General features: G+C 45.0%; 1 protein-coding gene across 1 annotated transcript; it reads left to right on the forward strand.

Annotated features, from left to right (window-relative positions):
• Positions 1–12,920: 12,920 nt before the first annotated feature.
• Positions 12,921–37,016, forward strand: LOC141476706 (uncharacterized). Its single transcript, XM_074165512.1, has 3 exons — positions 12,921–13,170; positions 28,740–28,906; positions 31,075–37,016. Exon 3 carries the CDS (start codon positions 31,775–31,777, stop codon positions 32,843–32,845), a length of 1,071 nt encoding a protein of 356 aa, XP_074021613.1. The 5' UTR covers positions 12,921–13,170; positions 28,740–28,906; positions 31,075–31,774; the 3' UTR covers positions 32,846–37,016.
• The last annotated feature ends 35,073 nt before the right edge of the window (positions 37,017–72,089 follow it).

A 72,089-nucleotide genomic window follows, 5' to 3' on the forward strand; every position in this document is an offset into this window, starting at 1 on the left:
ATCAAGGCCCAGGCAGAGGGAAACACTTCTCTGTCTCCTAAAAAATCAATAGCAGTCTTGGAAATGGAGGCTGCACAACACCTGAGTCTCAGTCCAAAGTCTAAAGGAAAATAAAATAATAACAAACTCTAGTTTTCCTCCCTGCCATTTTTCTATGACACAAAGAAATTGCTCCCATTTAGTGCCAATCTGATGTTGACCTTGGAGTTGAACCTGGTTCCTACACAAAACCCCCTGAATCCTCCCCTTGTATGTACACATTCAGCATGCACTTCTACTTCATGCTTTGACACTGATTTTTCTTTACTGATGTTTTGACTTGTCTTTTCCTATGTGTTTAGATTTGAATCATAACTTACTTCTCAAACCATGCTTATGCTGCCATTAAATTTGACCTATTGCTCAGATTTTGACACATTTATGCAAGGAAGGGTTGTAGATACACAGTGGAAGTGTGTTTTAAATTTCAGTAGCAATCCTACCAGCACCCCCAAGTGCTGGATGCAAAGGGAGTGACTACCCCTGTGTTTTATCTCATTTTTTGCACTTTGAGAAAACAAAATTCCTATTAAATTAGTAGCTGGGATGACTGTTCTATGCATTTTCTCTCCCCTTCCTTTCTTCCCTCCCTCCTTCATGTTTTCCCGTTTTCTTTTTCTTTTTTTTTTTTTCTGCAACCTGCTGTTTTCTTTTACTTCTAAAGATAACTATGGTAAATAAATAAAGATTTAATCTTCAAATCCCCCATCAAAACAAAATGAACGGTCCAGGTGAATGGAGGAAAGATAGACAAGAAAGGGAGTGGGAAAAATAAAGAAAAGAAAAATCACTCTGCCGATCAAATCTTTCATTTCCAAACAGAAATAATTACAGTGATGGTCAGTGGGGAGATTTTGGCAGTTTACACTGGTATAGCAGCAAGTTCCTATCAACAGGATTTGATACTCGGGGCAAGCCATAGAACTACAGGTCCTGAAGTGTTGCCTATAATCTTTATTTCATTTTTAGATGTTATGCTTTAATAAAATGTAAAAAGAGAATACATAAAAAGTTATAGAGATGGGAAAAAGCATGGTTTGAAGTTGTATGGCATTTCTTGACAGGGCATGTTCCTAAGGTTATGCAGAGAATACAAATGCTATTTGAAATAAGTACAATAGAAATCTGAAACTAGATTGAAAACCCAAGTCAATTTTCCTGAGTGTCATTTGATTAGCTTTCTTATATAGAACTGAAGCTGAAACAATGCTGGGGATTCAGAGTGGAGAGGTGCTTGGGAACACTGAGAAATGGGTTACTCCTACCAGTTTCATTTCTGTAGCTTTACATTATCATTGCACATTGTTTCAGTGTTTTTGCAATAATCCATAAATGAAGCAATGTCAGAGGGAATTTGATTGATAGCTGGAAAAACACAAAAACTGTGAAAGTTATTTCTTTGCTCTCTCTCTGTTTGTCACTGCCTTCTGGGCAAGAGACATTACCAGGAGCTGTATAAAATAGCTAGAGCCTATTGCCCAGCTGTGTATAAGGGAAAACACTGATGAGTTTGTGGATATTGCTTTGGACAACTAAAAGGTGACAAATATGCATGTAACATATTTTACCTGTGGATTGGTTTGAGCGGTTTATGTCGGTGGTGCTTTTTTTAACCAGATATTGCTTGCTATTTATCTCTGAATTTAGCAAAAGGAGAAACACCTGTCTTGCAACAAAATTAACCTTAAACTTGGTTTTCACCTTTGGGGAACTCTAGGTTGAGAATGAGTGCACAGATAGTGTTTTGATCTTAATCTAAAATAAAGAGGACCTTCAGAGCTCAGATTTGAGCTTTGCATGTTTATACATAAATGTATAGCTCTCCCCAAAAGATTGAGATGATACACAGCAAATTCATACTGATACTAAAATACGCTCTTTGCTGTTTCATCCGGGGACTCAATGGAAATAGTAATGGAGATGGTTCTAAGTGGGCCAGGGTGATTCCAGGATTCCTTTGGGGATACTACAATTTGGATCTGTCCTGGGTCTGGCAGAGATAGGGTTAATTCTCCCCAGGATCTAGCAGGGACACAGGTATTCCATCCCATGTGAGCCATGCCCAAGGGGGTAGGCAGGGGTAGCTGGGGAAGGGGAGGGAGAGGAAGTCACCACAGTGGTGGTGTTGTTTTCTCGTTCCCTTTGCTGTTCTGTTAAATTGCCTTTATCTCAACCCACGAGTTTTGCCTTTTTCTTCCTATTCTCCGCTCACGGCCATGGTGGCGGTGGGGGGTCCAGTTTGAGAGAGCGGCTGCCACATGGTTCTTTGTTGCCATCTGAGGCCAAACCATGACAGTCCTTTTTGGCGCCCAACGTGGGGCACTCAGAGGGTTGAGATAACGACAGATCTGACCAGAGCATGTTAAAAGGAATTTGTTATCTGTATTTATTGTATTAGTTGCTGGGCACAATGTTGCTTCATTTGTTTTCATGGCTGTGTTATGTAAATTTTTACATGCTCTATGTACTCCCCATGATGATGTTTATCACTTCTGGGAGAGGGATCAGGATTATAATTTTGCTGTCCTGTGTGATATCAACTTATGATATGATAGCGTTACTGTTCAGATGGTTATGTTGGGGCGTTTATTCGGCACTGCTTTCCTGCACATACCTTGGGGAATTTATTAATAATCGCACTCAGTCTATGGGGGAAGCAGGGGGGGGATACTTTCCCCAGCTCTTTCACCTCCCTTTTCTCTTTCATGCCGGGTATGCCAGTTTTTGAGAATTTTGAATACTCTTGGGACACGCAGACCAGCTTGGTCCTATTGCTAGGTCTCCTGAATGTGTTTCAGTTTTTGTTTAGGGTTAAGCAACTATTTAAGACTACCACCCCGAGATCTGCCCCAAGGCTGGAGAGTCATGGATGGCATGGCATGTGGGAGAACATGGGCAGGTATCTAGAGAGTTTTTCACCTCCAATGATCTGGGATTTCACCACCGAACAATTACAGAACCCTGATAAAGTGATAGAATATTTGAAAGGAAAATGCTGTGGCTATTCCAGAGAGGCACAACTCACTGCATTGTGCTGGGCCCTGGCCAGAATCTACCAAGCATTGCTCAGTATTGTGCAGCATCCTCAGGAGAAAGAGATGGAAACCAGGCCGACAGACAGTGTGGCTGCTGCCACCCCTGTGACAGACACTGTGGCTACTTCAACCCCACTGGTAGGCACTGCAGTTACTCCAACACCTGCAGCAGGCACTGCGGCTACTCCAACCCCAGTGGCAGGCACTGTGGCTACTCCAACTCCGGTGACAGGCATTGCAACTGAACCAGAAAACCAACCCGTGCCCGTATCAGTTGCCCCTATCCAGAAGAAGAAATAAATACACCAAGAAATCAGTTCACTTAGTGAGGGATGACGATGATCCAGGGTCATCACAAGAACAGGAGGAAGAGGCAGAACCAGAGATAATCACCCGATCCCTATCCCTGAGCGAGCTGCGGGACATGCGAAAAGATTTCAGCCGACTTCCAGGTGAGCACATTGTCACCTGACTGCTCCGGTGCTGGGATAATGGAGCCAGTAGCTTGGAATTGGAGGGTAGGGAAGCCAGGCAGCTGGGATCTCTGTCTAGAGAAGGGGGCATTGACAAGGCAATTGGGAAAAAGACACAAGCCCTCAGCCTCTGGAGGCAATTCCTGTCAGGTGTGAGGGAAAGGTACCCCTTCAGTGAAGATGTTGTATGTCATCCGAGCAAGTGGACCACCATGGAAAGAGGTATCCAGTACCTGAGAGAATTAGCCATGCAGGAGATGATTTATCATGACCTGGACAATGCCCAGTTTCCCACAGATCCTGATGAGATCCAATGCACAAGGTCCATGTGGCAGAAGTTTGTACGGAGCACCCCATCGTCATATGCCAACTCATTGGCAGTGATGGAATGGAAAGGCGAAGAAGGACCAACCGTGGATGAGGTGGCTGCCTGACTTCAGCAATATGAAGACAGTCTCTCTTCTCCCCTTGTCTCAGCTGTGAAGAAACTGTCCCGGAAGGTCCAGCAACTTGAAGAGAATATGTCCTCCCCACCTGTACGAGCCAGTATCTCAGCTGTCAGAAACAGACGTTTCTCCACTCAAGATAGATAATACAAGGGGTACACACCACAAGGCACCCTGTGGTTCTGCCTGCGTGACCACGGAGAGGACATGAGGAAGTGGGATGGACAGCCTACTTCAATCATACGGACATGGGTACAGGAGTTGCAAGGAAGAACAACCACAAAAGGGGATCCCTCCAGGAAAAGTGCTGCCCCAGTTTCCAGCTGACAGTTCCCCAGACAGAGTAGAAGGCCTGATCTTACTTCTGATCCCCTTGAAGGAACTTCCAAATCATTTCTGCAAGAAGTGAGTAACGGATACTATGACCAGTATTAGGGGGGCCCTGCCTCCAGCCAGGTGGGGGAAAGGGACAACCGGGTTTATTGGACAGTGTGGATTCGATGGCCTGGCACATCAGAGCCACAGGAGTATAGAGCTTTAGTGGACACAGGTGCACAGTGTACCCTAATACCATCAAGCTATAGAGGGACAGAACCCATTTGTATTTCTGGAGTGACAGGGGGATCCCTAGAGTTGACCGTACTGGAAGCTGAAGTGACCCTAACAGGGAATGAGTGGCAAAAGCATCCCATCGTGACTGGCCCAGACGCTCCGTGCATCCTTGGTATAGATTATCTCAGGAGAGGGTATTTTAAGGACCCCAAAGGGTACCGGTGGGATTTTGGCATAGCTGCCTTGGAGGCGGAAGAAGTTAAACAGTTGTCTACCTTGCCTGGTCTCTCAGAGGACCCTTCTGTTGTGGGGTTGTTGAGGGTCGAAGAACAACAGGTGCCAATCACTACCACAACAGTTCATCGGTGGCAATATCGAACTAACCGAGATTCTCTGATCCCCATCCATAAGCTGATTCGTCAACTAGAGATTCAAGGAGTGATCAGCAAGACTCGCTCGCCCTTTAACAGTCCCATATGGCCGGTGCGGAAATCTAATGGAGAGTGGAGGCTATCTGTGGACTATCGTGGCCTGAATGAAGTCACACCACTGCTGAGTGCTGCCGTGCCAGACATGTTAGAACTTCAATACGAACTGGAGTCCAAGGCAGCCAAGTGGTATGCCACAATTGATATCGCTAATGCATTCTTCTCAATCCCTCTGGCAGCAGAGTGCAGGTCACAGTTTGCTTTCACTTGGAGAGGTGTCCAGTACACCTGGAACCGACTGCCCCAGGGGTGGAAACACAGCCCCACCATTTGCCATGGACTGATCCAGACTGCACTGGAACAGGGTGAAGCTCCGGAACATCTGCAGTACATTGACGACATCATCGTATGGGGCAACACAGCAGAAGAAGTTTTTGAGAAGGGGAATAAACTAATTCCAATCCTTCTGAAAGCCGGTTTTGCCATAAGACGAAGTAAGGTCAAGGGACCTGCACAGGAGATCCAGTTTTTAGGAGTAAAATGGCAAGATGGACGCCATCAGATCCCAATGGACGTGATCAATAAAATCGCAGCTATGTCTCCACCAACTAGTAAAAAGGAAGCACAAGCTTTCCTGGGCATTGTGGGTTTTTGGAGGATGCATATCCCAGATTACAGTCTGATTGTGAGCCCTCTGTATCAAGTAACCCGGAAGAAGAACGATTTTAAATGGGGTCCTGAGCAGCGACAAGCTTTTGAACAAATTAAACAGGAAATAGTCCATGCAGTAGCTCTGGGGCCAGTCCGGGCAGGACAAGATGTTAAAAACATGCTCTACACCGCAGCTGGGGAGAACAACCCTACCTGGAGCCTCTGGCAGAAAGCACCAGGGGAGACACGTGGTCGACCCCTAGGGTTTTGGATACAGGCATACAGAGGATCCGAAGCCCGCTATACTCCGACAGAAAAGGAGATACTGGCAGCATATGAAGAGGTTCGAGCTGCTTCGGAAGTGGTTGGTACAGAAGCACAGCTCCTCTTACCACCTCGACTGCCGGTGCTGGGTTGGATGTTCAATGAAAGGGTCCCTACCACACATCATGCAACGGATGCTACATGGAGTAAGTGGATTGCACTGATCATGCAGCGAACTTGAATGGGAAACCCCAGTCACCCAGGAATTCTAGAGGTGATTATGGACTGGCCTGAAGGCAAAGATTTTGGAATGTCACCAGAGGAGGAGGTGATGCATGCAGAAGAGGCCCCGCCGTATAATAAACTACGAGAAAATGAGAAGAGATATGCCCTGTTCGCTGATGGGTCCTGCCAGACTGTGGGAAAGCATCAAAAGTGGAAGGCTGCTGTGTGGAGTCCTACAAGACAAGTTGCAGAAGCCACTGAAGGACAAGGTGAATCAAGCCAGTTTGCAGAGGTGAAAGCAATTCAGCTGGCTTTAGACATTGCCGAGTGGGAAAAATGGCCAGTACTTTATCTCTACACCAATTCATGGATGGTGGCAAATGCCTTGTGGGGGTGGTTACGGCAGTGGAAGCAGAGCAATTGGCAGCGCAGAGGCAAACCTATCTGGGCTGCTGAACTGTGGCAAGATATTGCTGCCCGGGTAGAGAATCTGGTTGTTAAAGTACATCACGTAGATGCCCATGTACCCAAGAGCCGGGCCACTGAGGAACATCAGAACAAGCAGCAGGTGGATCGGGTTGCTAAGATTGGAGTGGCCGAGGTGGATCTGGACCGGCAACATGAGGGTGAAAGATTCATAGCTTGATGGGCCCATGACTCCTCAGGCCATCAAGGAAGAGATGCCACATATAGATGGGCTCGTGACCGAGGGGTGGATTTGACCATGGACACTGTTGCACAGGTTATCCATGCATGTGAGACATGCGCTGCAGTCAAGCAAGCCAAGCAATTAAAGCCTCTTTGGTATGGAGGACGATGGCTGAAATACAAATATGGGGAGGCCTGGCAGATCGATTACATCACACTCCCACAAACCCATCAAGGCAAGTGCCATGTGCTCACAATGGTGGAAGCAACCACTGGATGGCTGGAAACATATCCTGTGCCCCATGCCACCGCCCGGAACACCATCCTGGGCCTTGAAAAACAAGTCCTGTGGCGACATGGCACCCCAGAGAGAATTGAGTCGGACAACGGGACTCATTTCCGAAACAGCCTCATTGACACCCGGGCCAAAGAGCATGGTACTGAATGGGTCTATCACATTCCCTATCACGCACCAGCCTCTGGGAAGATAGAACGGTACAATGGACTGTTAAAAACTGCACTGAGAGCAATGGGTGGTGGCACTTTAAAACATTGGGATACACATTTAGCAAAGGCTACCTGGCTAGTTAACACCAGGGGGTCTACCAACCGAGCTGGCCCTGCCCAATCAAAACCTCCACGTACTGTGGAGGGAGATAAAGTCCCCGTAGTGCACATGAAGAATATGTTAGGGAAGACCGTCTGGGTTAGTCCTGCCTCAGGCAAAGGCAAACCCGTCCGTGGGATTGCCTTTGCTCAAGGACCTGGGTGCACTTGGTGGGTGATGCGGAAGGATGGGGAAGTTCGATGTGTACCACATGGGGACCTGATTTTGGGCAAGAATAGCCAGTGAACGAAACTGTATGATGTTAATTGCTAAATGACCCTGCCACTGTACATCCTCCTTTCTATAACTGCTATTGGTTGTACTATAATAAGAATCACCCAAACTAATGACAAATGGACTCTGATGAAAAAACGAGTAAAGTGCAGCAGTGAAGGGATCAGAACTGACCTCAGCAGCTGGCGCCCAGCAACTTCATTGAAATCTTCAACCCATGGACCATGGACATGAGCTGCACCGGATACGTCAGCTGCAAGCCCCAGAAATACAGCATGCGACAGTCCAGCCCCACACACACCATCTTGCATGCCCTGAGGGACTGTTCTAACAGATGGAGCCCAAAGTCATGGATTAAATGAACTCAACGGCCATTTTAGAGTGATGGCCCACAGACTAAGGACATTACACTTGTATGGATATATATGTACATATATATATCTGTCAGGGGAAACTGATAGCATTTAATTGGAAACTGTAGGATCTGGGCATGGCATGGAATGATATGGAATAAGGGGTGGATGATGTCCTGGGTCTGGCGGGGATAGGGTTAATTCTCCCCAGGACCTAGCAGGGACACAGGTATTCCATCCCATGTGAGCCATGCCCAGGGGGTAGCCGGGAGCTAGCCGGGGAAGGGGAGGGACAGGAAGTCACCACGGGGGAGCAGAGCAGGCTGGGGTGTCCCGGGTCCGGTCGGCAAGTAGTGGTATTGTAATAGTGGTTGTATATTCCTCTCTCAGTGGTGGTGTTGTTTTCTTGTTCCCTTTGCTGTTCTGTTAAATTGCCTTTGTCTCAACCCACGAGTTTTGCCTTTTCTTCCGATTCTCCCCTCATGGCCATGGTGGCGGTGGGGGGTCCAGTTTGAGAGAGCGGCTGCCACATGGTTCTCTGTTGCTGTCTGAGGCAAAACCACGACAGATCCTGCACAGGTGGTCTTTGAAACTATAACATTTCTCATTGCTTTAGGAAAAAAATGCTATTTTAAGAGGTGTTCTATATTATTTACATCATTTCCCTCCATTTTTCTCTTCCTCAGTATTCTGTCAATCTGTCTATCTCTCTATTTAACATTGTAGTAATGGAGTGCAAAACAGCCTCTGTTTGAAAGGTAGTTAAATTCTCAGTGAAGTTCCTAAAATACGTACAAGTACTGCAATGTACTTAACTCATGATAATGAGAAGAGATACAGCATGCAAAAATTATAATTGTTCCTCTTTGAGTTGATTCACTTCTGTTCTACCATTTGTGTACACCATGGCGTCCTCTAATGAATGTTAATAAAAATTTCAGTTCATACTGTGCATTATGGCACATATCGTGTTTGAGTACCGCATGATGACAGACTTGGCGGGCTTCCATAGCAAATATTGCCCATGGGGAAAAGTCGCTTCTGAGGCCGTGGTAAGCTGTTTCAAAATACTATTTACTTTCCTTTTCTTTAGAATTTATTGTATTTTATCATGTGTTATATATTTTATTCACAGAAGTCTTTCTAGGGATAAGGACTTTAGTACATAACAACAGCTCCCTTGAGTGGGGGATTTCAGGGTGACCTGCCAGCTCTTCTTGCTGCAGATGTCACGCCATCTGGCTGACATTTCTGGGGCAGGACACATCAAGAGAGTTGGCTGGCGCATCTCCCCAGCAGGAGTTACTTGGTAGGGGTGGAGAGGGGAGGGGAGTGTGTGAGGAAAAGATATAACTAGCTACCATCATAGGAAGTTTGCAAGTGCAACTGTTTTTATGTATATATGTATGCAAATAGATAGAAAGACAGGTACTGAGAGATGTTGCTTCCAGCAAAGATAATTCAGGGTTAAAACTGAGCTTGGGTAACTTGGATATGAAAGACATTTCATTCATGGTATTCAACATTTCTAACATTTCTATTCCATCCTTTTTGTTTCTTTGTTTTAATTGCTTCTTAAGATGATGCAGATAATGTGTATAAGCATGATGTATGAATTCTGGTATGTTTTATGAAAGTGTTGTATCACTGAATGTGTTTGAGTGGACAGCCATCTGTTATAAAGAGAGGTACAAATCTTTCTCTCACATGGAACACTGGATAATAATTAGCTTAGACAATCTTCCATCCAGATAGGTGTACCTTGAAACAAGAGGATGGTGCAACCTCAGGAATCAGATCTTTCTTTTTTTTTTTTCTACAAGGATGAGGGTTTGACACAGTGGATATTCCTAAACAGACCTGAAAACCAAAGATAGTGATAAAGACATAATTTTATAAATGGAGAGATGGCCACCAAAAACTGAATCTTTCATGCTTGGAAGCTGACTAGTGTGCTGCCGGAATTAACAAAGAAAAAAAAACCCAGAAATGAAAAACCAAACCCTGGTTTGGTAGGGAGAGGAAAGTGACGTAAGTGGATGATTTCTGAGAAGACCCTAGCAAACCTGAAGCAATGGTCACATGTTGTGAGGCTTTTGAAGAATGGCATATGAATCCCTTACTGGAGCAGATAGATGTAGGAGAGGACAGATGTGTACAGCACAGGTCTCAAGAATGAAAAAGGGGTCAAACCAGTAACTCCATATTAAGATTTAAGACTTCTACTCATAGAAGACTTATGTCTGAGTCTTGGTACTGAGTACTGACATTGCTCCCAAAGTAATTCTTCTGTAAGCAAGTAGATGGCAGGAGGATGGAAAATCTAGCTTCGTCATCGTCTGTCAAGCTGTTTATTCAGAAATGAGCTGTTGCCCTATCTTAAGTTGATTTTTCAATGGGAATGATTGTATGGAAAGTGCTGACTTTGCCTGACATGGAAATGCTGATGGTAGCACAAAGACATAACCTCAGCATGTTCTTCAGGCACAGGTATTGCCTAATGAACTTCTGGGAATGCAGTTGGCATGCTTTGGGAATGTCCCTTTGGTGATTAGGATAGGCTCATGACTTTTTCCCCTCTGCCACTGTTTGCCTTCCTTGTCAGCAGTGGGAAGGAACAGATATCCCATCTCCTTGTGTCATTGCACTCAGGTAGACAACACAGCTAAGATCAGAATTTGCCATAAGTTTTTCCCCTGGAAATCTTTCCTGCATGGAATAGCCAGAGAAAACAGGAACTCAGCCCTGAAAGGGATCCCTGCAGTCAGTACCTTCTGACTGAGGCCAATCTTTTGTTCTTACAGGCATCTATGTAATCAGGCAATTTTACTTCTCATATATATCTCTTATGTAAACTTCTTAATGGGACTAATCAACCAAAGGATCTGATGAGATTTCAGACATCATTTGTTAGTCAAAAGGAGGGAAAATAATGTGTTAAGATGCTGCATGAGTAATGAACTTGGCCTCTAAATATAAAGAGTGGACAATGGGAAATAAACAAACCTTACACTTTCCATTAAAGACAATAGAAATTACAAGTTTTCACTGGTCAACAGGATACTTGAGTGGTTTTTTTTTAATTTAAATGTTGCCCTTATGCAATCTCTCAAGCAGAGTTTGGGGTCTCTGTTTTCCCACATTTCGTTTTTTAATACCATTGAAAAGTTCTCTTCTCTTCTCTTCTCTTCTCTTTTCTCTTCTCTTCTCTTCTCTTCTCTTCTCTTTTCCCTCTCCATTCCTCTTTTTTCTTCTACTTTATCTCTCTTTAGAAATTTCTGCCCTTGTTTAAAATACAGCAAACCACAAATGATAGCTAGAATTAGTAAAGTGTGCCATGGGGCACTATCAGTAAATGCAATCTGTCCTCTATAGACCTAATATCCATGGAGAGGAAACAAAATGTTGTTTACTGAATCAACACTAACCACAGCATGGCCTCCATGGGGGAACCAGGCACACATTATTGCAGAGGCTAAAGAGCATAAAATGAGAATGTGGCCCTTTGATGAACACGTGTGAGTTCTGCTCAGCTGATCTCGGTTGTGCTTTGTGAAACAGGACTGTTTTGACTGTCTCTGTATGAGCTATTTTTGATGGTAATAAATAGAGCTTAACTGAATAATATTTCAAATGGGTTGAAAGCTGCAGTTTTATTTGAGGTTGTGGTTGCTTTTAGTGCTGGGCAAAGGGATAAGCTCTGTGCAATCTTCACATCTATTTGTTGAGTTTGTATAGCACTTTCTGGATTTGTGTGGTACATAAGAGGGTTATCATTTTCCTTTATTGTAATGAAGCACTTGTGGCATACAAGGGTAGGATTCTTCTCTCAACATTTACAAACAGTGTAATTCATTTAGTTTAACTGAAGACAGGTTGGATTTATGATGCTGAGTGTGAGGGGTGAAACCTGCAGTGTCCCTACTGGCTCAGCATTTATGATGTTTATAACATTGTTCCTGTGGATTTACTAAAATAATTTTAAATTTTAAAAGAATATTCTCACACTGTCTAGACAAGGCTACACTGGTGCAAATGCAAGTAATAAGTGGATATCATAATCTCAGCCCATGAGAGATATGAGGCAGTTAAAATAATATATAATATTAATCTTATATTCCAGAGCTGGGTGGAAAATAAATAAACTAAATAAAAACTAACTAACTAAATAAAATCCTCTTTTAAGAATTCATTCCCACTCATCTGCCCCAATTCTATCATCAGATGAAACTGTCCTTCAAAAATACGGTGAATAATCATAAGAAATAAAAACTCCTTCTATTCCTCCTGTATCAGCTAGCACCATGTTTCTTTTTCTTCATAGCATGGATTTATTCCATCTATGTAGATTTCAGCATTAGGATCCTGCTGTGTCAGTGATAATGGTTATGTTTCTGAAGGCTGGCTGAGTAACTGTTCAGCTCAACCTACAGAGGTGCATGGTTTTAGAGCGAGGGATCACTGACTCCATGTTTCTATGTTAATGTAAGATGATTCCCACTGATTCGGAGAATGAATGGTTAAAGGTCGTTAGTGTAGATTTAGTACAGCTTGGCAAAGAACAGAGCTCGGAGCCCAGGAGCCCAGCATTCCAAGATAAGGAGCTGGCCTTGTGTATAAGATAGCAGGAACAGCCTGCATGCTAAGGAGGAACCCAATTGTCTGGGTAAAGTGTCCATCTGGTCGGGACCAGTTTCGCGGTTTGGGGTCCAGCCAGCCCAGCATTCTAAGCCAAAGGTAAAAGTACACGGTGAAGAAGACTATGAGCCTTCCTCCAGAAGACCCCGGCCCACGACCACCAGGCGACAGTATGCATGCGGCAAGGGGAGGAGACTTATGATAATGAGTTCCTAGAAATAATTAGAATAGTAATGCCTTTTCTTAGAATTAATTATAATAACCCAGCCCACATTAATGAATATGTATGCTTTTTATCATAAATAGATGCTTGTTTTACGACCCGGTGTGCAAGTTAGGAGGAGAAATCCCCCTTGCACCCGGCGCCGCAATAAACATGCCTGCTTTATAACTCTATTCGAGTTGTAGGGTTTGTTTCCGCACGTCAATTTGGCACCCCAGATGGGACCCCCTCTGTCCGGCTGCGGGACCTGCTGAGGATGGGACTCCTCTGGGCCCCCCCGAGATTTCTCGGGAGGACTCCCCCACTCACCCAGATCACCGCGGGGACAGACAAGGACCATCTACTGCGGACCAGGTATGTTTAGGTTTTTCTTAAGGGGGGGACCTGTAAGTCGTGAGGAGACGTCCTACGCGTGGTAAAGAGTCGGTGTACTTGCCCCAGGGTATGCTCAAGCTTGGGCTAACGGTTGGGTTATGTTTGTGTGGGATCCCTCGGTTTTGGTTTTTGTGTTAGTGTGTGGAATTGTAATACTGTTGGTTACTTGTTGTATTTGTCATAAGGTACCACTACCGTGTTATTGTCTAATATAAGGTGGAAATTATTGTATGAGTGAAATGAGTGATTGAGACGCGGCACTGCTGCGGAGCGAGTGTGGAGTTCTGATCCGCGGTTCCGTGTTCTCCGCGAGGAGAGCGGCCGGAGACGAACGAAGCGTATGACAGACTGTAAAGAAACATTGTGTGAACCAAATATTGAGAATATTGAGTGGCAGTGTCTTGGACATTCGGATAACGTTTGTGATCCTATTTTTATCTTAAAGTGCTTTGCTTGTAATACGGAGGTTTGGGTAGATCAGGAGGACGATTTTTGGTGTCCACAGTGTGGTAGCTGGACTGAGTGGGAAAAGATCGAGCGGGTGGGAGAGTTGAAACAAGCAATCTGTGGAGACATAGCCTACCCCTGGAGATAAAGGTAGCAACAGGGATATAGCTGTACCATTTCCCAGGAGGGAAACAGGAATAACACCCAGGTGACACACGGAGATCAGGGTCACCTCTTAACCAAGGGGGTAAGGAGGACATAAAATGGGCAATAATCAAGGAGGCGAGATACTGAAAAAGAGTCCCCTAGGGTGTATTTTAGCACACTGGAAGGAGATCAGAGGTTCACCAGGTGGCAGCGTGGACAAGAAAACCTTAATTAAATATTGTAATCAATGGTGGCCCCTTTACAAGTTAGATGATCAGGAGAAATGGCCCTTTAACGGGACCCTTAATTACAATACTATATTACAATTAATGCTATTCCTTAGAAGGGAAGGAAAGTGGGATGAAGTCACCTATGCGGACATGTTTTTCACCCTTTGGAACCACCCCAAATATCAGCAGGACTGTGGACTAGTGTCGGAGTGGGAGACGGACCCGGAATAACGATGAGTCTCAATATGAGTATGATCGTTCTCACTTTATTCAAGTTCACACAGAGTATATAAAGACAGACAAGCAGAGCACGCGCTAGCAACAGCTATACGATTGGCTTACAGTCTCTGTTCACGCACCTAGAGCACTCACACAATTAGTGCAGACCTCTTGTCCACGCGCAGCAGATGTTTCTCTATCTCCCGGAGGCAGTACCGCTTATCACTTACTTATCATGTAGCTACTTCTTCATACTTCTGTTTCTCAAGGAGAGTTCACAGCCTCCTCCGGGCTTTCATCCCTATCAAAGACTGGGTTGCTCATTGTAATCAAGTCGTGCCCTTTTTCACTCAGCCATTCCTCCACAGACTAGTGGCTCCACAAGACCCAATGGTGTAATAAGAAAGAAGGAAAAGGAAAGTTGAAGAGATGTTGCAGCAAGTGATATCCGGAGAGAGTTGAGGCTGGCAGAAAGCAGAGAAGCATGGAGACTGTTAAGACGGAAGGAAAGATAAGTGACAGTTAGTAGCGGCGCTACAAGAGAGTAAAGGATTTGGAGATATGAGACCTAAAAGGCCTCTGAGAAGGGAAGGATACAGGTCCAGGCAAAGGGGGACTGACGGGGACCTGGGGAATCTACCCTAGCGGATCCACTGGTTACTCTAAGGCTAGGGAAAAAGCAACAAGAAATAGAATTTTTAGTAGATGCAGGAGCAACGTTCTCGGTCTTGAATCAAGCCCTGACCCCTATTGATACTGATTTTGTAACAGTAAAGGGAGCCACTGGCCAGAGTGAAAAGGCATATTTTCTCAAACCTCTTAGGTTCAAATTGGGAAAGCAATTGGGGATACACAAATTCTTATATATGCCAAGCTCCCCGAAACCCCTGCTAGGGCGAGATTTATTAGAACAATTGGGAGCAGAAATTAAATTCAAAAAAGGAAAAATTGAACTTCGGATAAGAGAAGATCAACTAATTGAAGTACTAAGTTTGGCCCTGATAGGAACTCCCATTACTCCAGGAGTGCCTGAGGAGATTAGAGACCAAATTTATCTGGGGGTATGGGCCTCGGGAGTGCCGGGGAGAGCAAAAAGTGCTTCCCCTATAGTGATAAAACCCAAACAAGGAGCACGACCGGTGAGAGTCAAACAGTATCCCCTCAGGATAGAGGATAGGAAGGGGATCCGACAAACTATAGACCAGTTTATCGAGTATGGGCTGCTGAAAGAATGTGAATCAGAGTATAACACTCCAATATTACCTGTCAAAAAGCCGGATGGTAGCTATCGCATAGTACAGGATCTCAGGGCTATCAACAAAATTGTTGAGGATTTACATCCGGTAGTAGCAAATCCATACACTCTCCTAACTAAATTGGTACCTGAATTGGCATGGTTTACCGCTTCAATCCATTGGACTCGAGTCAAGAGAGCTCCAGAACCCCAATGGACATCAACGCAGGCCGGACCCCTGAAACTTCGCCTCCAACGAAAAGATGAACATTAATGACATTAATAGTCGTCAACATGCCAGGACTTTGTATCTCAGGGGGAGGGACATGGGATATGAATACATATTCATGAAATCTGGAAACATTAGTAAGGGCTACTAATCTGCCAGATTGTTGGGTATGTACTACCCTACCCAAAGGAGAAATGAAATTGCCTCTATATGAGGTGGCAGCAAGCAATTGGAACTGGGCCAATGGAACCTGACCCAAATTTTGTGCAAGAGGGGGAAATGAGTTGAAAGGGTATTGTGAGTACGATGATAATATTTACCCCTTAGGACCCAGATTTGATTTACAAGTGTTGAAAGAAGTGCTTGTTGTGTTAATTAGCAGTAACAATTGTACCTGGGAACACGGGGAATATAGACGCAGGGGGCCGGTGAATAGGACAATAGCCTGGGGATGGAGCAAGTTCATAGCTAAAACTCAGATTTTGCATCAGACTGCGCAAGATGACACCACATTCAAGTTTTCAGACCTTTGGGAAAAGTTAACCTCGTGGTTACCTAACCTGGCTTGGCTTAAACAACTGTTTATCCTTCTAGTAGCAATACTTGTGTTAGGAATCTTAGTGTGTGTGCATAGATTCATAGATTCATAGATTGGTCCAGGCCGGAAGGGACCTCCAAAGGTCATCTAGTCCGACCTCCCCGCAGTCAGCAGGGACACCCCCAACTAGACCAGGTTGCCCAGGGCCTCGTCGAGCTTCACCTTGAATATCTCAAGGGAAGGGGCCTCAACCACCTCCCTGGGCAACCCGTTCCAGTGTTCCACCACCCTCATGGTAAAGAATTTTTTCCTAATATCCAATCTAAATCTCCCCTTCTCCAGCTTAAAACCATTGCCCCTCGTCCTGTCGCTGCAGGCCTTTGTAAACAGACCCTCCCCAGCCTTCCTGTAGGCCCCCCTCAGGTACTGGAAGGCCGCTATGAGGTCTCCCCGGAGCCTCCTTTTCTCCAAGCTAAACAACCCCAGCTCCCTCAGTCTGTCCTCATAGGAGAGGTGCTCCAGCCCCCTGATCATTTTGGTGGCCCTCCTCTGGACCCGCTCCATCAGGTCCATGTCCTTTCTATATTGAGGGCTCCAGACCTGCACACAGTACTCCAGGTGAGGTCTCACCAGAGCAAAGTGGCAGAATCACCTCTCTGGATCTGCTGGCAACACTTCTTTTGATGCAGCCCAGGACATCTAGCATTAGCTAGATGTCTTATGTGTTGTACCAGGGGGACCAAAGATGAATACATTCAATGGAAGAAACATCAGCTCCGTGAACGAGTGGAGTCAGGGAAGTATTTTAGAAATCAGATGGAGAAGGAAAGTGTGTTATAGGCAATTGTAAAAGAATTTACAAAGGTGAAAGAAAAGGGGGGACTTGATTTGGAGAATGAATGGTTAAAGGTCGTTAGTGTAGACTTAGTACAGCTTGGCAAAGAACAGAGCTCGGGAGCCCAGGAGCCCAGCATTCCAAGATAAGGAACTGGCCTTGTGTATAAGATAGCAGGAACAGCCTGCATGCTAAGGAGGAACCCAATTGTCTGGGTAAAGTGTCCATCTGGTCGGGACCAGTTTCGCGGTTTGGGGTCCAGCCAGCCCAGCATTCTAAGCCAAAGGTAAAAGTACACGGTGAAGAAGACTATGAGCCTTCCTCCAGAAGACCCCGGCCCACAACCACCAGGCGACAGTATGCATGCGGCAAGGGGAGGAGACTTATGATAATGAGTTCCTAGAAATAATTAGAATAGTAACGCCTTTTCTTAGAATTAATTATAATAACCCAGCCCACATTAATGAATATGTATGCTTTTTATCATAAATAGATGCTTGTTTTACGAGCCAGTGTGCAAGTTAGGAGGAGAAATCCCCCTTGCACCTGGCGCCGCAATAAACGCACCTGCTTTATAACTCTATTCGAGTTGTAGGGTTTGTTTCCACACGTCAGTATCCTGTATTTTGCTGGGTAGGATACTTGCAATGGAAACCGGAGATGAAGTTTTGAATCCTTTGAAACAAAAAGGGATATGAAGCCAGACTTCCTGGTTTTTTGGCAAGTACATGTTGCTTTGTACTCTTACTGAAAGCTGCCCTGGATGATTCCCATATCCATTGTATTGTATTTTGTATTTGTATCAATTGACTGTATTTTGCTGTCACTGAATTTCACTGAATTTTTTAGAGTTGGAAGGGACCATAAAGATCATCTAGTCCAACTCCCCTGCTGAAGCAGGATTGCCCAGAGCATGTCAGAGCATGTTACTCAGGACTGCATCCAGGCGGGTCTTGAAAATCTCCAGAGACGGGGACTCCACAACCTCCCTGGGCAGCCTGTTCCAGTGCTCACCGTAAAGAAGTTTCTTCTCAGACAGAGAAGACACCTGTGGTTAACATGCAGAAATCAACAGAGGCGAGTATGCCAACACACCTCTCAGAGTTACTACAAGGTCAGGCAGGTGCTAATGGCACCAGGGTGAAATCCGGGGAATTTTCAGGATCCTAACATGGCCTCCTGGTAGATTGCTGGTACTTAAGAGAAATACTGTTATTCTGAACCAGCATTTCTGAGATTAGTCTTAGACAAGTTAATTGTACCCATCCCTGCTTTTCCCCTCACAATAGCCCATTCTTTTAAAACCTGAATGACCCTAACTGTAAAGCAAGAATGTATGTTCCCATCAGACTTACAGGACTGTTGGGCTGCTTAATAATTAACTGGAATAAGCACATTAAAATTCTCACGTCTTTTCATGCAAAATGTCTCCATTTCAGCTTCCACTGCCAGGATGCTTTAGATACTTCCATGGCCTTTTGATGCAAATGTGATAAAGCAGCAACCAGAAAATACTCTTCACAGGGTGAAAGAGAAAATGAACATTAAAAGACTGAGTTTTGCTTTTGATGTTTAAATGATTTGTGGTGGCAACCTCAACTGTGCTTTAATGACTACTTTACCCAATTAATAGATATTTTTGCTATGCTTTAAAAACACATGCTTAAATTTTTATTGGTTTTTAATTTTCTTTTCTGAAGTCCCTGTTGTATTTTCTACACTGCAAACTGTAGAAACGTTGCTGCCCTAAATTTCTTTGTTTTGCCTTGTACAAATCATAAAAGGGTATATTATTTTTGTCTTCCTTCTTCCCACTTAAATATGTACAAGATTTTTTTTGGATGATGAATAGGGAGAGTAAATATATATGTTTTGTGTTACTGATGATAAATTGTCATGCCCTTACACTGGACAGGGTGAGAATAGACTAAACTGATAAAACAACAGACTTAGCTTTCTATGATGCCATAACTGGTTGGCTGGATGAGGGGAGGGCAGCAGATATCATCTACCTTGACTTCAGCAAGGCTTTTGACACTGTCTCCCATAACATCCTCATTGGAAAACTAAGGAAGTGTGGGCTGGATGAGGGGACAGTGAGGTGGATTGAGAACTGGCTATGTGACAGGACCCAAAGGGTAATGGTTAATGGAGCAGGTTCAAGCTGGAGGCCTGTAACCAGTGGTGTCCCCCAGGGGTCAATACTTGGTCCAGTCCTGTTCAACATATTCATCAGTGACCTGGACGAGGGGACAGAGTGTATCCTCAGCAAGTTTGCTGATGATACCAAGTTGGGTGGGGTGGCTGACACCCCGGAGGGCCGTGCTGCCATCCAGAGAGACCTGGACAGGCTGGAGAGCTGGGCAAGGAAGAACCTCATGAGGTTCAACAGGGAAAAGTGTAAGGTGCTACACCTGGGCAAGAAGAATGTCAGGCACCAATACAGGTTAGGCGTGGACCTGCAGGAGCCAAGCTCCGAAGAGAAAGATCCGGGAGTCCTGGTAGACAGCAAAATGACAATGAGCAAGCAATGTGCTCTTGTGGCCAGGAAGGCCAACGGAATCCTGGGCTGCATAGGGAAGAGTGTGGCTAGTAGGTCGAGGGAAGTCATTCTCCCCCTCTACTCTGCACTGGTGAGGCCACAACTGGAGTGTTGCATCCAGTTCTGGGCTCCCCAATTCAAGAGGGATAGGGAACTACTGGAAAGAGTCCAGCGAAGGGCAACAAAGATGATTAAGGGATTGGAGCATCTCCCTTATGAAGAAAGGCTGAGAGAGCTGGGACTCTTTAGTCTGGAGAAGAGAAGGCTGAGGGGAGACCTTATTAATGCCTATAAGTATCTCAAGGGTGGGTTGAAGGAGGAGGGAACCAGACTCTTTTCAGTGGTTCCCAGTGACAGGACAAGGGGCAACGGGCACAAGTTGGAACATAGGAGGTTCCACTCGAATATGAGGAAGAATTTCTTCACGGTGAGGGTGACAGAGCCCTGGAACAGGCTGCCCAGGGAGGTTGTGGAGTCCCCTTCTTTGGAGATTTTCAAGACCCGCCTGGATGCAGTCCTGAGTAGCATTCTCTAAGCAATCCTGCTTCAGCAGGGGAGTTGGACTAGATGATCCATATGGTCCCTTCCAACTCTAAAAAAAAAAAAAAAATTCAGTGAAAAAAAAAAAACCAGACAACGTAGGCAATATTTAAACCACAAGATCTTGATTCTCAGTTCCTTCTTTCTTGCAGTATACACAGTATTGGACTGTGAAGGGATCAAGGACCTTAGTATCTCAAAAAACCTTTGATGTAACTTCCTGAATTGCTCATTGGAGAAAAAAATATCCTTTTTTGGAAGAAGGGTGTGCACACTCCTTCCATGGATTATATGGTCTTCATAAAAAGGGGGAATAAATACCTCTGTGCTCCAACATGGTCTTCAGATCATCTCTGAGACACCTTCAAACTGTCTTATTCTACCTGGCATTTTTAATCATAGAATGGTTAGAGTTGTAAGGGACCTTAAAGATTATCTAGTTCCAACCCCCCTGCCATGGGCAGGGACACCTCCACTAGACCAGATTGATCAAAGCCCCATCCAGCCTGGCCTTAAACACTTCCAGGGATGGGGCATCCACAACTTCCTTGGGCAACCTGTTCCAGTGCTTCACCACCCTCACAGTAAAGAATGTCCTCCTAATATCTAGTCTAAATCTCCCCTCTTCGACTTCAAAACCATTACCCCTTGTCCTGTCACTACACTTCCTGACAAAAAGTCCCTCTCTGGCTCTCCTGTAGGCTCCCTTCAGATATTGGAAGGCTGCTATGAGGTCTCCCTGGAGCCTTCTCTTCTCCAGGCTGAACAACCCCAGCTCTCTCAGCCTGTCTTCATAGGAGAGGTGCTCCAGCCCTCTGAGCATCTTCGTGGCCCTCTGCTGGACCCGTTCCAACAGGTCCATGTCCTTCCTGTGTTGAGGACTCCAAAGCTGGACACAGTACTCCAGGTGGGGTCTCACGAGTGCAGAGTAGAGGGGGAGAATCACCTCCCGCAACCTGCTGGCCACACTTCTCTTGATGCAGCCCAGGATGCGGTTGGCTTTCTGGGCTGCCAGTGCACATTGCCAGCTAATGTTGAGCTTCTCATCCAACAACACCCCCAAGTCCTTCTCCTCAGGGCTGCTCTCCAGCCATTCTCCGCCCAACCTGTATTTGTGCCTGGGATTGCCACATCCCAGGTGCAGGACCCTGCACTTGGCCTGGTTGAACTTCATGCAGTTTGCACGAGCCCATCTCTCAAGCCTGTCCAGGTCCCTCTGGATGGCATCCCTTCCCTCCAGCGTGTCGACCGCGCCACCGAGCTCAGTGTCGACGGCAAACTTGCTGAGGGTGCACTCTATCCCACTGTCCATGTCTCCGACAAAGATGTTGGACAGCACTGGTCCCAGTACCGACCCCCTGAGGAACACCACTCGTCACTGGCTGCCAATTGGACATTGAACCATTGACCACAACCCTTTGAGTGCAGCCATTCAGCCAGTTCCTGATCCACCGAGTGGTCCATCCATTGAACCCATGACTTTCCAATTTTGAGACCAGGATGTTGTGCGGGACAGTGTCAAACGCTTTGCATAAGTCCAGGGAGATGACGTCTGTTGCTCTGCCCTTGTCCACCAAACCTGTGGCAGTATCATAAAAGGCCACCAAATTTGTCAGGCACGATTTGCCCTTGGTGAAGCCATGCTGGCTGTCTCCAATCACCTCCTTATTTTCCATGTGCCTTAGCAGAGATTCCAGGAGGATCTGCTCCATGATCTTGCCAGGCACAGAGGTGAGGCTGACTGGCCTATCGTTCCCTGGGTCTTCCTTTTTTCCTTTTTTGAATATCGGGGTTATGTTCCCCTTTTTCCAGTCAGCGGGAACTTGGCCAGATTGCCATGATTTCTCAAAGATCATGGAAAGCGGCTTAGCAACTTCATCTGCCAGCTCCCTCAGGACCCGTGGATAGATTTCGTCAGGTCCCATGGACTTATGCACCTTCAGGTTCCTTAGGTGGTCTCAAACCTGGTCTTCTCCTACTGTGGGCAGTTCTTCATTTGCAGAGCCCCTGTTTTTGCCTTCCGTGACTTGGGCAGCGTGCTTAGAGCCCTTGCCGGTGAAGAATGAGGCAAAAAAGTCATTCAGTAGCTCAGCCTTATCCATATCCTGGGAGGCCAGGTCTCCCATTTCCTTCTGGAGAGGGCCCACAACTTCCCTAGTCTTGCCTTTGTCCCTGACATATCTGTAGAAGTTTTTCTTATTGTTTTTGATGTCCCTGGCTAGATTTAGTTCTGCCTGGGCTTTCGCTTGCCTGATCTGGTTCCTGGCCACTCGGACAGTTTCTTTATATTCTGTCCATTCTACCCGTCCCTGCTTCCACCCTCTATAGGCCTCCTTTTTGGTCCTGAGCTTGTCCAGCAGTTCCTTTTTCATCCATGCAGGCCTTCTGGCTATTTTGCTTGACTTCTTCTTTTTTGGGATGCACCTCTCCTGAGCTTGGAGGAGGGGATCCTTGAATGCCAACCAGCTTTCTTGGGCCCCTCTCCCCTGCAGTTCTTTCTCCCACGCTACCCTGCCAATCAGATCTCTCAGGAGACCAAAGTCTGCTCTTCTGAAGTTCAGGGTAGCGAGCTTGCTGCACACCCTCCTCGCTTTCCTATGAATCTTGAATTCTACCATTTCATGATCGCTGCAGCCGAGGCTACCCTTGAACTTGACATTCCCCACCAGCCCTTCCTTGTTGGTAAGGACAAGGTCCAGTATGGCTCCTCTCCTCGTTGGCTTCTCGAACATTTGAAGAAGAAAATTATCATTAACACATTCCAAGAACTTCCTGGATTTCATGTGCCCTGCTGCGTTGTCCCTCCAACAGGTATCGGGGTGGTTGAAGTCCCCCATGAGGACCAGGGTGTGCGAGCACAATGCTGCTCCTATCTGTCTATAGAGGGCCTCATCCTCCCTGTCACTCTGATCTGGTGGTCTGTAGCAGACCCCTACTGTAACATCACCTGCCCCTGTGCTCCCTTTAATCCTGACCCATAAGCTCTCTGTTGGGTCTTCATCCATCCCCAGGTGGAGCTCCACACACTCCAGCTGGTCGTTGACATAGAGGGCAACACCTCCTCCTCATCTCCCCAGCCTGTCCTTTCTGAAGAGTCTGTAACCCTCCATTCCAACACTCCAGTCATAAGAGCCATCCCACCACATCTTGGTAATGCCAATAAGATCATAGCCCTGGAGGCGTGCGCATATCTCTAACTCCTCTTGCTTGTTCCCCATGCTGCATGCATTTGTGTAAAGGCACTTCAGCTGGGTGCCCAATGGGGCTGACTTATTAGCTGGAATGGCTCCATTTCCTTCATGCTGTTCTTCAGGTGGCCTTCCTTTGTGGTGCTTTATCTGTGATTCCCAGATTCCTTTTGCCTCAGGAGCCTCTAGTACAGGCCTGATGTTATCACCCCCCCTCCCCCTTCACATCTAGTTTAAAGATCTGTCAATCAACCCTGCAATCTCTTGGGACAGAATATTCTTCCCCCTTTGAGAGAGGCATTTTCCATTTCCTGTCAACAAGCCCAGTGCCATATAGGCCAACCCACTATCAAAGTACCCAAAGTTATGGTGGCGACACCAGCCATGGAGCCATGTATTGACTGATTTGATCCGTCTGCTCATCCCAGCATCATTGCCTGCCACTGGAGGGAGCGACGAAAAAAATCACCTGCACCCCGGATTCCTTTACTAAGCCTCCCAACTCCCTGAAGTCTCTCTTTATAGCTCTTGAGCTTCGAGTCACTGTCTCCTCTGCACCTACATGGAATATGGTGGATAATAATCTGAGGACCATACTAAACCAGGAAGTTTCCTGGTGACATCCTTCACCCGGGCTCCAGGAAGAGAGCAGACTTCCCTCTGAGGAGGGTCCACCCGGCATATTGGGCCCTCTGTTCCCCTCAGGAAGGAGTCCCCAACAACTATAACCCTTTGTTTTTTCTTAGAGGGTGTGGTGGTGATGCAGGGTATATGCTTTTTTGGCTTAGGAGTCATCTGTGTTATAGGGTGCTCCTTACCTACTTCCTCACTCGACTGGCCATTCTCAAGCAGAACCTCGTATCTGTTCCTCAGAGGTACTTCACAGGACGAGGTAGGTAAGGTGGGAGGTTGCCTGGTGCCACGACCACGAACCTGCTTCCACTCGCTCTTTTCATTTACTCTTTCGCCTTCAGCCTGACCAAGGGTGCATACAGGGGCTCCTGGACCCTTGCTGCCTTTCTCCCTGTTATCCCTCAACCTTTCAGGTTCTTCTTTCAGCTCTGCCACCAGGCTGAACAGATCATTGATCTGTTCACATCTTATACAGCAGGTCTCACAGCTATCATCTGGTACCAGTAAAAGGTCCTGGCACTCCCTGCAGCCTGTGACCTGGACAGCTGCATGTTTCTGTGGGAGGTCCGTCTGGGTTCCCACATCCATTCTGTTTAGGGTCGAGCGCATGACCTTCCTCTGGGTGGAGACCATGGCTAAACTCCTACCAAGGGGGGCGATGATCACCAGGAGGACTCACCTGTCTAGCCGACAGAGCTCTGGGTTCCTCCGTGTGTGCCCTTTGCCACACCACACCCCACACCTTGCATGCTCTCCCCACCGGTCGCTGTGCTCCTGAGAGGCGGGGTGGGGGTGGGGGTGGGGGAGTGGTTCCGCCTACGCCGCCTCAGCAGCCCGCCCACAAGCTTCCGGGTTCTGGCAGGGGCCAGTTGCTTTTACTGGCTTCAAAAGCCCTCAAAAAGAGCTCTTTGCCGGTCCTTTTAAGGTTGTTTTTGCTGCGATCCCTTCCCGCAGTGCTGCTTATCTCCACTGCAGCTGATCTCCTCGGCAATACCAGCAGCAATACTAAAAGTTTTTCTTGTTGTATCTGTAAAAGACCTCAAGAGTCCAGAGAATTCAGGGAAAAAGAAATAGACAAAATCCCTGTGGGGACTTTAAGGCTTGATTTATGAAGTCAGATTAAAATAATCGAATCCATATAAATCAACTAAACAGGGCCTAGAGGAAAGCATGGTAATGTTCTGAAAATATCCAAAATGGTGTAAAATATGTGGAGTGAGAGGGATTACTCACGGGTCACAAAAAGAATAACAAGTGATGGGATGAGATTAGGGAAGGGGACATTTCCACTTGATAAAGTCTATTTATCCTGTGCAACAATCTTCCAGTGAACAGAGTGAAGACAGCTATTCTGACTCATTTATAGATGGGCTGAACAATACATTAATAAATGAGCTGTAAATATCTTCATTTCCTGAGTTAGAAGGAAAACTGGCCAGATCTCCTAGTGGAACAGGCATTTTACCTCTCCAATGTGTATGATTCTATCACACATGGTCCCTTTCAATTATCAAAGCATCCCATGCTCATTTCGGCAACATGACTCCCGCTTATGTCAAAGGGAGACTCAAGATTAAAAACCCCAGGAATCACTTTAAAAATGCAGGAATTAAAATGATTTATCATTTCTCCACTAGAGAAAGCAATTAACCAAAAATGAGACCTCTTCACATTTTCCTTCAGCAGGGCTTATCCCCAGCACCCAAAAATAAATATTGAGGCCAGATCACAATTAGCCAAGAGCTTCTGAAGGTGAAAAAGAGAAAAGCAGAAACATGTTTTTAACCATTAAAGAAATTAAAGACTTTACTTTTCTAGGGAGAGTGTGATTTAAGGGCTAATCAGCACCATGGTCCTACACATTATCTAAGAAATTGGAAATTACTGGCTACTAAACTCAGCTCTCAGAAACTCCAGGGGGAATCTCTTAAAGACCCCTGATAACTTTTGAGTCTAGGCTTGAATGTTGTTCTCATTTTAATTAGAAATTCATCATGTGTGCATTCATATATATGCTTGCATTTGTATATATGTTTATTGCTGTATGTGCACATACTTACACACATACTTAGTCTCCATATGGATGCACACAAATTAGAGAATATATAACTTTTCATTCTAATTGCCTGCTTTTTTCCTTGTCATGTTAAACAGATTATGCTCTCTATGCTCTATTTTCCTTTTGCTGTGTTGGCAAAGACTTACAAATGCCTTATTTGCTTTCTTTTATCTCATTACATTATTCAGTGGTTTTCAGTACACATACATTCAGAAACATCAGCAAATAACTTACTTTCAAAGAGATTTAAGAAAAGCAGGCATATTTGTTAAAGAAAGAAGCATAAGACTGACTCAAAGCATAAGCAAATTAGTTGCTTAGGGCAAAAGATTACCAAAGATACTAAAATGGCTACTCTCCCACTATATTGCTAATGCCAGAAGTCACCAAGATCTCCATACCTACAGCTGTCAACAAATAAAGTTAAGCTGACAGCTAAGGTAGAAGGAGCATTTGAAGAACAATGCAGTGCCAAGGTTGGTCGTTAGTTTGCTTTTGCCTGCCTGAGTTCTGAATAATCCCCTGGAAATGCCCAATGCTCTCCTCTGAATACCAAGGGAAAATATAAGGTGAATCTACCTTAAGGATTTGGTAAGCTAATGATATGAATGTGCTTCATGTCAGTACTTGGATTCTTGCTGTAGAAAGCTGAGAGCACTGATGGTGCTGTCTGAGCCGATTCCCTCCAGGGGAACCAAGGAAAAAGGTGCTCACCACAGCACTGTCTAGAGACCACCTCTTGTAATATGGTTGCTTAAGTCCCCAGCAGTTAATTCTCTCTGGCTTGTGTGGCACATAACCAGGACTGGCACCTGGCACAAATTTCAGTGCTGATAAAGTCACAGTATGGACTCAGAGCTGTAATGGAATGGAAATTCTGATTACATATGGGCATATCTTTCTGCCATGAGGGTGATCCAACACTGGAACAGGTTCCCAGAGGACTTGTGGGATCTCCATCCCTGGAGATATTCAAAGTTTGAACAAACAAGGTCCTGAACAGCTTAAGCTGGCCCTTCTCTGAGTAACAGGTTGGGCAAGATGATCTTCAGCGATCTCTTCCAGCCTGAACTGCTCCATGATTCCTTTATTTGTTAGCAATGGCAGAAAATAAATTTTTATGGATCTTTAAACAAATGGAGCTGAAAATAAACACAGAAATTGACAGTTTAAATGTACGCAGCACTGTTTTCTGACACTGAGGCCAATCGGCACAGAAAAAGCTATGTCCATATTATTAAATGCTTTTCACCTTCAAAAGAAGGTGGATGTGTGAAAACTGGTCCCTGGTTTGTGCTAAGCCCAAAACATATCCGTACATTGGGATATCTCAAGTCGGATGGTTCAAAAGTGTGTTGGGGACCACTATTAAAATTTAATTTTACAGCCAATTGACTTCTAGTATCCAGAAATATTCCATGTAACTGTTTAATTTATTAGCATTGATGCCAGAGATCTGTATATACCCAAAGTAAATGTAGAAAAATATTTACACTCCTGAGAATTATCACAGGTAAGGTATCTGGATTGCTAGTCTTCCTAGCATTGTTTTTGTTTGTTTGTTTGTTTGTTTCTCAAAAAAATCCCACCTTGAAACTGGGATGTTCCTTTTCTTTCCCCACTGTAAATTGTAACCCACAGTTACGTGGTAGTACATGTACCTAATGCTCTTAAAGACATATATAATAATGTTTACATGTAGACTTGCTCTGTTTTATTAGTGCAATTGTTATATATGGGGGGAGGGTGACTCTAGAACAAAAACCTTTTTGTCAGGGATGAAAGAGAAGTAACAGTGTTTACTAGGCAAAGAGCTATGTGCAAGTATTTCATATTCAGAGAGGGTCACTTTTAAACAGCTAGGTTTTTTTTCTCCACACACTTAAGGGTATTTTCATAGTTCCTCACTATTCTTTTCCCCCATTATAAGTTTTGGGGTTTGATTTTGTGCCTTTCCTTTCCTTTCCTTTCCTTTCCTTTCCTTTCCTTTCCTTTCCTTTCCTTTCCTTTCCTTTCCTTTCCTTTCCTTTCCTTTCCTTTCCTTTCCTTTCCTTTCCTTTCCTTTCCTTTCCTTTCCTTTCCTTTCCTTTCCTTTCCTTTCCTTTCCTTTCCTTTCCTTTCCTTCCCTTTCCTTCCCTTTCCTTCCCTTTCCTTCCCTTTCCTTCCCTTCCCTTTCCTTTCCTTCCCTTTCCTTCCCTTTCCCTTCCCTCCAGAAGAATTAATTTTTGTTTTAAGTTCACCAAATCTCAAATAAAAATATACTCATGTCTGGGTAATTTGTTCTTGGTTTTTATGTTCTTTATCTGTCAATGTAACATTGAAGAACAGATTAAAAAGAGGGGAAATTGAGCAACTGGGAGGAAAGAAGTGCAAAACTATGAAAAATGTAAAATATACTTAACTTCAACTTTATATATTTCTCATCCTTCTGGAACAATCTTATTTTATTAGCCTCATATAAAGCAAAAAGCATTTATAAGCAGGATGTACATAAGAATATGGACACAATCAGCTGTTTGATACAAATGAGGGTGTACAGAGAATTCCTCACTGAATATAATATGCTATTTTAATTATGGTTAGTGATGGCAAAAAGTGCTGCACTGGCCGTTCAGAGCAGTGAATGATTTGTTTTATCTACGAAATGTAATGTTTCTTTCTCATCATTGCCTATTAAATGTAGCCATAGCTATTGACTCTGCTTTAGCAATTTCAGACTCCTTGACGCTTCTCCAGAGGAACTTATCTCTTTTGGCATGGATTGAAGTCCACTGAAGAGTTTTTATATCTCCCAAAGAGGCTTCATTGCTACTGATCTGTGCTGGATTTCAACATGTGACCTCAGGGTGACTGTTTCTCCAAGCCATCGCTCTGGTGAGCCTTACTTTCAATAAGGGTTTTTCATATTGAAATTAAAACAGGTTACCTCATGAATGAACATAACATGAAACAAAAAATAAGCATAAGGAAAAAAAATGTGGGTTTATGGTTGTTTTTTTTTAAAGGGACATTTTTGTTTCTATTATACTAGTATAAGCAGAGTGTTGCTCCAATAGAGGCAACAGAATTTCTTTTGATCCCATGTAACCGAAGTCAGAGTTCTGCCTTGTAAGGTCCCAGTCCGATTGGTCCAGGAGGGGTTCGCAATGATTCCGTGGGTGCGATTAAGACACAAACGAGGTCAGATGTTTTTTGCTGTAGCTTTACTACTGTTACCTGAAAATAATGCTAAATGGTGATAGAGAAAAGGCAGAGGTATAGGAAAGAAGGAAAAGAGAAGCAGTATTACAGAGCAAAGCAAGAAAGGTCACCACCAGCAGGTCTGCTTCGGTCCGCGCCACGTGACAACTTGAAGGTCCTCCGGAGTCAACAGCGTCCTGTTGATCCATGATTCTCAGGTCTCTCGAGTCGTAACGATGGTGAGGGTTGACGGTGGTGAGGGTCCCATTTGCAGTGGGAGGCAATGGTAATTTATAGTCCCTGTCGACTCATGGTTTGACCGATTAATGTGAGTTACCTGTGCTTGTCCAATTATTTTCCAACACGGTTGCTGTGCGAGCCCCCCTTGCCTCTGCCCTCTGGGCAGTGCTGGGGCCTGCACGGCAGATGAGTTGCAGACAAGTTTCTTGGGGCAAACAAGATATAGTTGTTTTGAGAACCAAGGACGTACCTCCTTTGATGTTATATCATGTACACAGGTGGTAGATATCTTGCAGCAAGCGAGCTTTGAGACATCCTGTTTTCTGTCAGGTTCTCACGTCCAGTTTCTCACATGCCTGCAGATTGCTAAATAAACAGAATTAATGGAAAATCCAAGTGCTGGCTTCTGCTTTTCTCAATGGCAACCCATAGATGCTAAAACATATAGAATATTAAACATGGAATGGATTTGCTAAATAGACTATGCGCAGCACAGCTGAAACAATTCACTGATCCAGACAGCGCACGCAGAAAAAAAGAATGAAGAAATCCTATACATCCTGATGCCTGACATTCTTCATTTGGAGACAGAAAAAGGTTTTTTCCCAAAAGACAGAACTGAGAAGGATATATTCATTACACTGTTGAAGTAAAAATCATTCAGCAGAAAATATAGGTAGTATGGCTGATGAACAAACAAGTAGATTCTTACTTTTCTTTTTTTTTTTCTCCTAACCAGTACATTATTTCTTTTTACCCCTTAAGGGCATAAAAAGAACAATACAAATTCCTACAACCAAAAAATCAGAAGCAGACAAACAAAGAAACAAAAATTTCACATTAACTGTGTTACTGTATCACACTGACAATATTATACGGACTTTAGACAACCTGGGATAAGTTCATAACCTCCCCTTCAGAATCAATCTGGATAGCCACTAAAATAAAATAGCATTACAGTGCCATAACAATGACTTTATGAAAGGGATTACATAGTATGAACAGTCATAACTCCATCTCATTGGAAATGACGTTTTCAATCTTTCAGAAGTAGAAGTAGTAATGCTGAAGTAACACTTGGGTATTGCAACATACAGAAATAATACTAAAAGAGAAACAAACATATCTTGAGGATAGGTGATAAGTTATCTATGATCTGAAGCTGATAAAAATAGTTCTCAAGTATACTGCATGCATTGCATTTACGTGTTCTGGAGCTGCTTTAAAAAAGCAGGCAAAAGCAGCTTATAGTCCACTCTATCCAATTTCTTGTATCCATCTACAATATGTGCTGGATATGCAATGGCTGAATTTACATGCTGGATTTCTTTATGGAATTTTAAACTGCTGTTCACAAAGACTGTTGTTTTATCTTAAAGGAACTGCAGGTGCATATGTTGGATGGTAAATTCTTTCATACTCAACCCAAATCTTTTCTTTAGTGTCTTTTTACATAAAGCGCCCATCAGGGCTAAATCTAATCTGTTTTTTCATCAGCAACTGTGACAATCTGCTGTGGTGGATGGTAAGCCAAAGATACTTTCAGCAATAGTTATCGAGACTAATAACAATCAAGAATGCACTTACTTTGCAGAACTAAACACAACTCTTGGCTATTCCAGGTCTTGGCAAAAACAACTCTCTAGATGAAAATGGTAAATAACTAGACTACAGAAGATTACGGCAGGAAGCATTTGCCATACCAAAGTCAAGTTTGAGTCCAGGTTTGAGTTCCTTGATGGATGCCAAACATATGTTCTTAATAACACTTCATACCTGCAAATAGTAATATGTGGAGGAATGGCTGAGTGAAAAAGGGCACGACTTGATTGCAATGAGCAACCCAGTCTTTGATAGGGATGAAAGCCCGGAGGAGGCTGTGAACTGTCCTTGAGAAACAGAAGTATGAAGAAGTAGCTACATGATAAGTAAGTGATAAGCGGTACTGCCTCCGGGAGATAGAGAAACATCTGCTGCGCGTGGACAAGAGGTCTGCACTAATTGTGTGAGCGCTCTAGGCGCGTGAACAGAGACTGTAAGCCAATCGTATAGCTGTTGCTAGCGTGTGCTCTGCTTGTCTGTCTTTATATACTCTGTGTGAACTTGAATAAAGGGAGAACGACCATACTCATATTGAGACTCATCGTTACTCCGGGTCCGTCTCCCACTCCGACATCTGGTAGCAGAGGATGCCCAGAGATCCATGGCTCAGCGGGACTGAGTTCTCCGAGTCTGCGGTAAGCAACTAGAGGAGGGGAGTGGGAAACCACGGCTGGGAGAAGACAATGGTGCGAGGTGGCCTCTCGCCTCCCAGGCGCAGTGATGCAAGTAGAAGCTGCGGCCACGCTACTCGCTGGAATCCTCTCTAAGAGAGGGAATGAAGTACCGGCGAAACTGTTGATAAAGTTAATTAAATTAGGACAGCGATGGGGTCATTTTTCTGACACACCTATGCTGTTTTCTGTTTCGGAATGGCGGGATTTTGGAGGGACGATGTGGCAAAAAACAATCGAGGGGGATGAAAAAGAGGAGAAAGAGATAAAAGCCGTCCGTGGGTTGTGGCATACTGTGCTAGAGACTTTAAAAGCGATGAAAGCGGAGCGGGAAGTAGCCTGTGCAGCTGCTCAAATGTTAGGTCCAGGAGCGGCCGCCTTAAAACCTGAAAGTAAGCCTGGACCTATTGCGCGGTTCTTTGGGCTGCCCGCGGTAAAGGGAATGACCGGGACTGTGTGTAAAACTGTTGCTGAAATTCGAGCTAATGAGGACTCTGACCCTCCTGAGAAAAGTAAAGACTTGCCGCTGAACCCCTTGCAAAACTCGGGAAAAGCGGAAGTGACTGATGCGAAACCAAAACAGAAAAGTAATGCAAATGCGGAAGCGCCTCCTCAGAAAACTCCAGCAGGGGAGGGGCCTGAAACGTCTACTGATCTCATCGATTTGGGAAGAGCAGCGTGTCGGCCTCTGCCCACAGCACCGCCTCCAGCAACTCCGCCTCCCTTGTATCCACCGTTACCCTCCTCCAGTGATTCGTCTGGTCCGCCAACTCCACCTGCCGACAAGAGTCGTAAACTGTCCACAGACAAAATGTTACAGACAGTGTTAAGGCGGCTCGACGAGTTAGATTTACGTGTGGCGAGGAAGGATGATAACATGCCTCCATGGCTAGTGAATCCCTCAACACCTCCGAGAACTACACGCCGGAATGGCATTATTAGAGACGCTATATTAGAAGGACAGTGGGGAGCAGCCGCTAGTCTGGGTGGAACTCCACCTCTCGCGTGTCCCGTCATACATGTAAACAATACTGGCAAATGGGAACCACATGATTGGAAAATTTTACAACAAGCTCGCACCACCATCTCAACTTATGGAGTAAAATCTGAGGCTACCTGACAAATTGTCAGCTGGATTTTTTCTGCTGATCTGATGTGTCCATATGATTGTCGTAACCTAATGAGACTGTTGCTTACTCCAACACAATATTTGTTGTGGGAGTCCTCCTGGCAACAACGAGCCATGAATGAAGCAGCTCGAAGACAAGGGGAGGGAGACCCCCTCCGTGGAGTCATGGCAGAGATGTTCACAGGGCATGGAAAATTTAGTGACTTGCAAGTACAGTTGACATTTCCAGCAAACCTATTACAGCGATCGGCGCAACTTGCCCTAGAGGCGTTTCTCGGCCTCCCAGGATCTACTATTCCGTCATTTGGTACCATGATGCAAGGAACTACAGAAAAATATAGTAACTTTGTTGACCGACTGTGGGAAGCAATCATGAATCACCCTGATTTAGATGACAGCAGCAAACAACAGATGTTCAAAGTATTGGCTTTTGACAATGCCAATAAGACCACCAAGCAAATTCTAGCCAGTCTACCAAAAGGAGCAGGCGTTGAAGAAATGTTATTGAGAGTAGAAAGGACTGAAGCTCAAAAACAAAGCACCACGGTCTATCATAGACTCCAAGATTCGACCACAAAAAACCGAGCTCGCAACTCAATTGCGCACACTGACTGATGTCCAAACCCTGCTTGGAGACATTCAATGGGTGCGGAACTGTGTTGGCATCTCCAATACCGACATTGCACCCTTAACAGAATTATTGAGAAGCAATCATCCAGCCAACGGCGTTACTCTGACGGCGATGCAGCGAGCAGCACTACAACAAATTACACAAAAGCTGCAATCGACGTGGTCATCTCGACGCATTTTAATGTTGCCAGTGTCTCTGATAATATGTAATGGGAAAGATTCACCATATGCAGTCATTTGTCAGTGGCAAAACAAAAAGGGGGAACTTGCCTCTCTCTTCTCTTTCTTTGGTGATGCCACTGACAAATGCGAAGGGAAGGTAACAAAAGAGAATGTGTTCAATGTCTTAGAATGGGTGTTCTTAAGTGTACAACCAAAAACGAGCATTCAAACGCAAACTGAAGCAGTAGGTGAATTGATACGAAAAGGAAGATCACGAATCATAGAAATCAGTGGTAAAGAACCAGAGGATATTAGCATACCTGTTAACGCTGTAGATTTAGAATGGTGGCTGCGTAATGACGCTGCCATGCAAAAGGCCTTGTTAGGCTACAGTGGGAGAGTGCATTCACAACAGCCACAAGGGAAATTGTGGCAAGTTCTAAAAAGAAATCAGTGGCTAGAAAGACCCAAGGTACAGAAAGACCCATTGTCAGATGGTATCACTGTATACACAGATGCGGGCAAACGCTTGCGGCGTGCAGCCTGTGTTTGGCAGGAAAAAGGTCAATGGTGTCAGCATATCATAGAGGGACAACCTCGAGATTCCCTTCAAACATTGGAACTAACCGCAGTAGTTTGGGCCTTGAACAATTGGTTAAGCACTCCCTTGAATGTAGTAACAGACTCATTATATGTGGCTGGAATAGTGCCATGCCTGGAAGACGCTCTACTTAGAGAGACAGCTAATCCTAGGCTGGGGAATTTATTTATTCGGTTGCGATCTATACTTGACCAAAGAACAGCTGCCTGTTGTGTTATCCATATTCGTAGTCATCAGCTAGACCTTGGACTAGGCCAGGGCAATCAACTTGCTGACAGCCTGGTTAGTCCAGTGTGTCATGTGCCTCCTATGGATAAATTTCAGCAAGCTAGGCAGAGGCAGACAATTTAATTTAACAGAAAATGAGGCTCGAGGCATTATCCAAGCCTGCCCGAAATGTGGAAGCCATGGCCCAGGAATAGGGTTAGGAGTGAACCCAAAAGGATTAAAGGCATTAGAGTTATGGCAGATGGATGTCACACATATCCCAGAGTTTGGTCGCTTGAAGTATGTACATGTGACCATTGATACATTTTCAAAAATGATCTGGGCAACCGCATTGCCCGGAGAAAAGGCACATCATGTATGTAAATGCTTGCTTGCTTGCTTTGCTGTATTAGGAGTGCCTGAATGCATTAAAACTGATAATGGGCCTGCTTATGTTAGTCAAAAGGTTAGAAAGTTTTTGCTAAGATGGGGGGTCGATCACACGACAGGGATCCCACATTCGCCTACAGGACAAGGATTAGTGGAACGCACTCATCAAGTATTGAAGGACTATCTAGGTAAACAAAAGGGAGTAGAGACAGATGCTCAGCAAAGGCTACATCGTGTGCTCTTTACGTTGAACTTTCTCTGTCTCATGGGTGATCGAGAGGAACCGCCAGTGATGATTCACCATCAAAACCTTAAGTTCAATAGTACAACAATACTCCCGCAACTCAAAGTGATGTATAAAGATCCAGTCTCTGGAATTTGGATGGGGCCTGTTCCTGTTATATTTAATGGTCGAGGTTATATGTGTGTCTCCACAGATTGCGGTCCAGTGTGGGTGCCCAGTCGAGCTGTAAAACCTGCTCTGACTCGACATGATCCGCCTGACAACCAAGATGTTCAAGATCCTGACCCTGGGGATATTGATCCCGGCGGTAATGACCCTCCACAAGATTGAACCTAGGGAAAACATGTGGGTCACCTGGGTGAATAAGACAGGACAACAAGCCTTTTGTCTATCGCTTGCCTCTGCTACAGAGAGCCTTTTCGGACATGTTTGATAGGAGTGCCTGGTTTTAAGGTAGAAGACTTTAGCAAGTATAGTAAGCAGAACTGCACTAATTCCCAGAGCGTTAGTAATTGTAGTGCCACGCTCCTTAATAGCTTGAATGTTACGCTGCCTTGGGACCCTCAAGAATTAGAACTGTTAGGATCAATGAGAATTGGAAATGTCTCCCAGAACTGGACTCAAACCTGCAGAATTTTTGGAGGACCTGCCTTTACTGGCGTAAATTATTATCGATCATTTAATTGGATGGGGTGGACACACGTCACTCCAAAAGCAAACTACTATGACTATAGATATAAAGGTGCATTTTGTGGCACAAATGACACATCAAAGCAAGGACTGGGAGCCCTTGGGGTTGGAACGAAAGGGGAACAGCAAATTTGGAACAATGGTACCCCAAAAGCCTTGCCGCCAGACGTGTTTTTGATATGTGGTGACAGGGCATGGCAGGGAATTCCGAAAAATGCAATAGGTGGTCCATGTTATCTTGGCAAATTAACGTTGTTGGCCCCAAATCAAAACTGGTGGAAAAATGTGACCAAGGGAGAAAACGCCGCACGTACGAAACGGGCGGTCACGGGTCTCCCACCAAATTGCAATGATGAAGTTACCTTGCTCAATCCCACTGAGAGAGTGTTTTTATCCTTGTTTGTACCTGGGGCAGCAGCAGGCAGAGCTTTGAAGGAGATAGGACGGTTAGCTTGTTGGGCTGAAAAACAAGCTAAAGTCACCACTGAGGTAATAGAAACTCTGTTAGGAGATCAAAATAGCTTACGCCACACAATTTTGCAGAATAGAGTGGCAATTGACTTTTTGCTATTAGCTCAAGGTCATGGTTGCGAGGATTTTGAAGGCATGTGCTGTATGAATTTGTCCGATCACAGCGAATCAATTCATAAACAGTTGCAGTGGTTAAAAGAGCATGCAAACAAAATTCATCAAAACCATGGGTTTTTAGATGGGTGGCTGACTAACTTGTTTGGGAATATGCCACAACAGTTAGTAGGCTTGCTTGTTGAAGGCTTGCGCATTATAATAACTCTTGTGATTATAGGTCTATGCTTATGTTTAGTGCTTAGTTGTATTAAGAGAGCTATGTTAAAAGTAGTAAACCAAGCCTGGATTGCTCAAAAACAAAAAGGGGGAATTGTGGAGGAATGGCTGAGTGAAAAAGGGCATGACTTGATTACAATGAGCAACCCAGTCTTTGATAGGGATGAAAGCCCGGAGGAGGCTGTGAACTCTCCTTGAGAAACAGAAGTATGAAGAAGTAGCTACATGATAAGTAAGTGATAAGCGGTACTGCCTCCGGGAGATAGAGAAACATCTGCTGCGCGTGGACAAGAGGTCTGCACTAATTGTGTGAGCGCTCTAGGCGCGTGAACAGAGACTGTAAGCCAATCGTATAGCTGTTGCTAGCGTGTGCTCTGCTTGTCTGTCTTTATATACTCTGTGAGAACTTGAATAAAGGGAGAACGACCATACTCATATTGAGACTCATCGTTACTTCGGGTCCGTCTCCCACTCTGACAGTAATAACAATGAATCACAGAATCACAGAATCACAGAATCACAGAGGTTGGAAGGGACCTTTTAAGATCATCTAGTCCAACCAATGAAAAAAAAAAAAAAAAAAAAAAAAAAAAAACCAAAACAAACAAACAAACACAACACAAAATAACAAAAACAAAAACCACCACACACGCAACCCACACACACACCACCACACCACCCAACACTAATCCATATTCCCAAGCACTATGTCAACTCCTCTCTTGAATACCTCCAGGGATGGTGCCTCAACCACCTCCCTGGGCAGCCCATTCCAATGCCTGACAACCCTTTCAGTAAAGAAATATTTCCTAATATCTAACCTGAACTTCCCCTGGCGCAACTTGAGGCCATTGCCTCTTGTCCTATCATCTGTAACTTGGGAGAAGAGACCGACCCCCGCCTCTCTACAGCCTCCTTTCAGGTACTTGTAGAGAGCAATAAGGTCTCCCCTCAGCCTCCTCTTCCCCAGACTGAACAACCCCAGCTCCCTCAGCCTCTCTTCGTAAGACTTGTGCTCCAGACCCCTCACCAGCTTCGTTGCCCTTCTCTGGACCTGCTCCAGCACCTCAATGTCTTTCCTGTGGTAGGGGGCCCAAAGCTGGACGCAGTACTCGAGGTGGGGTCTCACCAGTGCCGAGTACAGGGGGACGATCACCTCTCGGGTCCTACTCACTACACTGTTCTTGATACAGGCCAGGATGCTGTTGGCCTTTTTGGCCACCTGGGCACACTGCTGGCTCATGTTCAGCCTGCTGTCGACCAACACCCCCAGGTCCTTTTCTGCCAGGCAGCTCTCCAGCCATTCTTCCCCAAGCCTGTAGCGCTGCCTGGGGTTGCTGTGACCCAAGTGCAGGACCCGGCACTTGGCCTTATTGAACCTCATCCCGTTGGTCTCAGCCCATCGATCCAGCCTGTCTAGATCCCTCTGCAAAGCCTCTCTACCCTCCAGCAGATCAACACTGCCACCCAGCTTGGTGTCGTCTGCAAGAAATGAATGAAATGAAAATATTGAATGAAAATATTTTAAATTAACTCCCCTGGGTGCAAAATAAAAAGTCTTCTGAAGGAGCAATGTGTTACAGCGAACAGTCCATCATTCCTGCATCCACATCAATGAATCCAAGGTTAAGGTCAAGAGTTTGGTCCTAATTTTCATAACTCCATAGAATTGGTCTGAAATAGTACAGATACCCTCTTGACCTCTGTAAGCATAACATGATAGAGGAGATGGAGCCTTCCTGGTTAGACAAGAGTTTGAGACCAAAATGCCTTGACGGTTGCCAAAGGGATCTGAAAAGAGCATGAAATCTCATCCTTTTGGGACACAAAATGAAAATTCTTTTTAGATTCAGCATTTTAGCCTTCCCTACTGAAACAAAAGTAAATCAAAAACATACAATCAAACGGAATAAAACCATGCTGATCAACATGAATAATTGGAGGGAGTAGAAAATAGCTTCTTTACAAGTAAGTATCAAACTCAGCTGGTGATAGTGTTAGCACAGGTTCCATAGTTTGTTCTACCAATACAAATAACACACCTCGGTTTTCTGTCTGGGCACCCATCTCCTTTCCTAGCTAGACATTTGTTCGAGATACCCACAACCTGTCTGTTTAGGTATTGGGAAACAGACACAAAAGGACAAGTATATAACTAAGTTTTCCTTCTCCACCATATCCACAGTCACTTCAAGGCTTGCTCTGTTGGATGACGATATGGCAGAAGAAAAAGGAACTATGAATCTCTAAACAAGCAATCTCTAATGGAAGTAAAATGAAGAAGCAGAGGAAAAACAAAGATTGACACATGAATCAGGTAATGAAAATAATCCAAGGTTATAATTTCTTCTGAGTCTCTAAAAACTCCCACCAAATATTAGAGTGATTATTTATCATTTTTGTTATACTGATGGTATAGGATAGGACTAAAATCAAAGTCTTTTAGTGCTGAGTACTTTTGAGCATATAGGTCAGATTGATCTCTCAGTTTTGGAAGTGTAAAGTCATCGGACCTATTTCAATAAGCTATTTTAGGATGAAATGAACAGCCCTGAATGAACAGCTTCCATCCGTGAACCAGTTTTCCGTGTTTTCCATAGGACTGTCTCTCAGGTCCAAACGGCTCAAATATGTTGCTTCGATGGCCTCCAGACAGTCGTGATGCACTGGTTCTCCTGTGTTTCCACTGAGGAAAGAGGCTGGATTGACAATGTTAGTGACTACAATCTCCACATCATCTTTTTCTGCCATTATAGCCTAACATCTCAAGGATCTTTGTGGGGAGAGCCAGCATCCGCCTTTCACTTCTAATACTGTATGGGACACCAACACAGCCATTTTCTGGCCCAGGGTGAATTTTTGGGCTGCCTGGATGTTTAGTACTACAGCTGCGACCGCTTGCAAGCATGCAGGCCAACCCTTTGCAGTTGCGTCCAAAAGTAGGCAACTGCTCGTCGATACGGGCCCAGATCTTGTGCTAGTATTCCCAGGGCAATCCCCTGCTTCTCGTGAGAAAAAAGAAAAAACAGTTTACTCACATCTGGGAGTCCTAAGGCTGGGGCCGACATCAGGGCCTTTTTTGCAACTCAAAGGCCTGTCCATTCAAGGTGTTACAGGGTTTTAGTTGGCACCACCCAGTCATCCCCAGGAAAGTTCGTAACTCTTTCACTCTCTCTTTTCAGGCCTGTCCCAAAGTCCTTTGTCCAGCACCGATTTCATAGCCCAGATAAATCACCTTACGCTGCATTACTTGGGCCTTCTTCTTGGATACCCGGTATCCCTGGAGCCCCAAAAAGTTTAGCAGACTCACCATCCAGGCCATACAAGCGTCCTTTGTCTTGGTGGCAATCAGGATATCGTCCACATATTGTAACAGTTTCCCCTCCTCAGGCGGGGCTTCCCAGGACTCAAGATCTTTTGCGAGTTGGTTACCAGATATAGTAGGGCTGTTTTTGAACCCTTGTGGTAACACCGTCCGAGTTTTACGTCCGCTTCTGGGATTTTCCCATTCAAATGCAAATATTTTCTGGCTGGCTTTATGGAGAGGGAGGCAAAAGAAGGCATCCTTCAGGTCTAAAACAGTAAACCAGGTTAGTTCAGGTGTCAATACAGTCGGCAAGGTGTATGGATTCGCCACTATTGGATAGAGGTCTTCAGTTATCTTACTTATAGCCCGGAGGTTCTGGACCACCCGGTATGACCCATCGGGTTTGCGGACAGGTAAAAATTTTTCTATTACTGGCTGAATTCCCTCCCTGTCCTCCTTCTTCAGGGGATACTGTTTGATTCTTACCGGCTGTCGTCCTTCCTTGAGTCTGACCTCAACAGGTGGAGCATTTTTGCTTTCCTGGGCACATCGGTGGCCCATACCCTGGGGTATACCTGGTTTGTGATTTCTTCGCTGATTTTTCCTTCTGTGGGAACACTAGCTAGGGATAAACTCATTATTTGGATATACTGCTGGTCATTTACCTCCAGAGTAATCTCTCCCTTCTTAAATTTAATTATTGCACCCAATTGTTCCAACAAATCTCTCCCCAAAAGTGCTTTCGGGGAGTTGGGCATGTACAGGAATCTGTGGACGCCCCATTGTTTTCCCAATTTATATCTCAGAGGTTCACAAAAATATGCCTTTTCACTTTGGCCAGTTGCCCCTTTTACCATGATATAGTCATTTCCCAGGGGCATCAGAGCTTGGTTTAAAACCGAATATGTTGTCCCTGTATCAACCAGAAATTCCACCTCCTTTTGCTCCTTCCCTAGCTTCATTATAACCAGTAGATCCGCTAGGGTGGATTTCCCAGATCCCCATCAGTCTTTCTTCTGTGGGACGCAGCTTTTGCAGCTTGCGCCTAATATCTCCTGTAGACTGACCTAAGAATAAAGAAACTAGTTTTTGTATTCCTACCTCTGACCCAGGATCCAGCGGTGTGTTACGGCGCATTACGTCCCTTAGTCGATCCAAGAATTCGGGTGGTGACTCGGAAGGACCTTGTCTAATTGCATATAATGCTGACCAATTTATGGTTTTGGGAATGGCCCTCTCCATTCCTTTTGAAATCCAGCCCTGGTATGCCTGCAGTTTTCTATATCCACAGACCTGTTTGCATCCCATTTGAAGGGGGAGGTATTCTTTAACATCTCCTCCTGTAGTTTTATAATGATCCTCAGCCAAATCCCCTGCAGTTTTTAACATTAATTGTTTTTCCGTCTCAGTCATATATTCTAATAATAACTGTAAAATGTTTGGTTACACTTACCGGATCATTCCTGTAATCCTTGGCAACCCTTTTCCATGCCTCTAAATCGGTGGTGGAAAAAGGTACCTTGATTAGCATTGTCCCGCCATCTGGCCCTACCGCCTCTCGGAGAGGTGCCTGTAAGACTGTTGGGGTAGACTTTTTTCTAGTATGGGAGGATACAGGGCTGTCCGGGGGAGTGGAGGTTCCGTCCGAGTCCACATCCTGTTCCTGTGATCGAGGGGGAGGCTTAAGCAAACCGGTTAGATCTTGTTCTGATGTCTGGTGGATTTTATTTACTCTAGTGCACCTTTGTCCAATACTGCATGCCGAGCAACACTGCCTCAGTTTACCTTTAAGTTCTTTGTTATTTTCCCCGCTCGAGGGCGAGTACCATAGGGTCCTGTGGCGGCACCATTCCACAGTCCCTTTGCCACTCCAGGTGATTTCGGAGCATGAAAAACGTGTCTGCATATGACACTTCATCCCATTTTCCTTCCCTCCTTAAAAACAACATTAATTGCAGGATGATGTTATAATCAATTGACCCATAAAGTGGCCACTTAGCTCCATCTTCCAGCTTATAAATCGGCCACCATTGATTGCAATATTTAATGAGAGTCTTCTTATTCTCTGTACCCCCGGTTCCAACAATGTCCCTCCAGTGTGTCAATACACAACCAAGGGGGCTTTTCTTTAAAATACCTTTATTCTGAGTGTTACCCATCTCTCTAGATTGTTTCTTGTTAGCTATTGTGCTTCGTTTTAATTTCCACGCGAACCTTTCCTCACAGGTCCTTACAGTCTTCTCTCAATCTTCTTCCCAAACGTCCCAGTCTTCTGGGATTAAAGTTTTCTTCCCACATATAAACTTTACTATTTCGGACTCTTGATGGGCCCTTTCCCAATCATAAAACCGTGGGATTAGAGGAGAGCATTTGGGACACTCAGCTCTCCGCCTCCTAGATAAACAATACCAAATTTTCTCACAAGATTTACATTTCAACAGGACCCAAGCCGAATGCCAATTTTCAGGTAATTTGTTAGTAAGCCCACACACAAAACAAGGGATCACCCCCACGTGTCCGTCAATTTGGGGGTTTAGAAAGGTATCTGGGACAGGTTGTTCCCAGTCTAGGGCCACTGTCTGCCCGGCAGGTGTTAAATACACTCCTCCTAAATAAATTCGTCCCTCTCCCCTCCTTATCCAGTCTCCTCCTTCGTTTAAATATTCCCAAGGTTCGAGCCCGAACCACTGAAGGAGTGACTCTCCCTGTCCGGCCACTTTGATGATCAGCCAGACCCGCGATACTTAGGAGATGGACTAAACACCACAGCAGCCCAACTTACATATATCAAGACATTTACAAATTTTTACAGACGTTTCAGGCGCTTTGTCCATCTCTGGCCGTGTTCCTCGCGGAGTCACAGAACCGCAAATCAGGACTCCCACTCACTTCACAGCAGCGCTGTGTCTCAAACACACGCATCCACACACAAATGCTCTTAACATAAAATACCCGGGCATTTACAAATAAAACATACAATCATTACTCCAGTTAGTATCCCTCCAGCAGCTGCAGATATTATTCAAGTACTTGTATCACAACTTTGAGAAGCCCGCTTACCCTTCTCCTGCTTCTTATACAGTCATTAGCAGGTCCTTCCTGGCTCCCGATACTGGGATGCAGCGGTGACCTCGGATTTGCTCGATCTACCCCCAAGATCGCTAGCGGCCGCTCTATCGGTCAGCAAATCCCCTACTTCCATACAGGGTACCCTCCTCCCATACGGGGACTATGCCGCACGCCAGACGTCTCTGCGCGATTTACCGGCGGCCCCAGCCAAGCGTGGGCGTCCTCTACGACTTACTGGCCCCCCTTAAACATACCGTTTATCCGCGGCTTCAGGAGGTTGTTGTCTACTCCCGCGGTGAGCGGCTGGGAGTGGAGGCTCCTCCGAGGAAAGTGCTCGGGGCGCGCCTAGGGGCATCCGCTCCACAGTCGATCCCGCAGCCGAGCAGAGTGCCTCCTGGCTGGCTCGCCAAACTGACGTGCGGAAAGCAGACTCCACAACCTGTGGGGTTGTAAAGTAGGTATGTTTTTTCAGCGCCGGGCAGCACGGGGGGTCACCCCACCAAAATCGTGCATGCCCACCGCGGCAGTTAGCTTAGGATTTATACAATCAGATCTTACATATTCAAGGGGCGCCTATACCTATCCATAACCTTTCCCTGAAAAGGCGGTCTTTATTACAATGAGTTACAAGAAATCATTTCCATAGTCTCCGCCTTTAACTCCCCCAGCTGCACATGCGCAGTGTCTCCTGGTGGTCGTGGGCTGGGGTCTCGGGGATGAAGGCCACGTCTTCCTCACTGTGTACCTCTCACTTTTAATGTTAATGTGTTGCTCCAGGCCGCGGGGTTGGGAAACCAGATGATCACTCTGTCAGGACAACTGAATACTAATTGTTCCCTTATCTCCCATCAAGGCCGATGTGACCACTTTATGGTTTCAACACATCCTTTCTTTGCCTAAACACCTTGGCAATGGCTTTAGGCTATAAATACACAGTTTAAGCCAAGCAATGGCCCTGCTATTAATCCTTGAGTGTTATTTCCCCTTATCAGGAAGACAGAATCAAGAATTTTCAATTCTGACCCATTTAGAAATGTAAAAATTCGAGGCAAAAATTAACAAGATGTAAATTAGCATTTCATCTATACATTTTTGTTCTCCCAGAACATATGTGAATTCATACTTACTCTGAAAGTCAAAAGGAACTTTGTCTTCAAATCCAGCAGATGAAGGGAATGTCCTAGGCACTGCTGATGAAATCAGCCATCATTTTTGTCTCAGCAGGAAATTATTCCTATTCCTTAAAAGTAGTTCATGCCTTCTCCTCTCCAGTATAACCAGCAAGATGTTAGGATATCTAGGCTGTAGCAGAAGCTTTCATGACTAGGCAGTAAATGTAGCATGCAACCTATCAAATACATGTTATGAATTCAGTCACCATTATCAGACTGTAGCTAAACTGTTTCATTCAACACCAAAGTCAGGAGTCTCTTCATGACTTCTTCAGGCTGTTGCTCGGAACCATAATGCTGCTTTGCATACCCTCTCATCCCTCTTCTGTTCTTTCCAACTCACCTGCCCAATTGTCTAGGCATCAAGGCATTTGTGGAATTCCTTACATATTTGCATCAAAGCCTACACAGTCAGATCTGGGAAGTCTGGGTCTCTCTCTGTCTCCTAGAAGAGAAAATAATGGATGAGCCCAAAGAGAGCCAAACAGGGTGATAGATACATATTCAAGACAGAAAAATATATTATAATTGGATGGAGATCGAACTAAAATGACTTATGGCATAACCGGTGTTATGCCTCCAGGTCATGATTTCCCAAATCATCCAGATTAGGAAGATGTCCAGGCCCACCATGATTTCAGTCCTGCTGTATTGCCTGTTTTCCTTCTGTGAAAATCGGTGCACAGAAGGGAAGGAAGTGAGTGAAAACACTGGTACAAATTCAGGTCTTGTTCCAACCCAGAGGCAAACCACAGCCAAGATGTACATCCTTAACCCAGAGCCCAGAAGTGTTCCCAGGCCACCTTGTAGAGACAGAATGTGGGGGACTACGGCGGGTCCGTGGAACCCTTGATTGAGGGAATGGAATCAGGAATTGACCTTGCAGAGATTAAAGTATATCCTTGAGAAAGAAGGGAGTAGAAAACATCCTGAGAAGTAAACAACTTTAAGGTACCAGCTGGAGACTGACAAGATAAGGAGTAGCTTTGATGTTTGCAAAAGTTAACCAATGATATATTGTTATGACAATATGTAACCAATAGTAAAAGAACACGTGTTAAGAAAGAGTATATAAGAAAGTACGTGTGGCAATAAAAGTTAGACTGTTACTGCTTGAACTTCAGAAGAGTGCTGTCCATGTCGTTTGTCTGTCTCAACAACGACAACAGAACCTGTGTGTACCAAATGTAGTGTTCATATGAGAAGGCTTAATGTCACTGACGACAATAGTCCTTGTAAATCATGTACGTGAAGAGCTGCAATGCATTGATGCGCACTGCAAAAATAAGAATTCATAAAATGTAAGAACAGCAGGACATATTATAATCTCTGGAATAATGCTGGCTACGGGACTTCCTGACTTTGATCCTGTTCCAAGTCCAAGAGCAAGAGTCTTTCTGTAGACAAAAAAGAAAACAGCTAATCTTCATTTAAAGATCTACACTGAATGAGAATCCATTAGAATCTTAAGCTGCTCTGTTGAATAATTAGCCTCATTTGCTTTTGGACCCTATTTCTTATGTGAATTGGTCTCAGAGTGAAGTTACACAAACTAGACAGCAGAGGACTGACCAGCATGAAACATGTTTTCACTTTCTCAACACCGTTCCCTTTTACAGAGCAGGATAGAAGCCCCCAAGCCCTCCTCAATTCAGAAGGAGACTCAGATATCCTGCACCTCATTCATGGGCAGATCATCAGATGCAATATTGACATTTAAACGCTGAATTGCCACTTCTCTCCTTTCTGAAGATATTTATCTCCTAGCTTCTAAGATGATAGTGCAAGAAATGAAGCATTAAAGGAAATAGAATATAATAAAAGCAATTATTTGATGGTGTCATTTTTAAATAAAATCTTAATCTATGGGTTTCAGCTTTCTACTTTTATAAACCTGTTGGCTGCCTATAACTTATTTTACCATAATAGCCTGTCAGTCCTTGGTGACTTAATTCTATTCTATTCTTTTTTGAGTCACATTTTCCTGGTTTTTGTTTTTTGGTTGTTTTTTTTTTATTTTTCTCTAGACAATGCAACTCAAAAGTTTTCATGCGTCTACTTGACAGATACAAACATTATTCCCATTGTGTCCTTTCTGAATGAAAAAATTAAAGTGCAGAGCTGGCGTTGGAAGATTGACTGGATTCTAAATTAACTTTCTGATAACAAATGTAAAACTAGAGGGAACAGAGAACTAGTAATGAAGTGAAATACAAGGTTAAGTACTGGAAACTAATTAGTGAGTTCATCAGCAACAACTCTGATGGTCTGAACTGCTTCCAGAAAGATAAGGATACATTGTTTGAGAAAACAAGTAAATCCCTTCCCATACTTGCATAGAATTATTTTATAGTCACATGCAAATCCAAAGGCATGGATACACTAAAAATGCTAACGCTGTATATATGCATAGACTGTATTTCTCCTCTTGTTTACACCAATATGAATGAGGGGTAAATGAACAAGAGGTCTACAATATAAAACTGCTGTGATACTAAGGAAATTCAGACCATCTCTCCCTGTCTTTCATCATCCTTATTATCAGCAGTAACTTATTTGCTGTGTACAGATCCTCGTTATTTTGGATATTGCATGAACACTGTTGTGGTTTAGCCTCAGCCAGCAACAAAGAACCACTCGGCTGCTCTCTCACACACACACCACCCACTCACACACACACACCCCCCCCCAGCTGTGGGGGAGAATCGGAAGAAAAAGGTAAAACTCGTGGGTTGAGACAAAGGCAGTTTAACAGAACAGCAAAGAGAAGAGGAAAACAACAACAATAACACTGATAGAGAAATGTACAAACACAACGACTGTGCTCGCCAACCAGACTGGGCAGCCCCAGCCCGCTCCCAAGCAGAAATTTCCTGCCCCTCTCCCCCCAGCTCCCAGGCTATAGCCTGGGCATGGCTCACGTGGTATGGAATACCTGTGTCCCCTGCCAGATCCTTGGGAAAATTAACCCTATCCCCGCCGGAACCATGACAACACATAACCAGACTCAGAATCTTTTACCAGAAGAATTCAGTCACCCGTACAAACAGGTGGACAGACAGACTATCCATCATTTTTCTACCTATACAAACTAGCTTTCATTCTATATTAGTGTTACTCCACTGTAGTTTCTAATGGTTTACACAATAAGCACCATTCCTGTTGTGCTACTTGGTGGCAAAGGACAGAAATCCAAATTCTCTGTGGGAGATTCATTGTGTGTTCAGGAATGAATAGCCTGTACAGAGCAAGTAGGACCAGGTCCTTTCTCCCCCTCTCCAATTAAACCTGTTGGCTCAACCTACTCATTAAGGAAGCAGGCTGACAATAAGAAATGTAGTTGATTTTCTGGAGTTCAGTTCATGTTAGAGTTGCTTCCAGGCTGTTCTACCCTTCATCTTTATCTGGGACCCCATTATGGATAAGATTGAGGTACTGGATTGGAGTTTGGAGTAGCCAGGATCCCTGCCATCATGATGAGCCTTGGCATACAGGGACAGATATCCCAGCAGGAGTTAGTGCTGCTTCAGGCTAACGCTAACAGTGCTGACTATGTGCCTGCAGCAGCACATGCTCCTGCAGAGCCCCTGCCACAGCTGTCACCACAGGGCAGCAGGGGCCTCAGCCATCAGCCACCAGGCTCCAGCCTCCTGTGCTCTCTGCAGTCACTGGGACTTTACACCCCAGCTGATTTTCCTCTCTTGATTTAGGGGAAAGCACAGACTCACTGAAGTCACCTTCTCTTGCAGACGGCTATTCTACACCACTTTGCCTTTCTGCATTTCCTCCCCAGGATGGGACTGATATTTCACTGACCCAGTGCCACTCAGATAGCATAAGCTTGGATGTGAGCCATAGAATGGTCTCAAATTCTTCCTTTCAGAGAATAATGGTCTGTAGAAAAGGGTTTATTGTTCCTGGGATAATGCTATGTGATGACTAAATTTGGTGAGGAAATGGCCATTCAAGCATTACTGTAATAATGCAAGCACTCATTTATTTATCCTTTGATGAGGTTCCAAAGAGCCTAATCAAGTTAGTGACTCTTTATTTTTACTTTTCCTAGGCAGTATTTTGACAACTTATTTGATGTTTAAAGCTGAACATTTTTAAATATTAGTTTGGTTTTTTATTTTGTATTTTTTGACTCAGGGAAAAATGACATTGACTATAGCCACATGATTCTGATCTGCAACACATGCTGAAAAAAATTGTGTCGTTTTCTTGCACCCTCTTCACACCTAAGTAATCAAGATGGGAGATTGTATCTGGGGGTAAGACTGGGATTTATATTGACTCAGTGTAGTGGGTTCAAGAGTCTAAGTAAGTTGAGACTCTCATGGACGTTCGCAGTCAAAGTTCCCTATATATTCAGTATGAAGAAGCATGCACCAGCAGAGGAGGATTGCGACATTAGGTAATAAATGTCTAAAGTAGAAAATAGCGGGAGTCCTCTCTGCCTTGTTCATCATTCCTCCCAGTCCCATCCCACAATCTTCTTGGAATCAGAATTAGAGTCCCAGACTCTGGGAATCAGAAGAAAATGGTACCGCACAAGCAAATAGGATTTGGGGTCAATTTCTGAAGGAGTAGTGGTGTCCCCTAACTGTAGCAGCTGTAGAAAAATTGACTGATAAAACTAAGAAAATGATTGAGAAAAATGAGAAACTGTTTGATAAACTGTCTAGGATGGAGGAAAGATCCTATTCTTCCCCTCCATGGACCAATGTTGCAGCTGTCAGGAGAAGACGCCCTCCTATGAGACCGACTCAGAGGAGACAGAACACACTACGAAACATCCTGTGGTTTTGCCTCTGTGATTATGGAGAGGACATGAGGAAGTGGTATAAAAAACCTACCTCGGCCCTACAGGCACGAGTGAGTTGCAAGGTAAAGCAGATAGAAGCAGAATTATTCCAGGAGGACTGCTGCTCCAGTTCGTAGGGGGCGGTTCTCCGGTCCACGTAGAAACTCATCTGCCAATTATAGACGTTAGAGGTGCCCTGCCTCCAGCCAGGAGGAGGAGAGGGATAACCGAGCTTATTGGACTGTGTGGATTCCATGGCCTGGCACATTAGAGCCACAAAAGTATAGAGCCCTGATGGACACAGGTGCACAGTGTACCCTATTGCCATCGAATCATAGAGGGACAGAATCTGTCACTATTTCTGGTGTGACTGGTGGGTCTCAAGAACTGACTGTACTGGAGGCTGAAGTGAGCCTGAATGGGAATAAACGGGAGAAGCACCCCATTATCACTGGCCCAGATGCTCCTTGCATCCTTGGCATAGACTTTCTCAAGAGAGGGTATTTCAAAGACCCAAAAGGGTATCGATGGGCTTTTGGTGTAGCAGCTGTAGAGACTGAGAACATTACACAGCTGTCTCCCTTACCTGGCCTTTCAGATGACCCTTCTGTGGTGGGATTGCTGAGGGTTAAAGAACAGCAGGTGCCAATTGCTACTGCCACAGTGCATAGACGACAGTATCACACGAACTGAGACTCCCTGATTCCCATCCAGAACCTGATTCATCAGCTGGAGACCCAAGGAGTGATCAGCAAGACTCGCACACCCTTTAACAGCCTGATATGGCCAGTGCGCAAGTCTGATGGTGACTGGAGGCTAACAGTAGACTACCGTGGCCTGAATGAAGTCACACCAACACTGAGTGCTGCTGTGCCAGACGTGCTAGAACTGCAATATGAACTAGAGTCGAAGGCAGCCAAGTGGGATGCTACAATTGACATTGCTAATGCCTTTTTCTCTATTCCTTTAGCAGCAGAGTGCAGGCCACAGTTTGCTTTCACCTGGAGGGGTGTCCAGTACACCTGGAATCGACTGCCCCAGGGGTGGAAACACAGCCCTACGATTTGCCATGGACTGATCCAGACTGCACTGGAGGAAGGTGGAGCTCCAGAACACCTGCAATACATTGATGACATCATTGTGTGGGGTAACACAGCAGAAGAAGTTTTCAAGAAAGGTAAGAAAGTAATCGAGATTCTTCTGAAAGCAGGTTTTGCTGTGAAAAGAGGTAAGGTAAAGGGACCTGCACGAGAGATCCAGTTCTTAGGAATTAAATGGCAAGATGGTCGTCGCCAGATCCCAATGGATGTGATTAACAAAATAACGTCTATGTCCCCACCTACTAACAAAAAAGAAACACAAGCTTTCTTAGGCATTGTGGGTTTCTGGAGAATGCATATTCCAGGTCATAGTCAGATTGTGAAACCTCTCTATGAAGTGACTCAAAAGAAAAATGAGTTTACGTGGGGTCCTGAGCAACAACAAGCCTTTGAGCAAATTAAACAAGAGCTTGTGCGTGCAGTAGCACTTGGACCAGTCCAAAATGTGCTGTACGCTGCAGCTGGAGATAATGGCCCTACCTGGAGCCTATGGCAGAAAGGACCAGGGGAAACTCGAGGTCGACCCCTAGGATTTTGGAGTCGAGGATACAGAGGATTTGAAGCCAACTATACTCCAACTGAGAAAGAAATCTTGGCAGCATATGAAGGAGTTAGAGCTGCTTCAGAGGTAATTGGTACTGAAGTACAGCTCCTCCTGGCGCCCCGATTGCCAGTGTTGGGTTGGATGTGTGGACTTCCCCAGTGCCTGCCCGTGTTGTCATTCTGAGAGCTTGATATGGTTTTGTATATATTTTATCTATTTTCATTATTTTATTTTTATTTTATTATTAATATTTCATTAAAGTAGTTTAGTTCCTTCTAAATTTGTACATCTCTATCTCTCCTCCTCTTCTTCTCAGAGCAAGATGTGAGGGGAGACCATCTGTCACCTGTAATTGGCCAATTCGGCCTAAACCATGACAAATGTTTATGAAGGTGTGATGTTGCATCAGGCTAAGAGTTACCCGAAAAAATGGAAATTTTATTTTGGCCCATCCAAGGGAATTTTCCATATTCCTTTAATGCATGCATTTTTGCAACAATGTCGATGAATAGATGAGCTCTCCAAATTAAAAACCCTGATATATTAATTTTGGTCTAATTATTTATCTTTTTTGATTGTTCATTTGTTTGTTCGTTCTAGTCTTCCAATTTAACTTCTGCATTTTTTGTCAAACTTCTTCCCCCCCCCCAATTTGTTGTGATAAGAGAATTTACTGCTTTTTAGACTAATGCCTCTTTTCTGACAAATACGATTACGTTGGGGGAGGCCTGTTGAACCACCAGTGTTACAACACCTTCTCTGTTGTGTCAGTGCTTGATTGATCCCTTGATTGCTTTGGGTTCAATTAAAATTGTTTTGCTTCCTTTCCCTGGGCAGGTAAAGCAGTAAGAACTTGCAGACAGCACCCAAACAAAGCTCCACACTTAAAGGCTGATTTCTGTGATATACAATTTTATTCTCAACTCCCTGGAAATGTTTTCCAGCTGAACAAGATTTGAAAAGAAACATTCTGTAGTGAGAGGAAAAAAAAAAGTGCAATTTGGAAGACTCCTTCATTCCAATTTCTTAGAAGTTTTCTCATTTTTCAAACATCCTAGCGGTGGTAAAAGTTCACTTGTGGTCTGACTTATTGCCATAAAAATGGAAAAAGTTAACAGTATGCAAGGTGACATAGTAACAGACCTGATGCTGCACAGACTTCTTCAAAAAACTGCTCTTGGTTTGTGGATCAAACATTAAGCCTTCAACCTATTCCTTGGTGAGAAAAGAATAAATCTTTTCTGCCTTGCAGGTAAGTGAATGTTCCTTTTTGTCTATGGCTAGGCAGTCTAGCTGCTTTGGGGTTTTGGCTTGCAAATCTCTGTCTGGGGCAGCATGCAGTCAGTAGACAGCAGCCATGCAACTTCAAGGCGAGCCCACTTTCTCAACCAGCTTATAGGCAGTTGAACCATAAGCTTAAAAGGGGGAATTCTGTTTGTTGGCATTCTTCTGCCTTTAAAAGCATGGACAAGAAAGAAAAACTGGCAATGGTGTCTGAAATAGCAATGGAAATGACAACAGCAAAGGTGACTGGGAAAATGACTAATTGCAGAACTTTCAGGGCATGTATTATGTTTAAATAGTTCAAATAGTTACTTAAATAAAGTTAGAATATTTGTTAGAGCTAGAGATGTAAGTGGACAGGAGCATGGCAGGTGTAGTGGTTTCGGTCAAATTTACCAAAACCAGACTGACAGATGGCCCTCCCCCCCCAAAAAAAAAGAGAGGAGAGGAAGAGATAAGGAGTTTTAGAAGTTTAGAATGAACTAAACTACTTTAATGAAGAAATTTAATATTAAAATCAAAAAGAAGAAAATAATGAAATAGATACAATATATACAAAACCGTACCAAGCTCCCAGGATGACAGTCACGTCACCGGCAGGCACTGGGGAAGTCCCAGACTGGACTCAGCGACAAATGGGAACTGGATTCCAGCTCTGGAGTCAGGAACACACAGATCGGGATCAAAGGCAGATGAACAGACAGAGTCCTCCTCAGACATCAGCCATTGAAGAAAGAGAGTTGACCTTTTGATCCCTCAGCTTTTATACTGAGCATGGGGCAGATGGGATGGAATACCCCTGTTGGTCAGGTTTGGGTCACCTGTCCTGTCCGCTCCTCCCCACAGGTGTGACCCCTCTACGTTTTTCTGTTTCTGACCCTCTAAGGGGGCAAATAACGAAATTGGCTGACCTTGGTTGTTATAGCAATCAGTATAAGCAAGAGCCTCTCTGCATACCATTCCTTGGCATGGAGCACAAACATTGGTCTTATCATTCTGAGAATGAGCAGTTTTCTCCACAATATGCTGTTAATTTCAGAGAGTTAGAGGAGGCCTAGCAAGGATGTAAAATTACAGAACAGAAAATTGGTTCGGTTTTACTTCAAACCGGGACATTCCACCCCTTATTCCATACCATTTGCATCATGCTTAGATCACAAATACTATCATCTATGAAATCTATACACACATACATATATAGATAGATATATGTAAGTCAGTCACTCAGTTATGATTTATCTGTATATACAGAAGTTTAAATCCATTTCATACCAGATCAGATTCTCAGGGTAGGAAAGATCGTGTGAAATTCATTATGGTTCGTGCCCATGGGTAACATGTCCATCTCGGAGAAGTTTTACTGGACGCCACTTGTTCAATTCGGCTTAGGTTTCATCATTATTCTGAAAAACACTTATAGGACACTGTTAGTATTATAAACAACTAACATCATACTCAGAATTAAGTATTCTCACCCAGGGTCAAATTCCCTTGAGGTACACATTGAACTTCTCCATTCTTCAGCATCACCCACCAAGTACATCCAGGTCCTTGAGCAAAAACAGTCCCACGAATGGGTTTGCCTTTGCCCGAGGCAGGAAAAACCCATATTCCTTTCATGCACCACAGGGACTTTATCCCCTTCTACAATATGTAAAATGTCTGATTGAGCAGGACCACCTCGATTGATGGATCCCCTGGCATGAACTAACCAGGTAGCTTGCGCTAAATGTTTGTCCCAATTTTTATAGGTTCCACCACCCATCGCTTTTAGGGTAGTTTTTAACAATCCATCATTCAATTTTCCCAGAAGCTGGTGCATGATGGGGAATATGATATATCCACTCAATACCATGTTCTTTTGCCCAGCTACTTATAAGATTGTTTTTGAAATGAGTTCCATTCTCTGACTCAATTCTTTCTGGAGTACCATGTCACCACAAGATTTGCTTTTCAAGGCCCAAGATGGTATTCCGGGCAGTGGCATGGGGCACAGCATAGGTTTCCAACCATCCGGTGCTTCCTTCCACCATTGTAAGCACGTAACGCTTACCCTGGCGGGTTTGAGGGAGTGTGATATAGTCGATTTACCAAGCCTCCCCGTACTTATATTTCAACCACCGACCTCCATGCCACAAAGGCTTTTAGCTTTTAGCTTGCTTGATTTCGGCGCATGTTTCACAATCGTGGATAACCTGCGCAATAGCGTCCATGGTTAAATCCACCCCTCGGTCACGAGCCCATTTGTACGTTGCATCTCTTCCTTGATGACCTGAAGTGTCATGGGCCCACCGAGCTAAAAATAGTTCACCTTTATGTTCCCAGTCTAAATCTGTCTGGAAAATCTTAGCTGCTCGGTCCACTTGCTGATTGTTTTGATGTTCCTCGGTGGCTCGACTCATAGCTACGTGGGCATCTACATGGCGTACTTTCACGACTAGTTTCTCTAGCCAGTCAGCAATATCTTGCCATAATTCAGCAGCCCAAATGGGTTTACCCTTGCGCTGCCAGTTGCTCTGCTTCCATTGTTTTAACCATCCCCACAGAGCATTTGCCACCATCCATGAGTCAGTATAGAGATAGAGTATTGGACACTTTTCTCGTTCAGCCATGTCTAGGGCCAGCTGGATAGCTTTTACCTCTGCAAATTGACTTGATTCACCTTCTCCTTCAGTAGCTTCTGCAACTCGTCGAGTAGGACTCCGTACAGCAGCTTTCCATCTTCGATGCTTTCCTACAATACGACAAGATCCATCCGTGAACAAAACATACTGTTTCTCATTATCTGAGAGTTCATTATATGGTGGGGCTTCCTCAGCACGTGTTACCACCTCCTCTGGTGGCATTGTGAAATCTCCGCCTTCGGGCCAGTTTGTGATCACTTCTACAATTCCTGGACGATTTCGGTTTCCTTTTCGAGCTCGCTGTGCGATTAAGGCAATCCACTTACTCCAGGTAGCATCGGTGGCATGATGAGTAGAAGGAACTTTACCTTTGAACATCCAACCCAACACTGGCAATCGGGGCGCCAGGAGGAGCTGTACTTCAGTACCAATTACTTCCGAAGCAGCTCTAACTCCTTCATATGCTGCCAAGATTTCTTTCTCAGTTGGAGTATAGTTGGCCTTGGAGTCTTTATAGCCTCGACTCCAGAATCCCAGGGGTCGACCTTGAGTTTCCCCTGGTCCTTTCTGCCATAGGCTCCAGGTAGGGCCATTATCTCCAGCTGCAGCGTACAGCACATTTTTAATGTCCTGTCCTCTTCGGACTGGTCCAAGTGCTACTGCACGCACAAGCTCTTGTTTAATTTGCTCAAAGGCTTGTTGTTGCTCAGGACCCCACGTAAACTCATTTTTCTTTCGAGTCACTTCATAGAGAGGTTTCACAATCTGACTATGACCTGGAATATGCATTCTCCAGAAACCCACAACGCCTAAGAAAGCTTGTGTTTCTTTTTTGTTAGTAGGTGGGGACATAGACGTTATTTTGTTAATCACATCCATTGGGATCTGGCGACGACCATTTCACTGAATTTCACTGAATTTTTTTAGAGTTGGAAGGGACCATATAGATCATCTAGTCCAACTCCCCTGCTGAAGCAGGATTGCTTAGAGAATGCTACTCAGGACTGCATCCAGGCGGGTCTTGAAAATCTCCAAAGAAGGGGACTCCACAACCTCCCTGGGCAGCCTGTTCCAGGGCTCTGTCACCCTCACCGTGAAGAAATTCTTTCTCATATTCGAGTATTCATATATATTCATATATTTGAGTATTCATATATTCATATTCATATTTCTCATATTTCTCATATTCAGAGCAGACACTCAGCCGGTCGGCGAGGCGGCGGCAGCAGCACCGGCGACGAGGTCTGAGGTGAGCACGCGGGGAGGGTTGGATCGCGCTGTACGGAGGGGTTTCCGAGCTCAGGGACCTCCCACTCACAGCCCGAGCCCCAGCCGGAACCCCGAAGTCCGCGTCAGCCAATCAGGCGCGGAGGGGGCGCGGCCACGGGGATTTAAACGCGGTCAGAGCAGACACTCGGTCGGTCGGCGAGGCGGCGGCAGCCGACTGGTCTGGCAGGCGGCACGCGACACAGAAAAAAAAAAAAAAATCACTTGGCAGAAGAGATTTTTTGAATCGTGGTTGGAACTTGGCTGAAGGCTATAAAAAAAAAAAACTGTGGGTACACGTGGAGAGCGACAGCGGCAGCGGTGAGTGCTGCGGCTTTAAATTTGATTTAGATCGAGACGGAGAGGGGGCTTCCCGGAGACGGAGAAGCTGAGGGAGAGCGGAGAGGCCTGAAACGAGGAAGAGGGAGCCGAGAGGCTGACGTGGCAGGGGGCGGACCGGGCGAGCCGCGGCAAATTTAAAAGCGGCTAGCTGCAGCAGGTTCAGAGCGCGAGGCGGGCGCGCGCGAACGCAAGGGTGAGTATATTAGCGCGCAGGCGCATGTGCACAGAGCTTGTGGGAAGCAGCAATCAGAGCACGCGGAGAGCTAGACTAGGGTGGAGAGGGGGCTTCTCGGAGACGGTGGAGCCAAAGGAGAGCAGAGAGTAAGAAAGGAGGCAGGAACCTCACAGGGGAACGCGAGGCTGAGGGTGAATGCTCCGTTTAGGCTCAAGAGAGGAAATGGCAACAAATCGCCCCAAAGCCCCTGTGAAGAAGAATGTGGGAACTCAGACCGAGCTCCCACGCAAAGATGCATCCGTGCAGGGCCCTGGCTGCACCGAATGCCTGTGCCTGGCTGTGGTACCACAGGGACCCAGAGACACCCATTGTGTGCGATGTGAGCAGATAAACGACCTGCTCAGGCAGGTGGTGGAACTGAGAGAAGAGGTGGAAAGGTTAAGAAGCATTAGGGAATGCGAAAGTGAAATAGACTGGTGGAGCCGTACCCTGAGGGAAAGGCAGCAAGAAGAGGCTCTAATAAAAGTAGATGATGGGATGGGAATTGTGGCAAAAAAGGGTTGGCAAGGAGCTCTTTTTGAGGGCTTTTTGAAGCCGGGCAAAGCGGCTAGTCCAGAAGCCGGCAGCTTGTGGGCAGGCTGCTGAGGCGGTGTGGGCGGAGCCACTCCCCCAAACTCTCCCCATAAAAGAGGCTATTGGGGAGCATAGCAACTGGTTGCTGTGCTCTTAGGAGGCAAACAGTAAGTGGGAGTCACCCAGAGTGTCACCTGGGAGCACCACCACAAGGCACAGGGAGTGGGGAAAAGGCACACAGTAACGAACTAAAGTTCTGCCAGCTTGACGGGTGAGTCCTAGTGGTGGTCATCACACCCTCAGTAGGAGCTTAGCTATGATCTCCACACGGAGGAAGGTCATGCTCTCAACCTCAGTCAAAATGGATGTGGGCACCCAGACAGAACTCCCACAGAAACATATGGCTGCCCAGGTCACAGGCTGCAGGGAGTGCCAGAACCTTTTACTGATACCGGGTGGCAGCTACGAGAACCACTGTGTGCACTGCAAACAAGTGAGTCATCTGCTCAGCCTGGTGGCACAGCTGAGAGAGGAAGTAGAAAGGTTAAGGAGCATTAGGGAGGCCAAACAAGAAATAGACTGGTGGAGCCAGGTGCTGCCCTCCTTGAAACAGAACCAGGAACACCTATCAGAAAGCAACCAGGGTCATGGCGCCCCTGTATCCTGCCCTGGTCAGGCAGAAGGCAGAAACCTAAATGAAAAGAGTGAATGGAGGCAAGTTCATGGTTGGGGCAGCAGACAAACTGCCCCCTTGCCCACCTCTACACCCCCACTACCACTGAAGAACAGATACGAGATTCTGGTTGAGGAAGGCCAGTCAAGTGAGGGTGTAGATAATGAGCAATCTACAGCAGAGATACCTCCACAGTCAAAAAAGCGTGCTTTCCGAATCACCACCACACCCACACAGAGGAAAAGAAGGGTTATAGTTGTAGGTGACTCCCTTCTGAGGGGAACAGAGGGCCGAATATGCTGGGCAGACCCTCTTCTTAGGGAAGTATGCTGCCTCCCTGGGGCCTGGGTTAAAGACATCACTAGGAAACTCCCCAGCCTGATTCGGCCCTTGGACTACTACCCGCTATTGCTCTTTCATATGGGTGGTGACGAGGTGCCAATGCATGGCCCAAAAGTAATCAAAAGAGACTTCAGGGCATTGGGAAGGTTAATAAAGGAATCTGGGGTGCAGGTAATCTTTTCTTCTGTTCTCCCAGTTATAGGCAGGGACTTTGAAAGAAACTGACGTGTCCAGTCTGTCAATGCATGGCTCCGTGGCTGGTGTCACCACCACAATTTTGGGTATTTCGACAATGGGATGGCCAACATGGCACCAGGGTTTCTGGCACTGGGGTTCATCTTTCTAAAAGGGGGAAGAGGGTGTTACTCACGTGCTAGCGGGGCTCATTGACCAAGCTTTAAACTAAGCTTGTTGGGGGAGGGGGATATTATCCGGCTAGCCCTTGACAAGCCAAGGGATGACCCTCCAGGATCTGTGGGAAGGGTCACTAGCAAAGGCCTTCAACCTGTTGCTCTGAGATGTGCTGGGTATGCTGCAGCACTCTCAAAGTCTTATGGGGACAAGCGAGGGGCTCCTGAGGCAAAAGGAATCCGGGAATCACAGATAAAACACCTCAAAGGAAGACCACTTGAAGAGCAACACAAAGGAAATGGAGCCACTCCAGCTAGTAAGTCAGCCCCATCGGGTGCCCAGCTGAAGTGCCTTTACGCAAACACGCGTAGCATGGGGAACAAGCAAGAGGAGTTAGAGACTTGCGCACACCTCCAGGGCTGTGATCTTATTGGCATCAGAGAGACGTGGTGGGATGGCTCTTATGATTGGAGTGTTGGAATGGAGGGATACAGACTCTTCAGGAAGGACAGGCTGGGGAGATGAGGAGAGGGTGTTGCCCTCTATGTCAGTGACCAGCTGGAGTGCATGGAGCTCCACCTGGGGGATGGATGAAGACCCAACAGAGAGCTTATGGGTCAAGATTAAAGGGAGCACAGGGGCAGGTGATGTTACAGTAGGGGTCTGCTACGGACTACCTGACCAGGGAGACAGAGCGGATGAGGCCCTCTGTAGACAGATAGGAGCAGCATTGTGTTCACAGACCCTGGTCCTCATGGGGGACTTCAACCACCCCGATATCTGTTGGAGGGACAACACAGCAGGGCACAAGAAATCCAGGAAATTCTTGGAATGTGTCAATGACAGCTTTCCTCTTCAAATGGCAGAGGAGCCAACGAGGAAAGGAGCCATGCTGGACCTTGTCCTTACCAACAAGGAGGGACTGGTGGGGAATGTCAAACTTAAGGGTAGCCTCAGCTGCAGCGATCATGAAATGGTAGAATTCAAGATTCTTAGGGCAGCAAGCTCACTACTCTGGACTTCGGGAGAGCAGACTTTGACCTGATTGGCAGGGTATTGTGGGAAAAAGTACTGGAGGGGAGAGGGGCCCAAGGAGGCTGGTTAGTATTCAAGGATCACCTCCCTCAAGCTCAGGAGAGGTGCGTCCCAAAAAAGAAGTAGTCAGGCAAAAAAGCCAGGAGGCCTTGTTGCGTGAAGAGGCAAAATAGTTTTGGCAGAAAATAAACTCCCTTGCGTTCTAACACTCCTCACCGAGGTGGGAGGCTAGGGGCAGCTGGGTTTAAATTCTGAGTGATGCCCAATTCACCACTATCAGTCCAGTCGCGTTTAATATATTTTAAACTATCACGATTCTGGATGCACTAATAGTGGACTGCACCTTCAGTCTAGTTGTGCTCATGAACTAGCACGGCCGCACTTTAGTGTTTGGTCACGTTCAGTGAGAAACCGAAATGGCTAGCTACTTAAACAGTGCAGTTTATTTAAGCAACAGATATAAAGGTTCTTATGGTTTGCCGGTGATAAATACACTGTCTGCAAAGCACGTGCAAGTAAAAGAAAAAATGTTAATGGTACAAAGTGCGCAACAAAGTTACAAACAATACAGCCTGGCTATAAATGTAACAGGTAACCCTCTAGAGAGATTTCTAAGTTCCCCGAGGAAGCACTCGGTATAGTCTAAGTCTTACCCAAAGGCGTCCCTATGGGGGGGAAGAAAGGCTCAGCCTGTCGACTGGTCCCGGGAGTCAGAGGCAGTCTGTGATGGGGTCCTCCCTGACTTGTTTACGATGGTGTCTTCCCTAGCATCCCCCCTTTCTTGGGCTATTTTTATACTAATTTTTACCTTCAAGGTGGAGTTTGAGTGACCCTAGTCGTATATACCTTTATTATGATTGGTGTAAAATTCTCTCGCCTCGCATTTAAAGGTATAGTTTACGAAAAATTCAGGGCGCAGACTCAAGGAGGAGCGGTCGCACCTTGGAGGTGGGTAGCCTTTGGGCTGGAGGTGTGTTTTGGTATTATAATGACATTATAACGAGCAAAGTTCGCACAAAGGACAGCATTTCATCAAAATTTGACAGACTGTTGGTTCAGGGTAGCAATCATGCCGCTTATCACTTCCATAGGATCACCTTGTTCCCATTCTGCTGTGTAATCACAGAGCTTGGCCATGGAATCTTCACTCCACTCCATATTCTGTGTTGCTTTTGCAAGCAATATTGTTCAGGGAGTCATAGATGTAGCAGATTCCTTGCATACCAGCTGCTGCTGTGTTCTACCCTGGAAACGTTTCGATTTTATACATTTCCTTAATGTGTGAACAATGCTATATATTTTAAATAAAAATTATATTTCAGGAATTATTCCACAGGCCTGCATGGATAAACAAGGAGCTCCTGGAAAAACTCAAAACCAAAAAGGAGGCCTATAGAGGGTGGAAGCAAGGACAGGTAGACTGGGTGGAATATAGAGAAACTGTCCGAGTGGCCAGGAACCAGATCAGGCAAGCTAAAGCCCAGACAGAATTAAATCTGGCCAGGGACATCAAGGATAACAAGAAAAACTTCTATAGATGTCAGGGATAAAGGTAAGACTAGGGAAGTTGTGGGCCCTCTCCAGAAGGAAACAGGAGACCTGGTCACCCAGGATATGGATAAGGCTGAGCTACTGAATGACTTTTTTGCCTCATTCTTCACCGGCAAGGGCTCTAAGCACACTGCCCAAGTCACGGAAGGCAAAAACAGGGGCTCTGCGAATGAAGAACTGCCCACAGTAGGAGAAGACCAGGTTTGAGACCACCTAAGGAACCTGAAGGTGCATAAGTCCATGGGACCTGACGAAATCTATCCACGGGTCCTGAGGGAGCTGGCAGACAAAGTTGCTAAGCCGCTTTCCATTATATTAGAGAAGTCGTAGCAATCTGGTGAAGTTCCCGCTGACTGGAAAAAGGGGAACATAACCCCGATATTCAAAAAGGCAAAAAAGGAATACCCAGGGAACTACAGGCAAGTCAGTCTCACCTCTGTGCCTGGCAAGATCACGGAGCAGATCCTCCTGGAATCTCTGCTAAGGCACATGGAAAATAAGGAGGTGATTGGTGACAGCCAACATGGCTTCACCAAGGGCAAATCGTGCCTGACAAATTTGGTGGCCTTCTAAGATATTGCCACAGCCTTGGTAGACAAGGGCAGAGCAACAGATGTCATCTACCTGGACTTATGCAAAGCGTTCGACGCTGTCCCACATGATATCCTGGTCTCAAAATTGGAAAGTCCTGGATTTGACAGATGAACCACTCGATGAATAAGGAACTGGCTGAATGGCCACACTCAAAGGGTTGCGGTCAACGGCTCAATGTCCTAGTGGCAGCCATTGACAAGTGGTGTTCCTCAGGGGTCAGTACTGGGACCAGTACTGTTCAACATCTTTGTTGGAGACATGGACAGTGGGATAGAGTGCACCCTCAGCAAGTTTGCCGACGACACTGAGCTCGGTGGCGCAGTCGACACGCTGGAGGGAAGGGATGCCATCCAGAGGGACCTGGACAGGCTCGAGAGGTGGGCTCGTGCAAACCTCATGAAGTTCAACCAGGCCAAGTGCAGGGTCCTGCACCTGGGTCATGGCAATCCCAGGCACAAATACAGGTTGGGTGGAGAATGGCTGGAGAGCAGCCCTGAGGAGAAGGACTTGGGAGTGCTCGTGGATGAGAAGGTCAACATGAGTTGGCAGTGCGAGCTGGCAGCCCAGAAAGCCAACCGTATCCTGGGCTGCATCAAAAGAAGTATGTCCAGCAGGTTGCAGGAGATGCTTCTGTCCCTCTACTCCGCTCTGGTGAGACCGCACCTGGAATACTGTGTCCAGCTCTGGAGTCCTCAGCACAGGAAGGACATGGACCTGTTGGAACAGGTCCAGCGGAGGGCCACAAAGATGATCAGAGTGCTGGAGCACCTCTCCTATGAAGACAGGCTGAGAGAGTTGGCATTGTTCAGCCTGGAGAAGAGAAGGCTCCGGGGAGACCTCATAGCAGCCTTCCACTACCTTAAAGGGGCCGACAGAACAGATGAGGAGGGACTCTTTATGAGGGAGTGTAGTGATAGGATGATGGGTAATGGTTTTAAAGTGAAAGAGGGGAGATGTAGATTAGATATTAGGAAGAAATTCTTTACTGTGAGGGTGGTGATAACTGAACAGGTTGCCCAGGGAAGTTGTGGGTGCCCCATCCCTGGAAGTGTTCAAGGCCAGGCTGGATGGGGCTTTGATCAACCTGGTCTAGTGGGAGGTGTCCTGGCCCATGGCAGGGGGGTTGGAACTCGCTGATCTTTAAGGTCCCTTCCAACTCTAACCGTTCTATGATTCTATGGTTCTATAAAATAAATGGAGGAGTTGCAAAAAGCTTTAACTTTCCCAATCCACGCAAAGAGTTATCAGCTCAAACCAGTCATAGTGGTCAAAGAGCATGACAAACAGAATTGGCACTCCAAATCAAGGCATCATATGGAAAGAATGACCAAGAGTGCACCAAGAGTTCACTCCTGTGCGACCTCCGACCACCACTAGGGATGACCCAAGACCCTCCATGAAGCCACTAACGGACTTAATGCATATGTGCCAGGGTGATGTGAATATTATAATGAGTTCTGGGAAATGTAATGACTATGTATATTCTCTATAGATATAAGTCTCTGTGAATCTTGCATTGGGCAAACATGTTGTGTGGAGAGATCCCCCATGTCCCTGGGGCCGAATAAAGAAAATGCTTGCTTCTTAAGGTGTTAAGAAGTTTATTCATGAATTCGGTGACATGATGACTTACACAGAAAAAAAATGGTCCTTTAGCATGAGATTCAGGAAAACTACAGAACAGAGATTTTCACAAGTGATGGCCATATATTTTTTGGATGCTGATGGTACGTAGACATGAGGTCTAAACTTATTTCTGTCAGTATCACCATTAATTGGATCTTTTCTTCTTGACTTATTTTTGGTTTCGGAACAATTTGCAGAGACATCATCTTTTGTCCCCTTGTAGCTAATTCTGGGTCACTGGGCACAGCTACTACTTGCATCCTTCTGACTACATGCTGAATGAGCTGCATGAAACAAGGTATCATACATAGTACAAAAATCAGAGCCGCTACTGCACAAAGAGAGAAAAACAACATGCGTTTAATCCATGGTCCACCAGGCAACCATGAGAACATGTCTAATTCCCATCCTTTCCAGGTTTGAACTGGCACATGAGCTAGTTTTCTCATTCCTTTTGTTATCTGTTTTACTACCTTCCCGTTATCATCGATTTGTAAGCAACAGTTGGATTCATTTAGTTTTCCACAAACTCCCCCTTCTTCTGCTAGTAAATAATCTAGGACCATTCGGTGTTGGAAAATTGCATTCCTCATTTGAGTAGACTGATCTGCAAGAAGGTCAAGAGCCTCAGCTGTTTGGTTAATTATAATTTCAAAAACGGCTTGTAATCTAATTATCCTATTTAAATTATAAATGGGATCTCTTGCTCCAGAAAGCACTTCATGGAGATTCCATGTTGCTGGTCCATAATATTGTATAATTCGTTCAGGTGGCCATTCATCTTTTCCCCATGATTGGGAACTACCTTTAGTTAGGGCTTTATCAATTGATCATCGTTCTCTTATCAAATCATCATATACATTAACCCCTAACTCATTTCCTTGAACTTGTGGTAATAAGAAAAATAATGGTCTAATATATCCTATATAACATATCCCTGACCAATTTGGAGGTAACCTTCAGTAGGCATGTTGCCCACAAATCAAATAATGGCCCTTCAAAGCCCAAGTCCCATTAGTGCATGGGCCTTCCCATGTTTCATTATCATGTGGTATTTCATAGTATAGAGTATCTTTTGATCCCAGCGGTCCTCCTGCTATACTTAAATCACCATAGGAATCGCAATAATCACATTCAAAGGCTCCCGCATGCGGGTGCCATTTACAGTTACATCCCCTATCATTCTTAGTTCGATTTGTAGCCAACCAAAACTTTCTAAAATATATACCGTAGATCCTTTGGGTAAAGGCATGGAACTCCTCCCGAGGTCTACCCGATGGCTACTGGTCTGATCCACTCCTTGTAAAAGTTAGTTTTAGTTTTCCCGCCCTAAACTTCAATTTTTCACTTTTTCAAATCAAGGTCCGGTATGGCATGTGCTTCCACTGCTCAACGCCTACTGGGTTGCAGCCACTAGCAGAGTTTAGAATTTCTTGTGGCAAACATAGAGGTCAATCCAGTCTTGCCCTTGATTTTAACTTATCAAATACTACTAATCGAGTCTTTTTCTATGGAAGGTTAGCTGCAGTTTCCCCTCCTCTTCCTTTACCTCCAAAGTCCAGTTTTCCGGGGCCTTGGATGTCTTGACTCGAATATGATGAGTCCACCCATGTTCGGCTGTCTTAACTGCTGTTTCAGTGGTTAATAACACTTGGTACAGTCCCCGCCACTTTGCCACCAGTGGTGCTTCTTTCCACTCTTTAATTAGGACCCAATCTCCCGGTTGGATGCTGTGGACAGCAAAGTCCAAAGGCAGGTTCTGTGCCAGCTGAGCTTCCTCTCGAAGAGATTTCACAAGAGACGGTATCCTGGCCACATATTGTTTCAAGTATACATCACTTATTGCTACCTCCCCACTAGGTCGAGAGTTAGCAGGGTAAGGGATTCCAAACATTAATTCAAAGGGGGATAATTGAATGTCTCCTCTGGGTTTGGCCCGTATTCTAGCTAAAGCTAATGGTAGAAGACATATCCATGGCATTTTGGTTTCCAAAACTAATTTTAAAAGATGCTTCTTAATCTCCCCATTCATCTTCTCTACTTTCCCCGAACTCTGAGGATGCCACGGAGTATGTAAATCCCATTGTATTCCTAAGGCCACCATAACCCCTTGAAGAATTTTTCCAGTAAAATGAGTTCCTCTATCTGAATCTATTGCCTCTACTATTCCATATCTAGGAATTATTTGTTCTAAAAGTACTTTAATAACTGATCCTGCAGTTGCCGAAGCAACTGGAAATGCTTCTGGCCACCCGGTTAGCTGGCAAACTATTACCAAAAGATACTTAAGTCTTCCTGCTCAAGGCATTTCAGTAAAATCCACCTGACATCATTGGAATGGGCATACAGCCCAAGGTCGCCTTTCTCTAGCAGCTTCCCTTGTAACCCGATTATTGACCTTAGCACAAATTAAACAACCCTCAGTTGCTCTTTTTCCTAAAACAAAAAGACCCAATGCAGCGTACATTTTGAGGAAGGCTTCCGCTAATGCTCGAGAACCCCAATGACTCCCCTCATGGAGTTGTTTTAATATTTGCAGGGCCAAGGCCTTCGGTACCCATTGTTTACCATTCTTTGTAAACCAATTACTCTCTCTTTTTTTCTGCTCCACTACTTTTTAATTCTCTCCACCTCCTCTGGTGGAAAACATCCTCTCTGGCAGTGCTGGAGTCACTGGGAGCAAAGGGAGAATCCTAGATACTTCTGGCAGAAGTGCTGCTTTCCGAGCTTCTTCATCTGCCATTCGATTGCCTATTGCCTCTTCTGAGTATCCTGTCTGATGTCCCTTGACATGTATTATAGCCACTTTCTCTGGTAAATTCACCACCTCCAATAGGCGAGTAATTAAACCTTCCTGAGCTAATGTTTTTCCTCTACAGGTTAATAACCCTCTTTCCTCCCATAATTTTCCAAATGCATGAGCCACCCTGTATGCATATTTTGAATCTGTAAATATGTTTACTGTTTTTCCTTGATACAATTCACAGGCTCTTATTAATGCATACAGTTCTGCAGTCTGTGCTGACCATGTGGAGGGTAGCTTCTCCCCTTCTTGCAGTTCTCTTCCTTTTACCACAGCATATCCTGTAACTCATTTTCCTTCTATTACCCTTAAGGACCCGTCAATAAATACATTTTCCCCATTTGGCCAAGGGGTATCCCTTAGTTCTTCCCTAGCCCGTGTTTGAAGATCTATTACTTGAACACAGTCATGAATTTCCTCTGGATCTCCTCCTTCAGGACCAGCTAAACAGGAGGCCGGATTAAACCCTTCCCTGCTTCTTAATTCTAAGTCCTCTTGTTCCATTAAACAAGATTCATACTGTAATAACCTAGCACTGGTCATCCATTTAGAAGCTCTTTCAGTTAACAAAGCTTTAATTTGGTGTGGTACTTTAACAACGAGAGGTCCTCCTGCTGTCAGTTTTCAAGCCTCGGTTACCATTAAAGCCATAGCTGCACAGTTTTGTAGACAATGGGGCCACGCCCTTGCCACCGGATCCAACATTTTAGAAAAATAGGCCACAACCTAATCCACATCAATTGTTGCTTCACTATTTTCCCTGCTTCTTCTTGTACCCACTCAAAGGCAAAATATTGTTTACTATATTTTGTAAGTGGGCATCCCCAAAAAGCCATCAGGTCCCTCCCCAATAGATTACAGTCACAATTAGGAACAAACAAAAATTCATGCATCTCAAACTTATCTCCTATAGCTATTAATAGTGGATGGATGAAATGTACCCGTTCATCCTTTCCACTTACTCCTTGGATAATTAAAGATTCTCTTGACAACTGTCTCCCCTTAGGCACAAAGTTTAAAGTAGATCGAGACGCTCCGGTTTCCACTAAAAAGTGTACCTCCTCCCGATTTGGACCCACCCGACAGGTTATCAAGGGCTCCAAGGTGGTGGGTCCCTGGAACAGTGGGAGCGCCTGACACCCCTAACAATCCATTTCCGTCAACCGGTGGATTTCCTCCTCATTAGAATCCACCTGACTCCACGGACACTCTCTCTTCCAATGTCCTTCTTTCTTACAAATAGCACACTGATTTCTTCCCAGCCGAGGCCTGGGCTGACCCCTCCCCACCGAGGAAGACACGTTTCTGTTAAATCCTGACGGTTGCCCCCTCCCCTTCGATCCTGGGGGTCCTGGCATTTTTCCCTTTGGAGGCTGTTAAAGCTGTGCCATCACTCTTGCCTTCATCTTTGCCCTCTCTTCATCCCTTCTCACATACACCTGCTGCGCCTTTCTAACCAACTCGTCCAAAGGCCTGTTTTGCCAATCCTCGTCTTTCTGTATTCTTCTCCTTATGTCAGGCCAGGACTTGGTGACAAATTGTACCTTCAACAGTGTGTCAAAGGCCGGTCCCTCGGGGTCTAACCCTCCCTGTTTTCTTAAGGAATTCCTGGTCCTTTCCAACCAGTGAGAGGGACTCTCATCTCTCTCCTGTTCCAGGGACATAGCCTTTGTCATACTGTTAGTTCTGGGAACTGCTGTCTTAATTGCTCTAATCAAATAGGCTCTGTAATCCCGAAGGCGGATTAGGTTAGCCTGATTGTTTGGATCCCAGTTGGGGTCCACCTGGGGGACTGCATCATCAACCACGGGCACATTCTGCCCTGCATTCCCCGCTGCCTGCGGGTCTTCATCTTCCCACAACCGATGGGCTTTTTGCAAAATCATTTGTTTTTCCTGTGGCCCAAATAAAATTCCCAGAAGAAAATCCCAGTCCTTCCAGGTATAATCTGCATTCCCTAGATATTTGTCTACCTTCTCCCCCACCCCTATGGGGTCATCCAGATATGGGGGTAATTCCTTTTTCAACCCCCTTATGTCCTGAGTTGTAAGGGGTACAATTACAAACCCAAATCCCCCCCTTTGTCTGCCCAAAGGGACCTGGCGAAGAGGCATCTGATGAACGCTTGCATCCTGGGTTTTAGGCACCCTTGCTGCTTCATATTGTGTCCCCCTTCTAGTTCTAGATGGGGACATAATCTCTTGCCCATCCTCCCCTCCACTGTTGTCCTCTTTAAGAGGGGCTGTAGGGATGGTTTCTCCCTGATTTTCTTGATCTGGGATTTGGGGGTATAAAGGCCCAGCAGCCACTCCTGGGTCCCCTGGGGGACTGGGAGGGGCTTGACGATAAGGCGGGGGAAGACACTGAAGAACATCCCACATCTTCTCTGTCCCCTTCCTCCCCCCACCCACCCCCCGCCATTTTCTGACTCTCCCTTATTTCTTCTCCCTCTAACCACATAAATTCCTGTCGGCGGCGCTCTTAACCATATTTCCCCACATGCTTTTTAAGTAAGTAAGTCCTTTCTCAGTGTCGTTCAAGTATAAGCATAAACACTGCTAAAAAGACTAACATCTGACCCAAGAGGAGGCCATCTAAAACCTTTTTGCAAATTATATTCAAGCCAGGTAAAATAACAAAACTTTACCATTGTTTCCTTAGTTATTTCTGTGTGAATGTGTAGATCTCCCCAAGATCTTAACATTCTCCCCAAGGGACTTTCCGGGGGTATTTCGGGATCGTAATCCTGGTCCTCGAGACCCATTCTCGACTTTCCCTTACTGCCCTCCCTGGGTGTCCTCTTTTTACTGCCCTCCCTTGCGGCGATTGAGAGACGGGACACAGCTTGATGCAAGCAAAATGTTCATTTATTGTATACCATCATTCCTTTATATATGCTTACTTTGGCTGCGTGTTTTAAACTGATTGGTCCTTTTGAACATACACTGCTCGCACGGCTGCATCTGATTGGTCAGTGATATATTATCACACCATCAACCATAGCTAATCTTGAGGACACAGTTATCTTAACTTAACGACTCAGTCCTTAAGGCCTTTTTAGGCAGGGCGCCAGGAACTCGCCCATCTCAATGCTGCCCATCTCAGTGTGGCAACATTTGTCAAGTACCTGTTTTCAGGTCCTTGTCTAACCCTTCTATGGTCAGGACCACCCTCAGTTTCCCATGGTTTATGGCCTACAAGTTCCAACATGTCCCGGCTTGTTAATTGAGCAGTACTCGGGGTTCTGCTCTTCAGGCCTCGTCCCACACTCCCTGGGCGTCCTCCCTCTTTTATTCCCCAAATTTCCCATAGTACTCACCAGTGAGGTTTCCAATGGTCTCTCCCTGCAGACCTCTTCACAGACCCCTGCAGTCTGTTGCTTGTCTGTCTCCTGAACAGTCTTGGGTACCCAAACAGTCGTCCAGTGCCGGCAGCCGTCGAAGGGAACTGATCACTGAAATTCTGGTGAGGCGTGCCGTCAGCTCCGTTCATCGTCCACCATCCCTGGAAGGTGGAAGGATCCCGGACGAGTCCCCACTTGTGCAGAAAATCCCATAGCCAAAGGTTGATGTTCACAAAGGAGACAGAGGAGCCCTGCAAAGACTTTATTCGAATAAAGGGAGAGTCCACTGGGGCATTCCCCTGTGGGGTCTCTCAGTTTTTCGGAGGATGCAGCCTCCATTTTATCCTAATTCCCCAGCTGCATGTAACCCTCTTCCTTTCCCCATTGGCTGAGGTACTTGGAAGGTACAGACTTCTCGATCCGCCTATTACATAAAAGTTTAACTTTTGCGGTTTTATAATTGTCTAACTTTTGTATTTTCAGTCGATTCCCCTATTTTTTGGTTATCTCAGTCCTGCAGCTTCAATTAACTCTCCTATTCTTTTGTCTGTCTCACTCCGGTAATTTCATTTAACTTCCCTGTTTGTGGAGACACTCTTATCCGTATTTTATCACCTGTTTGTGAAGACACTCTTATCCCTATCTTATCAGTTCCATTATTAAACAAATAGTTTAGCGCTGGTTTTTTGGTACATAAAGAAAGATTTGATTCAGTAATGTCAAATATATATTTTTTTAATCTATTTTTTAATATAGTCCCTTCCACCAGTGATAAAGTCCAGCTTATAGTAATTATATCTGCTTACATAACATCCTTGAGGCTGAGGAAAAAGTCATCCTTTTCCATAAGAATAACTGATCAAAGAATAGATTCTCTCAAGCTTTCTCATCACAGAATTATAGTTTTATTTTGTTTTCAAGCACAGATGTGATCGAAAGCATCACCTGATACTCTCCCCAAATGCTCATTCCTGCTGTCTGAATACATCAGAAGGTAACAATCAACAGTACCAAAAAACTTGTTTTTCAATGAAATAAAAGATGAGTAGAAAACAGATGAATGAGGTTATTTGATCAATGTCAGATTGCAGGTCAGTGGAGAAGCCAGGAACATGAGTTGTGTTTCGCAGTTGCTGGCTAATGTTCTAATTGTTATTTAGCACCACCTTCCTTACCAAGAAACTATACATTGGACTTACGAAATCTCGTCAAGTTGTTAAGACAGGATTTTTCCTCATAGCTTCTGCAGTGACTTTCCAAATTTACATTTAAATGACTAAAGCCACCCTGTTTACTTCCACTATTTCCATTAAAGATGGATGAGCATTTACTTTTAGGAAGCAGTTCTAGATAGGCTTGCATTTTCCTTAACTTTTTCCTTTCCTTCTTTGAAGTTAAGCACTAACAGGAGTGAATTCAATTTCTCTGCCCTGTATTGTCACCGTGTGCTTTTATATTTCGTTAACATCCCTTTGTTTATGGGCCAGTCACTGTTCAGGGAGCAGAAACCACGTTCAGAAACCTCAGTACTAGTACATCAGAAATGTAACTTGAGGAACAGATCAAAACAATTACTACCATTATTCTTCTCTCCTCTAAGGACTGTTTCCCGGTTGTACACACCTATTGTAGATGCTTTGGGAATAATGAAAACCATCAACAAGCAGAGACTTACAAAACAATAAAGCTTTACAATCAATGTGATGTATAACTACGCTCTGATGGAAGCAGGTATAACATCAGTTAGGGTCAAATTTTAACTCTTCTTAGCACTCCAGTGGTGCAGAACCACTGGAAGCTATCTTGATCAGATGCATAAGTGTTTTGAGGCTCATAAACCTGATGTGGCACCACTGAACTGAGCCAATAAGCATCCTCTGAAACTGGGAGAGGAGTGTTTGCATCCCTCCAGGTAGCAGAACTGAGAGAGGTTTTAACTTTTTTTTTTTTTTAATTATTTCTTTCTTAAATCTAGCACAATAAGTGTTAGAGCAAGTAAGAGATGCCATGCCACAAGAGATCTGCATCTGTGTGCTGTGGAAGTGGTCAGTAAGAGAAAGCAGAAAAATCAAATTACAAATTTATTTCAGCAACTAGTTTTGCTTTAGTCTGGTACTGATCTGTTCTGCTGCCTGGGCAAGTCATTGCCTGCTTGGGACTGAGTTTTCTCACTTACCCCATGTCTGACTTGACTTTATTGTAAACTCCTATTTCATAGGAAACTCTTTCTTGCTTGCTTTCTTGCTTTCTCTTTCTCTCTCTCTTTCTTTCTTCTCTTCTCTTCTCTTCTCTTCTCTTCTCTCTTCATTTTCTTTGTGTCTCTGCAATTCAACCTTTTTCTCTCCTTCCTTAAGGTGCTGCCCACTTTTATATTACCCTTTGTTTTACAATGCTGACATTTTCTGTATCAATGTGTGGTTTTGGGATTCTCCATTTCTGGATCTTCAGGCTGAACTACCTTTATAGCCTGCAAGAGCAGAGCACTAACTATGCTAATCCAGGAGTTAAGGTTTAGAGCATCATAGCTGGTGATAACAAGATATTTGCAGCCCAAGCAGACTCAGATTGAGCTGTGTGCTCTGTGATTTTCATTTTATGAGCCTGCTGCATAAACTGTTCCCATATGGTTAAAGTTAGGGATAAACAAATAGGTTCTGATCAAATAAGAAACCACTCAAACCTTTGCCCAAGGTTCATAATGAACTTTTTTTTATTTTAATCTCTGAAAATATTGCTTATGTAAATTTTTAATTCTTCTCTTGTTTTTGTCTGCTGGATCTTTATTTTTTAATTTAACCTGAGACTTAAAACCAGAATGAAATGCTATTTTATATTAGTTCTGCTTTAATCAAAAGAAGTAGAAGTAGCAGTTTTACAAGCTGCTGTTGTGCAAAGCCAGGAAAGACTAAATGAAGCCCCCAACCAG

Source organism: Numenius arquata, chromosome W (genome assembly GCF_964106895.1).
Source record: "Numenius arquata chromosome W, bNumArq3.hap1.1, whole genome shotgun sequence".
Classification (NCBI taxonomy): Eukaryota; Metazoa; Chordata; class Aves; order Charadriiformes; family Scolopacidae; genus Numenius; species Numenius arquata.

Excerpts from the sequence above, each read along its gene's own strand:
- LOC141476706 (XM_074165512.1), top strand. The coding sequence starts at position 31,775 with ATGCAAGTAGAAGCTGCGGCCACGCTACTCGCTGGAATCCTCTCTAAG.